Source organism: Theobroma cacao, chromosome 2 (assembly GCF_053813885.1).
Source record: "Theobroma cacao isolate CCN51 chromosome 2, ASM5381388v1, whole genome shotgun sequence".
Classification (NCBI taxonomy): Eukaryota; Viridiplantae; Streptophyta; class Magnoliopsida; order Malvales; family Malvaceae; genus Theobroma; species Theobroma cacao.
Genome location: NC_142640.1, coordinates 38,462,156 through 38,534,244, shown reverse-complemented (window position 1 = coordinate 38,534,244; position 72,089 = coordinate 38,462,156). Strand labels below are relative to the sequence as shown.

Sequence of the window (72,089 nt, the reverse complement as noted above, 5' to 3'; positions counted from 1 at the left end):
ATTCGGCATAATGAGGTTCAATGGGAGAAAGTTATTTCTCTAGCTTATTTTTGCTATATTTCAATATAACTTAACTAAAATCACTTAATTCAATTAAAATCAACCAAAACTCAAGCTCAAAACTCATCCATGGAGGTTTGGCCAGCATGGGTGTCCATACCCACTTACTAATTTTGCATGGAAATGAGAAAAAAAAGCATGGGTAGTGAAAATCACAAGGAAAATCAATGAAATTTACCTTTTTAATGCTTGATTTCTTAATTTCTCTTGATTTGCTCCAAATTTTTCAGCTAGGGTTCTTATTTCTTTTCTCCCTTTTTTCTCCTGGTTTGGATAGCTTGAAGAAGATGACAATTCTGAAAATTTTGACCTTTTTAAAGGCTAAAATAATATAATATTATTTTATTCATTTTTTTTGTTTTATCAATTTCTTAAATTCTAGCCATCCATTTGTTTTCAAATTTTCACCATACACTTGTCCCACATATCCATAGCTTAGATAAAATTCTCAGACTTATCCAAAGTCTTGGTGGAGTAATTTTTAAAATTTACACTTTTGCCCTCGTAAAAGTCAAAAATTACATTTTTGTCCCAAAAACTGAAAAATTGCCCATAGACATATTTTTCATCCCTTATACTCATACCATTCTCCAATTTGTCAAATGTGATCTAAATTCTCTCAAAATCTCAAATTTTGTCTGCAAGTGGAAAAATTACGATTTTTGCCCCTATACTCTAGAAATCACCGAAATTAAACTTTTTCACTGCCAAACCCTCAAATTATACACCAATAATCAAATCATACTCCAATAAGTTAAATGGGGCCAAAAAAAAATCTTTTCTAAAAATTCACATTTTATCCACAAGTGGCAAATGACCATTTTGCCCCTAGATAGTAAAAATTTCGGTTTGACTCCGAATTGATCCTCAAACTTCGAATTACCATTTTGAGTCGTCCCTGAATTTTGAAACTCTTAATTTCACCTTAAAATTCCTATTTGAACTAGTTCGAGGCTTAATCGACTTAATGGTACCATTAGGGGCAATATCATCTTTTAACGATTCCTCGAACTTCCTAAATATGCAAACATTCTATTGAGCATGTAAATGACATCGTAATTATTTTATAGAACAGGGTTTGACAATTATTCATCATTTTCTAAGCTATTTCTCTTGAAATAATAACAATCCATCACCCACACACATCAAGGAAGATTCGGCCATGAAGATTCATGGGGAAAATGGATTCCTTTCTTATTGTTTTGCTTCTAAATATGCTAAATTAACTAAAAACACTAACATATCTTAAAATCAATTCAATCCAACATCTTTCTCTCTCCATACCCATTTTGACCAGTCATGAATTCATCATGAAAATATGTAATTTAACCATGAAAAATAAGGAGAAATGCATGGAAAAGGTAGATCACAAGTCAAAATCAAGAAATTTTACCTTTTGTCACTTGTTTCCTTGAATTTCTCACACTTTTCTCTTGAAATTCTTCACCTAGGGTTTTTGTTTTTCTTTTCTCCCTTTGTTATTCTTTTTTCTTTGTTTGGCCGGCCATATGAAAGAAAATTGGCTGATTTTATGTTTATTTTAAAGCTAAATAAATAATGAATATAAACTTGACACATGTCACCTTATTGTTGGTTCATGTGTCATTTCTTAACTATTAAGCTTTCTCTCTCCACCACACATTATTCAAGGGTCAAAAATGATGATGGGTGAAGACCTTGTGCTGGAAAAATGCTTTGGGGGTGCAAAATTACAGATTTGCCCCCAAGGTGACAAAATTACCATTTCACCCTTGTACTCCAATTTATATCGAAATTAAAAATTTTTCCACTTCTAAACCCCAAATCATACTCCAATAAGTCAAATGGGGTAAAAAAATCTTTTCTAAAAATTTTCATTTTATCCCTAAGTGGCAAATGACCATTTTACCCCTAGATAGTGAAAATTTCGGTTTGACTCCAAATTGATCCTCGAACTCCGAATTACCATTTTGAGTCATCCTTGAACTGTGAAACCCTTAATTTCACCTTAAAATTCCTATTTGAACTAGTTCGAGGCTTAATCGACTTAATGGTACCATTAGGGGTAATATCGTTTTTTAACGATTTCTCGAGCTTCCTAAATATGCAAACATTCTATTGAGCATGTAAATGACGTCGTAATTATTTTATAGAACATGGTTTGACAACACTACCGCCCTTAAAATAAAATTTTGTCCTCAAAATTTCACTTATCAAACTCAAAGAAAATGTGGGGTATTTTCTTCCATTATTTCCATATACTTCTTGTTTATCTCACAGGTATGAAATATCAATCTTCTTAATCGTATTAATCCATCTCGTACAGCTTAACCATACTATAGATCATATTTCCTTGATATCATCTCCTCGACTATTTCCCAAAGTCTCTTATGTTCATATACTTCAATTTCTAATAAAATTTCTTATCATTGTACTACCTACATCACTCATCATATATTAAGTTTGAATCTTAATTCACTAAAAATCATTCTTCATTCTAGTTGATCACAATATCAACCCCACATATGTGTATATGCCTTATAATCCCATTTATGCTTCCAAGATCTACCTTAATTTGATCATTGAATACGATGCAATATCACAATTCCTTAGAGTCATCCCTTTGTCCTCAATCATCTTTCATGCCTCTATATTGCTTTGTATCCTTCTTGTACTTTGACATTAATTTGTTACTTAAGATTTAAATTCATTTGAACTTTGTATACCTCAAGTATTTTTTAGTTCTAATTTTTCACAATATAATAAGAAATTCTTACAGCATTATTCCATATGAACTCATTTACTATATTATTCTTGAAACCTTTATTTACATGTGCATCACTTGGTATTTACATCCCCTATCACTATCTTACACTTTCATCTAACTTTTCACTCACTTTTTCCAGATCGAACTCGTACTTCATCTTCCGTTATAGCGAAAACTCTTGTTAAAGAACGAGTCAATGGCCTCAAAGGTGGTTGTGTCGAGGTGTTGCTACCCATTTTAGACCGTACAGCTACCCCTTGCCTCGGGTGTACTCCAGAGGAATCTCTCATCTGCATATCGTATGAGCTAGTGGAGATGGAACAACTACTGTAGCCCGTCCTAACTGTGGGCAGTCACTCCTAATGTGGCCCGACTGACCACAATGAAAGCATCTTATGCCCCAACACTCCCTAACATGATATCTCCCACATTTTCGCATTTATTTGAACCTCCAAAACTCTTCTCGGAATAACTACTCATCCCAGACCTACTAAATCTCGGAGGTCTCTACTGTGACTGCAAAAGTGAGGGTCGAGGAGATATCACCGGAACAGAAGCAGTACTCTTAGAAGCAAATGTGTCCTTACCTCTTTTGGGTAGCTAATTGGAGGATATATTCGGGTTCCTCATCTTTACAAACTCAGCTCGCATTCTCCGATTTTCATTAGCGAGTTTTTCGGCCCTTAAAGCCATCTGTAGAACTTCTTTATGAGACTCTCGACCTGTCACAGTCATCCGCTCTCTAATCTCGTTACGGAGCCCTTCTTCAAAATAACTAGCTTGATCTTGCTCAGACTTCACCAGGTCTGGCACATATGACATCAGCTCGTTAAAACAAGCCTCGTACTCTTCTATGGTCAAATTCCCTTGTTGTAAACTTAGGGATTCTCTATTTTTCTCTTTTTGATGAAAGTAGGTGTAGTATTGACCGTTGAATTCTTGTAGGAAGTTTGTCCAAGTTAGCGGAGTAATGGAACGTGATTTTACCGAGCTCCACCATGTACGAGCCCTCTTCTCCAATAATCTTATGGCCACCATTAATTTCATATCATTAGCCAATTTTATATCCATAAATGTCTCCGTTACTTGAGTAATCCAATCTTTAGCTGCGGTTGCATATAAATCACCAACAAAAGAAGTGCAACTTAGCTGCCTAGCTTCCTTAAGCTTTTTGGAAATGGAGACATCTAGCACTGGTGGTGGAACAGGAAGTGGTGGTGGTGGCACTGGAGATACTGCTTAGGGAACAGTATGAGGAACTTGACCAGCTTGAGCCTGGCCCGTAATGACATTAAGAAAAGTTGCTAATGCTTGGACTGCCTTAGGAGACATGGCAGGAACACTAGGAGTAGCAGTAGGTGGTGGAGGAGGTGGAGGAATCTTAGTAGGCTCAGTAGCAGGTGCTGCTCGAAAAGTAGGTGCACCAGACTCCCCCTCCACGGGATCTAGCTGACTAAGTCTAGTACGGCTTCTTCCCCTTCTTACTGACCTATAGAGAGGTGGACGTCCACGTCAAGGAGGTATGGTACTCTACAATATGAAATGGAACGGACTTAGACGACTTTAGATTCTATATGCAACTAACTCAATTAACCTAACTTAACTTGACTTTGGGCCACTCAATGTCAGTGTGGATTTCTTAAAACAACTTTAAAACCAAAAACTTTAAAATCCAAAGCTTTAAAATCAAAATCTTTGATCTTTAAACCATGCTCTGATACCAATCTAATTGTCACGACCCGAAACTCCCCTCGGTCTTGTGACAACCGCCGCGACGTCCCGATAGGCACTCATTATCCCGAATGCCAATCGAAACCCCGCAAGGCTTAACATCAGCTTCCCCATCTCCACGGTGAGAGGCAGTTATTAAATCTCGCATTTCAAGAAATCATAAGTCATTTCCAAATCAAAACAATAAAATATTATTTTTTGGCTCATAGGGGTATTTTAGTCATATTTCTTTGAAAATACCGAAACCCACCAAAAACATGGTGTGTGGGTGAAAAACACATGTTTCATAATTAAAAGTAAATTTAGATGTCTAAAATAATTATTTGAAATGAAATTATAATTGTTTGAATAAAATAATAATATTTAATGAAATATTCTATTTTCTAAATAAAAAAATAATATTTATAAAGAAATCCGTAATTTAATTTCTGTAGTGTAAAAGCTAAATATATTCATACGTACTTTAAAGTAGATAACTGAAGTATAAAATTACTTTTACAGTGACAAGTGAGCCCCCAACTAACCAATAAGGTGCGAGTTTGTGAACCTACAATTTTGTCGATGCAAGGCTAACTGAAGTCCTTGATGCAATCGGCTATCTACCAGCTATCCCAAGCCTGAAATGTGGGGAATTGAGGGTGGTGAGATTATAAAATCCCAGTGAGTAAACAATTACCATCAAAAGCATCTAAAGCCGAATAGATGGAGACAATATAAAAAACGTTATATCCTAATAATGTTCATAACGCAAAATTCGTTTCAATCTATACCAAAGAATTTCTTTTTGTCAAAATTTCCTCGGCTTATGAGTTTCTTAAACTTGGCCCCTACCAGAATCATTCTCGTGGGCACTTCGTCAAGGTATCCCACTAAGATCGCCAAGGCTGTTAAATGTCTCATAGCCATAAACATGTTTTCGCATCTGACACACAGCCGTTCCTTGGCGTTGGCTGAGTCTCACTCTCACGTGGTGGTCCGAACGTGAGGTGCACTCAAATCTTACCTCAGGAGATACTTCATCCAACATCTCCCCCTAGAGGTAAATATATAATTGGGTTACCGTACCCCTCTCATAGGCAGTCCATGGAAACCCCCACCACTGCAGTGATCATTTAATATGCCACCAAACTCGTAAAATTTTCAGTAGCATAATATGGCGAATAAAGTTTAATCCAGTCTACCGAGACCAATCCAAAACTGTTCATATATTTCATGCCAACCCCAAAAAAAATTTAGCCATCATGTTACTATAGTGTCATAAGCCACAATTTCAATAACATATAAAATCATAAATTTCAACACAGTCTCCATATACTCAATTTTCCGAAAACAATATTTGATTTCAAAACTAGTATAAATCTCATTTTTATTAAAAAACATTTTAATTGGAAAACATAATATTTTATAATTTAACTCACCATTCAATAAAAACATCAAACAAGTATAATTACTCTAGATATTTAAGACGATAAATTGTTCACTCACAGTTCTAGGAGTCGATGTACTCCTAATCCCAGTCTTCAAGCACAATCTCTATACTTTTACTAGTGTAATTTGCTCACCACCTATCCACAATGTACAATACATAATTCACCACTTTCATGCTTGACCATTATAAAATCAATTCAGGCTCGGTGTATATGCATGATATGATATGCAACTTATCCGACTACCGCTTAAATGCGATGCTGACCTAATTTGGCCTATTACCCGATTAAATTACTAATGCGTCCAATTTAATCCCAAATTACTCCATTTCTTTTCTAATACCTCAATTCACCAAACATTATTCAAATAACACCAATTTCAGCCTCAAAACCTTCCCATTTCTTCATGGAAAAATTCGGCCATTGCAGTGCACTAACATCGTGATTTTTCCTACTTAATTTTCTCACCATTATTCATCATTTTCTAAGCCATTTCTCTTGAAATAATAACAATCCATCACCCACACACATCAAGGAAGATTCGCCCATGAAGATTCATGGGGAAAATGGATTCATTTCTTGTTGTTTTGCTTCTAAATATGCTAAACTAACTAAAAACACTAACATATCTTAAAATCAATTCAATCCAACATCTTGATCTATCCATATGTCACGACCCGGAACTCCCAATGGAGCCCGTGACAACCGCCGCGAAGCCTCGACAAACTGTCTTCACCCCGAATGTCGATCAAAACCTCGCAAAGCTCTCGTATCAGCTTTCGCACTTCCCTGGTGAGCAATAGTTATCAAATATCAAAATACGAAGGATTACAAATCATTTTCAAATCATAACATAACATTTTTTTTCTGGCTCACAGGGGCATTTTCGTCATTTTTGTCAAAAACCTCGAAACTTGCTAAAAATGTAGTAAGTAAGCCGAAAATATATATTTAATGATTTAAAAACAAATTAAATATCTAAAACATTCATTTGAAGTGAAAATTTGACCATTTGAATATAATAAAAATATTCAATAAAATAAACTATTTTCTTATAAAATAATTTTCATAAAACTATCGGTACATAATTCTTATAGCGTAAAAGTTAATTATACTTATATATACTATAAAGCAAATAACCAAAGCATAAAATTTCTTTTATAGTGACACGTGGGCCCACATCTAACCAAAATGCATCGGAAGTTGGAAACCTACAGCTTTTACCGATTCGAGTCCAAATGAAAGTCCTTGTCAAAGTCAGCTAACTATGGAATTCCCTGAGCCTGAAATGTGAGGAAATGAGGGTGGTGAGATTATAAAATCCCAGTGAGTAAACAGATACCATCTAAACTATCTAAAGTCGAGTAAATGGAGACAATTAAAATAAATTATCATACTGTAATTTCATTACCTTTCAACTCATTTCAACCAAATAAAATCAATCCATAAAAATCGAGAAATCAACTTGGCTTATGAATTTCTTAAAACTTTGGCTCGTGCCAAAACTCATACTCGGTGATACCTTGCGCAGGGCATCTAACCGAGTTCGCCAAGGCTGTTAAAATCTTGTATACACTTAAAATATATTTTAGTTTGAGAAAAATACAGCCGTTCCTTGGCGTTGGCTGAGTTCCCTTTCACGTGGTGGTTTGGCGTGAAGTGAACCCTAAGCTATACCCCAGGAGATACCCTACGCGCCTCTCCGTTCGAGGTAATAATATAATGGAGTTTACCGTGCCCCTCTAATAGGCTGGTCCACAGAACCCCCTCTGCAGTAAATAATTAATATATAATCCACCAATCAATAAAATTCATTCTAGCATGACATGACAATTTATTGCAACCTAGCCTCTCAAGGCTGAATACACAGTATAAATAATTCTAACACCAAAATCAATTTAGCCATTCATGCTCATTTATTATCATAAGCCATTCAATTCAAAACCATAAATTTGCAACACAAACTAGCAATCTCCAATTACTCTATTTTCAAAACCAATATTCGATTTTCCAGAAAACTTATAAAATCATTTTATAAAATCACAATTTCTCTTAAAACATAGCAATTTACCATTTAAACTCATTTTTCATAAAATCACACAGTTGTATAAAACTACTCTAGATAATTAAGACGATAATAAGTTCACTCACAATTCTAGGAGTCGATGTACTCCTAATCTCAGTCTCCAAGCACAATCTCTGTACTTTTACCAGTGTACTTTGTTCACCACCTATCCACAATGTACAATATATAATTCACCACATCAATACTTGACCATTATAAAATCAATTCAGGCTCGGTATATATGCATGATATGATATACAACTTATCCGACAACCGCTTAAATGCGGTGTTGACCTAATTCGGCCTATTATCTCCAATTTAACTCCAAATCAATTCTTCTCACTTTCTACACTCCAATTATAACTAAATTACCTCCATGACTGTGAATGAGATTCAATTTATCAGTCTCAATAGCAAATTACGAAAATACCCCTAGTGGGTAAAAATCGTATTTTTGCTCCGAAAATTTCCATTATTTTTCTAGGCTCATAATTCATCATTATTCATCATAATTCCTCAAATAAACATCAAGATCATCAGCCAATATTCCCCTAGAAAATTCGGCCAATAATGGTAATGGAAGAAAATAAATTCTTTTCTTGTTGTTTTGTTCCTAAATATGCTAAACTAACTTAAAACACTAACATAACCTAAAATCAAATTAATATAACAACTTTCTCTCTCCTAACCCATTTTTTCAGAATTGAATTCATCATGAAAACATGTAATTTAATCATGCAAAATAAAGAGAAATGCTTGGGAATAAGAAAACTCAAGCTTAATAGAAAAATCTCACCTTTTTCACTTAATTTCCTTGAAAATTCACACTTTTTCTTTGATTTTCTCTCTCTAGGGTTTTGTTTTTATTTTCTCTCTCTTCTTGTTGGTTTGGCCGACCATGGGGTGGAAGATCGGCTGATTTTATGCCTTTTTATAAAGAAATAATAAAATAATAAAAGTATGACACATGGCATCATGTCATTGGCCCGTTTTTAAAATTTTAAAAATTTTAATCCTTTTTATCTCCACCACACAATTAGTCAATGGTCAAAATGAGGATAAAGGAAGACCATGTGCTGGAAAAATGTCCTGGTGGTGGAAAATTACAATTTTTCCCCTGGGGTGGTAAAATTACCATTTTACCCTTTTACTCCAAATTATAGCGAAATTAAAATTTTTCACTTCTAAACCTCAAATCTTACTCCAATAAGTCAAATGGGGCCAAAAAAATCTTTTCTAAAATTCTCATTTTGTCCCCAAGTGGCAAATGATCATTTTGCCCCTAGATAGCAAAAATTCCGATTTGACTCCAAATTGATCCTCGAACTCCGAATCATCATATTAAACCATTCTGAGACTTTAAAATTCTTAATTTCATCGTAAATTCTCTATTTAATCTAGTTCGAGGCTTAAATCAACTTTATTGTACCCCTAGATACAATACCGACTTTTGTAAATTTTTCGGGACTTTCCTAGCATGCAAACATGCTATCCATCACATGTATGTCATGATAAATATTTTTATAGAGTCGGGCTTGTCATCTTCTCCCCCACTTGGATCAACCATATGATCCTTCTTGACGACTGATTTCGACATCCGGCTAAATATTAATATTTTAATATTATTTCATTAATAAAATATTATTTTATTCTAAAAATTTTATCTTGTCTCCTTGGTACCCAAAATACCTTATTATGCCTCACTTGACTTCCAAATCGCCTTTTATCTCATAAATTCTCCTCCGATAAAATTATTATTATTTTATTGTTATTTTCTCACTTGCGGAATATTTTATCCTAAACTACTCCTTTCGTCTTTTATCATTTCTAAATATTTTAATTGACCTCAATTTGCATTCGATCAACTTTATTTATCACCATATCAAAGTATGGGGTATTTCACCATACCTATTTTGACCAGCCATGAATTCATCATGAAAACATGTAAGTTAACCATGGAAAATAAGGAGAAATGCATAGGAAAGGTAGATCACAAGTCAAAATCAATGAATTTTACCTTTTGTCACTTGTTTCCTTGAATTTCTCACACTTTTCTCTTGAAATTCTTCACCTAGGGTTTTTGTTTTTCTTTTCTCCCTTTGTTCTTCTTTTTTCTTTGTTTGGCTGGCCATATGAAAGAAAATTGGCTGATTTTATGTTTATTTTAAAGCGAAATAAATAATGGATATAAACTTGACACATGTCACCTTATTATTGGTCCATGTGTCATTTCTTAACTATTAAGCTTTCACTCTCCACCACACATTATTCAAGAGTCAAAAATGATGATGGGTGAAGACATTGTGCTGGAAAAATGCTTTGAGGGTACAAAATTACCGATTTACCCTTAGGGTGACAAAATTACCATTTCACCCTTGTACTCCAATTTATACCGAAATTAAAATTTTTTCCACTTCTAAACGTCAACTCATACTCCAATAAGTCAAATGGGATAAAAAATCTTTTCTAAAAATTCTCATTTTGTCCCCATGTGGCAAATGACCATTTTACCCCTAGAGAGTGAAAATTTTGGTTTGACTCCAAATTGATCCTCGAACTCCGAATTACCAGTTTGAGTCATCCCTGAACTGTGAAACTCTTAATTTCACCTTAAAATTTCTATTTGAACTAGTTCGAGGCTTAATCGACTTAATGGTACCATTAAAGGCAATATCGTCTTTTAATGATTTCTCGAACTTCCTAAATATGCAAACATTCTATTGAGCATGTAAATGACGTCGTAATTATTTTATAGAATAGGGTTTGACACAAGGTTTACCTTCAAAGTCACTCATAACTTTAATCGTTTATTGCATGCCCGATAACACTTTAGGTCACTAACCTCCTCTAGGCATTATTTCAAAATCTCCTAATTACAGAGAACAATTCTGCACCTTAGTTAGTCAAATTATCAATTTCATATATACATGTGTACATGCATTTTCAAATGTCAACATCTCTCGTTATGTATAGAGATCCATGTGTTCACATGCCTTGGACTACATTCCCCCTTTATTCATCTGCATCCCAATCCTAGTTTCAATATAATAATTCTTATAGTGCATGTCAACCTTCTTATTATACTTGCGCATATCTTCATATCATTTATATCATTTCCAACCATATGCTTGAGTTTCCTTGTACTATATATCATTGCATCACAATGTCATCTTCATTGAATTATAATCTATTATGCATGTATGCTTTATAATCCCATTGATGCCTCAAAGATTTATCTTAAATTGATCATTGCATCTTATGCAATACCACAATTCTTAGGAGTCATCCTTTTTCCTCAATTATCCTTCATACCTCTACATTACCTTGTATCTTTCTTGCATTTCGATATTGATTCGTCACTTAAAACTTAGACTCATTTGAATCGTGTATGCCTCAAGCATCTTCGAATTTCAATTTCCATAATATATTAGGAAAGTTTCATTATCTGACTTCATTATCAAGGTCAACTTCAATCATCCTTTGTTCCACTCTTTCATATGAATATAACATCATTCTCCCTTAGCCAATTTATAAATTGCACTTGAAATTACAAAACTTGAAACTAGATTCTCCTCAAGTACCTTTCAATATTAATATGAATATTACTCTCAGCTTACAGCTTCCTTTTTATAACTGCATAACTTAGTGCTTGCTTTCACGAAATCCATGGCAGAACTTCTCTTGATTATTTCCTTGGGGATACCTATCTTAAACTTATATCTCACAACATGTGATCACTTAACCCGTAACTTAGCCATTTATGTGGCATCCCTTTCGAGGCCCACTCCAAGATATTGTTACGTCTGGGTCCCCATCACTTGACTTACTCACATACGCCGCAACTAAAGGTGGCACGACAGGCCCTGCAAGTCCTTCTCGCCAAGTTTCGAACCCAAAACCTTTTGCTTCCCCCCCAAAGGGAACGCCTTTAACCATTTCAGTTTTAACTCATTCATATCGATACCTTCCAAAACCTTAAAACTCCAGTTAACAAAACTTAGAATCAAGTTCAATGACTTTAGGTCTACTTGTAAGTTCAACTTCACATCTGTCTCATTTTATTCATGCGTCCTAGACATGAAGTGTTCTTAGCACCGCAGCACGGTGGCTGTTGGAGTTTAATTAATCAATGTTATTCATCTACATTTAAGGTTACTACAGTAGTCATTCTCAACCATTTGGTTTCCCTCCAAACTTACGTCACAATTTTCATAACCATTTATATCCTCTTGTGCTTATCATGTATAACTTATAATTCTTTCTCAAAGGTGTTTAAACATTCTTGAAACACTTAATCACTTATTTGCTTTTTTATACACCAAGTATATCATTTCCATAAAGGCATGCCCAACTACTCATGCTTCAATTTATCTCCAAGGGTTTATAGCTTACCACGTAGTTTACTTGTATTGTTACTAATCATTTCCTTTCAACAAAGTCAAGACAAGATTTGTAAATTCTCATAATAATATTCTATATAAACTTATTTGCTATATCATTATTGAAATCTTTATTTACATTTTCCTCACTTGGTATTGACATCTCTTATCAATATCTCATACATTCATCTAACCTTTCGCTCGCTTCCTCTTTAGTCTTTAACAAGACTTAATCTCTTGTCTTCTTAATTTCTTAAGATTTGACTTCAGTCATCATATTATTCATCTTAACACTCCACATGTTAATTTATTTTTATGTAGCCATCTCAAAAACTCTCTATGTCACGACCCGGAACCTCCCTCAGGCCCATGACAATCGCCGCGACGTCCCGATTGACACTCATTATCCGGAATGCCAACCGGAACCCCGCAAGGCTTACATATCAGTTTCTTTCCTTTCCTGTGAGCAATCATTGTTAATATCGAGTTTTTAGAGAATATTTACTATTTTAGATCAAAAACAATCAAAATAAAATTTTCGCCACACAGGGGTATTTTAGTCATTTTTTCTCAAAAATTTCAAAATTGGCTAAAACGTAATATACAAGTACAAAACACATAATTCATATTCAAAATGAGTTTAAAAGTCTAAAATCTTCATTTAAAAAGAAATTACGGTTATTTGAATATAATAAGAAAATAAAAGAAATATTAAGGAAAATATTCTATTTTCTTATAAAACAATATTTATAGAGTTATACGTGAATAATTTTTATAGCGTAAAAGCTAAATAAATTTATACATACTGAAATACAGTAAGCCAAAATATTTAATTTAATTTACAATGACAAGAGGGCCCCCGAATAAACAAAAGTAAAGAGGACTGTAAACCTACGATTTGGAAAATGCAGATCCAATGGTAGTCCTCGATGAGATCAGCTATCTACAGTCTATACTGAACCTGAAATGGGTGGAAAGGAGTTGGGTGAGATTTTGCAATCCCAATGAGTAAACAGACATTATCATAAATATCTAAAGGCGAGTAAAATGGAGGCAAGTTTAAACAACAAATTTCAACCCATTTCATAATGTTTTCAATTTATTTCTTAAACCATAAAATATTTGTAATTTACCAAAATAGTTGTTAAGGCTTATGTCTTTTATTAAAACAAGGCTCAAGCCAAAACTAATCCTCGGGGATACCTTGGCCGAGGCATCTAACCGAGTCCGCCAAGGGTGTTAAAATATTCACACGTGAAACACATTTTTATTTTTAAAACCAGCCGTCCCTTGGCGTTGGCCGAGTTACACATTCACGTGGGGGTTCGACGTGAAGTGAGCTCTAATACTACCCCGGGAGTTACCCTCCTCGCCTCTACAACCGGAGTAACTATATAACTGGGTTTACCGTGCCCCTCTAATAGGCAGTCCATGAAAACCCGTCACTGCAGTGACTAACCCACCAATTTTAATAAAATTTCGACAGTATAACGTGGCTTTTATTTATTTATCCAGCCTGCATAGTAAAATCAACTTACATAAATTCCCAAATGCACTCACAAAATATAGCCACATATACTCATTTCTCATAAGCCATTCCTAGGAAAATATATATTTTTCAAGTCAATTTGCAGCCTCCAATTACTCAATTTCATAATCAATACAATATATTTTTATTTGTCACATTTATTCCTAAAACATCAAAAATCCCGTTTTAATCTCGTTCTCATTTCATAAAATACATAAAGGGCATTTAAAATAAACTCTAGATAATTTACAATAATAATAAGTTTACTCACCGTTTGTACAAACTAAAAGCTTTCTAAGCGCCCCGATCACTACTTGTCGGGTACGACTTCTTTGCCTTTTCCGGAAGGCTCTCCTCCTAGACACATTACAAAAATTTACACAATTCATCACATTGATGCTAAATCACTATATAATTAACTTAAATCCTATACTAATGCATGGTATGAAATGCAATAGCCTAAAACGGCTTAAATGCGGTATTAACCTATTTTTGGCACTTTGCCCGATAAATTGCTAACGCGCTCCATTTTAGCTCTAAATCATCCCATTCTCTCTCCAACATTTCTAACCATTAAATATCAGCCAATAACCTTCTAAAAACAACAAAATCAGCTCACTCCCTTCCTTGGAAAATTCGGCCAAAAATGGGACATTAACTCGGTAAATTTTCTACTTTATTTTTCTATCACGTTTAATCGTTTTTCATCATTTTCTCTTCATTTCCCTTAGAATAAAATCAATTCATCATCATTGTACAGCATTGAGCATCCAGCCAAGAGTGGGTATTGTGAAAATTTACTGATTTCTTGCCCAATTTAATTTCTAAACACATTTAACTAACTAAAACTATCAATTTAACTAAAAATCAAAACCTAAAAATTTCAATTTCTCTCTCCTAGAATTTCGTCCAGCCCTTGATATCACTTTTTGATCTCTCTCCTCAAGCATGCTAAATGGAAATAAAGGCATAGGAAAGGTAGAAATCAAGCTAAAATCGAAAAATATTACCGTTAGACGCGTAAACGGTCGAAAACCGCGAATTTCCCTTTGAATTTTCTTGTTTCTCTTTGGTTTTTCTTTTTTTCTTCCTTTCCTTTCTATTTCCTCTCTTGTTCTTCCTTATGGCTGGCCAGCACTCAAAATTTGGGTTTAAATGGCTGACTTTTCATTAAAATAATATTATTTCATTAAAAAATGCCATGTGTCACTTTCCCATTGGCCCATTTTTAAAATTTCATCCATTTGTTTCCAAATTTTCACCATACACTTCTCCCACATATCCATAGCTTAGATAAAATTCTCAGACTTATCCAAAGTCTCGGTGGAGTAATTTTTTGAAATTTACACTTTTGCCCCCGTAAAAGTCAAAAATTACATTTTTGCCCCAAAAATTGAAAAATTGCCCATAGACATATTTTTCACCCCTTATACTCATACCATTCTCCAATTTGTCAAATTTGATCTAAATTCTCTCAAAATCTCAAATTTTGTCCGTGGGTGGCAATATTACGATTTTGCCCCTACACTTCAAAAATCACCAGAATTAAACTTTTTCACTTCCTATCATTAAATTATACTCCAAATAGTTAATCTTGGTCAAAAATTTCACTCCATGATCAAATTATTATCTTAGGTGGCAAAATGACGATTTTACCCTTGAACATCAAAATTTCCAATTTTACCCCAAATGAACCCTCGAACTCCGAACAATCATTTTTTTCATTCCTGGACTATTAAAATATTAAATTTCATCCTACAATTCCTATTTGAACTAGTTCGAGGTTAAATCAACTCAAGTGTACCGTTAGGTACAATATCAGGTTTCGTCTATTCTTAGGTGCTTTTCTAGCGTAATAACATGCTACTCAATGCATGTATGTCATGACATGTATTTATAGGGCCGGGTTTTACACTCTAACTTTTCTTTCTCTTACATGCCAATATATAAGGCAATAAAGAAATTTTGCAATTTCACTCATCATCTTTATCTTAATACCTCCCCAATGCACTTAAGACTCCAAACAACAAAGCTTAGTATCAAAACCAATGACCATTCTCCAACTCGTGAGTCCAATCTTTATGCCACTTACAATTTACTCGTGCTTTCTAACCACAAGGGGTTCTTAATGCAATAGGGTTTGATAGTCAGTACTGTGACATTGCAACTGTTTGAATTCACTTTATCCCAGCAACTCTTCCACCTTTAAAGCTACTACCTCAATTATTCACAATTATGTGGCTTTCCTCTGAGTCTATTCCACAATTAACAAGACTAACTTTCTATCACAAGTGCGTGATCAAAACATTGGCTCAACGTGTTTATTTTGCCACTAACATTCATATATCTTTACCATAACATTTAGTACGAGTTTGCTTAAGCAAAAATCTCCAAATTTATTTATAGCTACATGTATCTCAGATTGCACATAACTTATCATCAGTCAATAAATCCCACTTGAGAATACTCTTTCCATATTGTATAGTGACTTCACCATATAGTATCATGGCACTATGTTCCTCCATTTTACTATCGTGCATACTCCACAGAAATTAATTAAAAGATTTATGTACCTTAACTAATGCTAATTCCATTTAATCATATCTTAAATACTCCAAACTTGTAAATTACAACTCCAAGTGTATGTCCATATATTGATAATCTTTATATATTTCATGATCATGAAAACTACAACTTACAAACTAGCTTTCTATCATATGCACTTTATTAGTACAGTAATTTTCACATATTTAATCTACCTTTGGTGGTATGTCAAAATCATCCCTGTCTCAGTGGTAATCCAGAAGAATCTCTCCTCTGCATATCCGTATGAGCTGGTGGAGATGGGGCAACTACCATAGCCTGTCCTAATTGTGGGCAAATACTCCTAATATGACCCGACTGACCACAATGAAAACATCGTGCAAGCCCCCTACACAGCCCCACATGATAATTCTCACAATTTCTGCATCTATCAGAACCTCTGGAACTCTTCCCAGAAATAGTCATCGCAGAGCTGTTAAATCTCGGAGACTTCTGCTGTGTTTGTGAAAATGGAGATTGGAAAGATGTTACTAAAATAGTAGTAGTACTTCTTGAAACAGAGGAGTCTTTGCCCCTTTTTGGTGGCTGACTAGAAAATACACTCAAATTTCTCCTTTTTGCTACTTTAGCTCGCAGACTCCTATTTTCATTCGCAAGCTTCTCAGCTCTTAAAGCCATTTGCACCACCTCTTTAGCTACGATTGCGTCGGATTCACCCATAAAAGAAGTGCAACCATGTTGCCTAGCCTCTTTAAACTTCTTAGAATTAAAAACATCCAACATTGGTGGTGGGACAGAAAGTGGGGGTGGTGGTACTGAAGGAACACTTGGAGGAACTGTAGGAAGAGCTTGACCAGCCTGAGCCTGGCCAGCAATAGCAGTAAAGAAGGCTGCCAATGCCTGAACTGCCTCAAGAGGCATGGCAGGAATACTAGTAGGTAGCGGAGGATGTGGAGAAGTCTCGGTCTGTTCAGCAGCAGGTGCTGCCCGAATAGTAGACACAATCGATTCCCCCTCTATAGGATATAGTTGACTATGTCAAGAATGACCTCTTCCCCTCCCAGCCGTTCTAATGAGAGGTGGGTGTTCGCGTTGAGGAGGCATGATAATCTATAAAGGGAAACAAAACGAGTTTAGGTAACCTCAAGCTCTATATGCTAATGCATGTATTCTATTCAACCTAATCTAACTTAACTCGGGGCCACACTGACACTGTAAATTTTTAAAATAACTTTAAAATCAAAAACTCTTATCTTTAAATCCAAAAGCTCTGATACCAATAGAATTGTCACGACCAGGAACTCCCATCGAGCCCGTGACAACCGTCGCGTTGTCCCGATCGACGCTCATTATCTAGATTGTCAATCGAAACCCCGTAAGGCTTTAATATCAGTTTCTCTTTTCCCCGGTGAGCAACCGTTACCAAATATCATGTTCTAAAAGAATTTAAGCTATTTCCAACTGAAATCAATAAAAAAATGATTTCTGTCTCACAGGGGCATTTTGGTCATTTTTTTCTCAAAAATTTCGAAACCAGTTAAAAATGTAGTATGCAAGTATAAAACACATAATTCATAATCAAAAATAAATTTAAACGTCTAAAACTTTCATTTAAAATGAAATTATAACTATTTGAATATAATAAAGATATAGAATAAAATATTCAATTTTTTCATAAAACAATATTTTTAGAACACTGCGTAAATAATTTTTACAGTGAAAAAGTAAAATAAATTCATATCTATTGTACTATAGATAACCAAATTATAAAATTAAATTTGCAGTGACACGTGGGCCCACGAACGACTAAAAGTGTCAAAAGAATTCAACTTACATATTTTGAAGATGTCAATTCAATTGTAGTCCTCGATGAAATGAGCTATTTACCGACTATCTTGATGCCTGAAATAGGTGGAAAGGAGGGTGGTGAGATTATAAAATCCCAGTGAGTAAACAAACATCATTAAAAATATCTAAAGGCGAGTAAAAGGAGACTATTAAAACATTTCATCAAACTGTAATTTATCATCTTTCAACTTATTTAAATCAAATGAAATCAATTTATTTAAATCAAGTAATCAGTATGGCTTATGAATTTCTTAAAAAGCTTGGCTCATGCCAAAAATTATTATCATACTCAGTTATCTAGGATACCTTGGCCGAGGGCTATCCCAACTGAGTCTGCCAAGGCTATTAGAAAGTCATATACGCATAAAACATGTTTTCATTTTGAAAATATAGCCATTCCTTGGCGTTGGCCGAGCTCACCTTCAAGCGGTGGTTTGGTGTGAAGTGAACTCTAAAATCATACTTCGAGAGTTACCCTACTCGCTTCTCCAACCGAGGTAAAATATAACGGGGTTTACCGTGCCCCTCTAATAGGCTAGTCCACGGAAACCCCGCCTACTACAGTAAGCTAAACCCACCATACAATAAAATTTTGACAACATGACAGGGCTAATATTATACTACCCAGCCTGTAAGGGTAAAATAAAACAATTCATACAATTCATAAAACACAGCCCAGCCAGTCATGCCAACACAATAACAATATAACATAAGCCATCAATTTCCAATCATAAATTTACAACATACCGGTGGTCTCCAATTACTCTATTTTCAAAATCGTTATTTCGTTTCAAGACAATTTATAAAATCTTTTCATTTAAACACATTTTTGTTTATAAAACCTAAAATTTGCCATTTAACTCATTTTCATAAAATTTCACCAAAACCGAGTTAAAACATACTTTAGATAATTAAAATGATAATAAGGTTACTCACAGTACTAAGAGTTCGATATACTCCTATTCTCGGACTTCGGGCACAATCTCTTTACCCTTGTTAGAGGGCTCACCACCTATACATCATACGTGACACGAATTTCAATAAATTGTGTCAATTTATCATAATTTATCAATAAATCTATATGAATGCACGAAATGTGATGCAAAATGTCTGAATAGCCGTTTAAATACGGTATTCGACCTAATTCGCACCATTCTCGATGTAATTGGCTAAAACCTCCAATTTAACTCCAAATCAATTTCTTTCACTTTCTACACTCCAATTATACCTAAATTACCTCAGTGACTACAAATGAGATTCAATTTATCAGTCTCGGGTAAATAATCACACATGTCTATACATTAGGTAAAAATTCAGATTTTCACACCAAAATTTCTCATTTAATTTCTAGCCTCACCAAACATAAAATATCACTAAAATATCATGAAATATCATCAATTTCAGCGACAATATCCTCCTTAGAAAATTCGGCCATTGATGGTGATGGGGGAAAATGAATTCTTTTCTTGTTGTTTTGTTTCTAAATATGCTAAACTAACTAAAAACACTAACATAACTTAAAATCAAATCAATCTAACATCTTTCTCTCTCCATACCCATTTTGACCAGCCATGAATTCACCATGAAAACATGAAATCTAACTGTGAAAAATAAGGAGAAATGCATGGGTAGTGTAAATCACAAGTCAAAATCAAGAAATTTTACCTTTATTAGCTTAATCCCTTGAAATCCCACACTTTTTCTTCAATGTTCCCACCTAGGGTTCTTGTTTTTTTCCTTTCCTCCTTTGTTCTTCTTTGGCCGGCCATATGAATGAGAAATGGGCTGATTTTGTGTTAATTTTAAAGCTAAATATTTAATGGTTATAAATATGCCATGTGTCACCATTTCATTGGTCCATTTTTATTTCTTAACTATTAAGCTTTCTCTCTCCACCATATAAATTCCTTCAATTATCCATGATAAAATTGGGTAAAATCCATGTGCTGGACAAGTGTTCTGGTGGTGGAAAATTACAATTTTGCTCTTGGGGAGACAAAATTACCATTTTACCCCTATACTCCAAAAAATATCGGGATTTTAATTTTTCACTTCTCAACCTCAAATCATACTCCAATAAGTCAAATATGATCAAAATCTTTCAAAAAGATTCCCATCTTGTCCTCGAGTGGCAAAATTACCATTTTACCCTTAGATAGTAAAATTTTCAATTTGACTCCAAATTAATCTTCGAACTCCGAATCACCATTCTAAGTAATTCTGGGAGTTTAAAATTTTTAATTTCACCCTAAAATCTCTATTTGATCTAGTTCGAGGCTTAAATCCACTTTGTTGTACCTCTAGGTACAATACCGACTTTTGTCTATTTTTCGGGGCTCTCCTAGTATGTAAAAATTCAGTCAATCACATGCATGTCATGACAAGTATTTTATAGAGTTAGGCTTGACATCTTCTCCCCCACTTGGATCAACCATATGATCCTTCTTCATGACTGATTTCAACATCCAACTAAATATTAATATTTTAATATTATTTCATTAATAAAATATTATTTTATTCTAAAAATTTTATCTTGTCTCTTTGGTTCCTAAAATACCTTATTATGCCTCAATTCACATCTGATAAGCTTTACTTGTCACCATATCAAAGTATGGGGCATTTCAGCTAAGTTAAAACTGAATACTTTTTAGGTGTTTTGGAGACTAATGTGCCGATTATTTTTTACGAACATTGGGTAAGTGTTATGAGTAGTTTTTAATTGTTAAAAATTAGTTTTATCAAATTAAATCATTGCATGTTTCGGCTAAAGTTGATTAATTTGAAAAAGTTTAACAAAAATCATTTTTTTTGAGTTTCAAAAAAACAAAGATTTAACGCAGAAAATTTTGGGCAGTTATGATCGGTTTTGGTAGCTTAATTCTTCATGAATTTTGTGTTTAATTGTTAAACACACTTGCTGAAAATTTTCAGCAACTTTTTCATGAGTTTGACTTATGATTTATGGAGTTTTAAGAGCACTTGAATGCGATCTATTTTAATTTTGGATGATTCATAAAAAATAGGAAATTGTTTCCTACTTTAAAAGCAATTCCTAAAATTAAAGGTAGAATTTAATTTTGGGTGTTTCATAAAGAATAGGAAATTATTTCCTACTTTAAATGAAATTCATAAATTAAGGATAGTATTTTAATTTGGAAAATTATAAGAAATAGTTTCCTACTTTAGAAGAAATTCCTAAAGTTATGTGACAGAATTGAACTTTCCTTAAAATTTTTGTTTTACTAGAAGTTTTCAAAATTTATTAAGTCACCATTTAGGTAACTTGAACAACATACAATTTAGGAAATTAATCCATGTTCTAAATGTTAGAAATTAAAATGTTGTCTTAGATATAATTTTAGGAAGTTTACCTAAAATAAATAGCTTTCCAAAATTAAAAGGAGTTTAATTATGGAAAGAATTAAAATAGAAAGTCTTAAAAAGGAAAATTTTATTTCAATGAATTTCTAGTAAGAAATAAGGAGTAAAAGGTTTACTTTAAGTGTTTTGAAAATGAAAATTTCTTAAACATTAAATTGAAATAAAATAATACCAAATAACTTGAGTCTAGCACTTTAAATGAATTAATTGATGCTTTTCTCAAATAACACACAAGATTCTAAAACTAGGGTTTTATTTTACACAAGAATAAATATATATGATTATTTATAGGTTTTAGGATCTTATATAATCATGGTATTTATTTTATATATTTATATAAACCAATATATATGATTATTTGTCAAACCCTGTTTCATAAAATAATTACCACGTCATTTACATGCTCAATAGAATGTTTGCATATTTAGGAAGTTCGAGAAATCGTTAAAAGAAGATATTGCCCTTAATGGTACCATTAAGTCGATTAAGCCTCGAACTAGTTCAAATAGGAATTTAAGGTGAAATTAAGAGTTTCACAATCCATGGATGACTTAAAATGGTAATTCGGAGTTCGAGGATCAATTTGGAGTCAAATCAAAATTTTCACTATCTAAGGGCAAAATGGTCATTTGCCACCTAAGGACAAAATGGAAATTTTTAGAAAAGATTTTTTTGGCCCCATTTGACTTATTGGAGTATGATTTGAGGTTTAGAAGTGAAAAATTTTAATTTCGATATAATTTGGAGTATAGGGGTGAAATGGTAATTTTGCCATCTTAGGGGCAAAACGGTAATTTTGCACCCCCAGAGCATTTTTCCAGCACAAGGTCTTCACCCACCATCATATTTGACCCTTGAATAATGTGTGGTGGAGATTTAAAGCTTAAAAGATAAGAATTAAAAAAAAATGGACCAATCATGGAATGCCATGTGTCATGCTTTTATTATTTTATTGTTTCTTTATAAAAAGGCATAAAAATCAGCCCATTTCTTTCATATGGCCGGCCAAACCAAGAGCAAAGAAGAACAAAGGGAGAAAAGAAAAACAAAAACCCTAGGTGGAGAAATTCAAGGGAAAATTGGTGAAAATTCAAGGAAATAAGTGACAAAAGGTAAAATTTCTTGATTTTGACTTGTGATATACCTTTCCCATGCATTTCTCCTCATTTTCCATGGTTAAATTACATGTTTTCATGATGAATTCATGGCTGGTTGGAATGGGTATGGAGAGAGAATGATGTTAGAGTGATTTGATTCTAAGTTATGTTAGTGTTTTTAGTTAGTTAAGCATGTTTAGAAACAAAACAACAAGAACAGAATCCATTTTCCCCATGAACCTTCAATGGCCGAACCCTATGTGAAGTGTAGAAGTAATGAATTGATTTTGTGATCAAGTGAATTGGTTGAAAAATTGATGAAATGATGATTTATGGTGAGAAAATGGAATGGGAAAATTTTTAGTGATAGTGCACCACAATGGCAGAAATTTTCAGGAAGAATTGTGAGGGTTGTTGGCTGAATTTTAGATTATTGGAATTGTATTTAGTGAATTAAAATATTAGAAATGAAATGGAGTAATTTGGAGCCAAATCAGACACAATTGTCATTTAATCGGGTAATTGATCGAATTAGATCAGCACCACATTTAAGCAATAGTCGGATAAGTTGCATATCATATCATGTATACACACCGAGCCTGAATTGATTTTATAATGGTCAAGCATTAATGTGGTGAATTATGTATTGTACATTGTGGATAGGTGGTGAGCAAATTACACTAGTAAAAGTACAGAGATTATGCTTAAAGACTGGGATTAGGAGTACATCGACTCCTAGAACTGTGAGTGGACAATTTATCGCCTTAAATATCTAGAGTAATTATACTTGTTTGATGCTTTTATTGAATGGTGAGTTTAAATTATAAAATATTAAGTTTTTCAATTAAAATATTTTTTTAATAAAAATGAGATTTATACTGGTTTTGAAATCAAATATTGTTTTGGAAAAATTGAGTATATGGAGACTGTGTTGAAATTTATGATTTTATATGAAATACCCCATACTTTGATATGGTGATAAATAAAGTTGATCGAATACAAATTGAAGTCAATTAAAATGTTTAGAAGTGATAAAAGACGAAAGGAGTAGTTTAGGATAAAATATTTCGCAAGTGAGAAAATAATAATAAAATAATAATAATTTTATCGGAGGAGAATTTGTGAGATAAAAGGCGATTTGGAAGTCAAGTGAGGCATAATAAGGTATTTTGGGTACCAAGGAGACAAGATAAAATATTTAAAATAAAATAATATTTTATTAATGAAATAATAGTAAAATATTAATATTTAGCCTGATGTCGAAGTCAATCAAGAAGAAGGATCATATGGTTGATCCAAGTGGGGGAGAAGATGACAAGCCCGACTCTATAAAAATATTTATCATGACATACATGTGATGGATAGCATGTTTGCATGCTAGAAGAGTCTCGAAAAATTTACAAAGTCGGTATTATACCTAGAGATACAATAAAGTTGATTTAAGCCTCGAACTAGATCAAATGGAGAATTTACGATGAAATTAAGAATTTTAAAGTCCCAGAATGGTTTAATATGGTGATTCGGAGTTCGAAGATCAATTTGGAGTCAATCCGAAAAATTGACCAGTTAGGGGCAAAATGGTCATTTGCCACCTAGGGACAAAATGGGAATTTTTAGAAAAGATTTTTGGCCCCATTTGACTTATTGGAGTAAGATTTGAGGTTTAGAAGTGAAAAATTTTAATTTCGGTATAATTTGGAGTAAAAGGGTAAAATGGTAATTTTGCCATCCGAAATCAAAAATTTAATTTTTGAAAGGATTTTGATCAAATTTGATTATTTGGAGTGTGAAATGAGTATGAGGAGTGAAAATTATGCATTATGGCAAATTTTCAATTTTTGGGGTAAAAATGTAATTTTTGAAAAGTTCAGGGGCAAAAGTGTAATTTTAAAAAAATTGCTCCACCAAAACTTTGAAAAAATCTGAAAATTTCACTTAAGACTTGGATAAGTCAAAGGGAATGCATGGTGAAAAAAAAAAAGTAGGACAAGTGGATGGCTAGAAAAAAAAATGAATTAATAAAATATTCAAAATATGAATAAAATAATATTATTCATTAAACAATAAAAAGGCATAAAAAAATCAGCCCACCCATTCTTCTTCTTCAACATTCGGCCAAGCAAGAAACAAGAGAGAGAAAGGAGAAAATAAAACCCTAGCTAAGAAATTTAAAGGGAAAATAGGTGGAAATTCAAAAATCAAGTGAAAAAAGGTAACATTTCTTAAATTTGTCTTGTGCTTTACCTTTCCCATGCATTTTCCATCTTTTTTCATGGTTGAATCATGTGATTTGAGGATGATTTCAATTCTGGTCATATGGGTTTAGAGAGAGAAAGTTGTTAGATAAATTTGATTTTGAGCTATGTTAGTGTTTAGTGTTAGTTTAGCATGTTTATGAGTAAAACAACAAGAAAAATATTTATCTTCTCCATGAATTTCTCTAGGCCGAATCTAGCCAATGGTATGTGAGGATGAGGTTGACTTTATTTTAAGAGAATTGGGTGGAAAAATGATGAATTATGAGGTTGGAAATTAAATGGGAATTTTCGGTGCAATAAATTGAAATTTTTACCCACTAGGGGTAAAAGCGTAATTTATAGTTCGAACTGATAAATTGGATGAAATTCACAGTCATTGAGGTATTGTGGATATAATTGAATAATTGAAATTGAAATGGATGGAATTGGAGTCGAATTGGGGATTTTAGGAATTTACACCGTGTATAGGCGAGTTAGGTCGGACACCGCAATTAAGCGATTGTCTAGACATTTCAAATCCTATCTAGTGCATACGCATGGATAAGAACCTGAAATAATTTATGATAAATTGACACAATTTATTGAATTTTGTATCATGGATTATGGATAGGTGGTGAGTCAATTGTTTCGGGTAAGAGACTGCACCCGAGGGTGGAAGATAGGAGTATTTCTACTCCTAATACTGTGAGTGAACTTATTATCGTCTTAATTATCTAGAGTAGTTTTATACAACTGTGTGATTTTATGAAAAATGGTTTAAATGGTAAATTGCTATGTTTTAAGAGAAATTGTAATTTTATAAAATGATTTTATAAATTTTTTGAAAAATCGAATATTGGTTTTGAAAATAGAGTAATTGGAGACTGCTAGTTTGTGTTGCAAATTTATGGTTTTGAATTGAATGGCTTATGATAATAAATGAGTATGAATGGCTAAACTGATTTTGGTGTTAGAATTATTTATACTGTGTATTCAGCCTTGAGAGGCTAGGTTGCGATAAATTGCCATGTCGTGCTAGAATGAATTTTATTGATTGGCGGATTATATATTAATTATTTACTGCAGAGGGGGTTCCGTGGACTAGCCTATTAGAGGGGCACGGTAAACTCCATTATATTATTACCTCGAACGGAGAGGCGCGTAGGGTATCTCCTGGGGTAAAGCTTAGGGTTCACTTCACGCCAAACCACCACGTGAAGGGGAACTCAGCCAACGCCAAGGAACGACTATATTTTTCTCAAACTAAAATATATTTTAAGTGTATACAAAATTTTAACAGCCTTGGCGGACTCGGTTGGATGCCCTGCGCAAGGTATCACCGAGTATGAGTTTTGGCATGAGCCAAAGTTTTAAGAAATTCATAAGCCAAGTTGATCACTCGATTTTTATGGATTGATTTTATTTGGTTGAAATGAGTTGAAAGGTAATGAAATTACAGTATGATGATTTATTTTAGTTGTCTCCATTTACTCGACTTTAGATAGTTTAGATGGTATCTGTTTACTCACTGGGATTTTATAATCTCATCACCCTCATTTCCTCACATTTCAGGCTCGGGGAATTCCATAGTTAGCTGACTTTGACAAGGACCTTCATTTGGACTCGAATCGATAAAAGCTGTAGGTTTCCAACTTTCGATGCATTTTGGATAGATGTGGGCCCATGTGTCACTGTAAAAGAAATTTTCTGCTTTGGTTATTTGCTTTATAGTATATATGAATATAATTATCTTTTACGCTATAAGAATTATGTACCGATAGTTTTATGAAAATTATTTTATAAGAAAATAGTTTATTTTATTGAATATTTTTATTATATTCAAATGGTCAAATTTTCACTTCAAATGAACGTTTTAGATACTTAATTTTTTTAATCATTAAATATATATTTTCAACTTACCTATTACATTTTTAGCAAGTTTCGAGATTTTTGACAAAAATGACGAAAATGCCCCTGTGAGCCAAAAAAAAATGTTATGTTATGATTTGGAAATGATTTGTAATCCTTCGTATTTTGATTATTTGATAATTATTGCTCACTGGGGAAGTGCGAAAGCTGATACGAGAGCCTGTGAGGTTTCGATCGACATTCGGGGTGAAAAATATTTGTCGAGGCTTCGCGGCGGTTGTCACGGGCTCGATGGGGAGTTCCGGGTCGTGACATTATATGTTATTGAAATTGTGGCTTATGACACTATGGTAGCATGATGGCTAAAATTTTGGGGTTGGCATGAAATATATGAACAGTTTTGGATTGGTCTCGGTAGACTAGATTACATTTTATTCGCCATATTATGCTACTGAAAATTTTATGGGTCTGGCGGTATATTAAACGGTCACTGTGGTGGTGGGGGTTTCCGTGGATTGCCTATGAGAGGGGCACAATAACCCAATTATATATTTACTTCCGGGGGGAGATGTTGGATGAAGTATCTCCTGAGGTAAGATTTGAGTGCACATCATGTTCGGGCCACCACGTGAGAGTGAGACTCAGCCCACACCAAGGAACGACTGTGTGTTAGATGCGAAAACATGTTTATGGGTATGGGATCTTTAACAGCCTTGGCGGTCTCAGTGGGATACCTTGACAAAGGTACCCGTGAGAATGATTCTGGCAGGGGCCAAGTTTAAGAAACTCATAAGCTTGGAAAATTTTGATGAAAAGAAATTGTTTGGTATAGATTGAAACGAATTTTGCGTTATGAACATTATTGAGATATAACGATTTTATATTGTTTCCATCTACTCGGCTTTAGATGCTTTTGATGGTAATTGTTTTCTCATTGGGATTTTATAATCTCACCATCCTCCTTTCCTCACATTTTAGGCTCGGGTAATTCCATAGTTAGCTAACTTTGACAAGTACCTTCATTTGGAATTGAATCGGCAAAAGTTGTAGGTTTTCAGCTTTCGATGTATTTTGGTTAGATGTGGGCTCACGTGTCACTGTAAAAGTAATTTTATGCTTTGGTTATTGACTTTATAGTATATATGAATATAATTAACTTTTACGCTATAAGAATTATTTACCGATAGCTTTATAAAAATTAATTTACAAGAAAATAGCTTATTTTATTGAATATTTTTATTATATTCAAATGGTCAAATTTTCACTACAAATGAATGTTTTAGATACTTAATTTGTTTTTAAATCACTAAATATATATTTTCTACTTACCTACTACATTTTTAGCAAGTTTTGAGATTTTTGACGAAAAATGACGAAAATGCCCCTATGAGCCAAAAAATAATATTTTATTATTTTGATTTGGAAACGACTTATGATATCTTGAAATGGGAGATTTAATAACTGTCTCTCACCGGGGAGATGCAAAAGCTGATGCTAAGCCTTGCGGGGTTTCGATCGGCATTCGGGGTAATGAGTGCTTATCGAGACGTCGCTGCGGTTGTCATGGGCCCGATGGGAGTTCCGAGTCGTGACATTATTAGTCATGGTATTTATTCTAAAATTAGTTTCATCAATGTGTAAAACTAGGGTTAGCTAGAAAATTTTTTGTAACTTTAAGATGGAGATCCAAAGGCGCCATGGAGATTCAAAAAGATTACAAGCAAAGCTTGAAGACGATTGTAATACCCCTTACTTTGATATGGTGGCTAATAAAATTTATTGGATGTCAATTGAGGTTAATTAAAATGTTTAAACATGATGAAATGTCACGACCCGGTACTCCCTTCGAGCTCATGACAACCGCCACGATGTCTCAATAGACATTCATTACCCGAAATGCCAATCGAAACATCGCAAGGCTTAATATTAGTTTCGCACCTCCCCTGTGAGCAATAATTACTAAACATCATATTTTAAAAGATTATAAGCTATTTCCAAATCGAAACAATAAAAACAATAAAAAAAATATTTCTGTCTCACAATGGCATTTTGGTCATTTTTCTAAAAAATTTTGAAACCTACTGAAAATATAACACATGGGGGAAAATACACATTTCATAACTAAAAACAAGTTTTTGTGTCTAAAACATTCATCTAGAGTGAAATCGTAGCTAATAGAATAAAATAAAAATATTGAATAAAATATTTCATTTTCTTATAAAACAATATTTATAAAACGCTACGTGAATAATTTTTACAGCGTAAAAGTAAAATAAATTCATATATACAGTAACACAGATAACCAGAGTATGTAATTTAATTTACAATGACGTGTGGGTCCTCAAATGACCAAAGGTAACAAAGGCTGTGGACCTACAATTTCTGAGGAGGCGAGTCCAATAATAACCCTCGACGTAATCAGCTATTTATTGACTGTTCTGAGCCTGAAATGAGTGGAAATGAGGGTGATGAGTTTATATAAACTCAGTGAGTAAACAAACATTATCTAAAATATCTAAAGTCGAGTAAATGGAGACAACATAAAATAGTTCATCGTACTATGATTCATAACGTTTCAAACTCATTTCAACTAAATAAAATAAATTCATTTCACTCAAATAATCAACATGGCTTATGAATTTCTTAAAAACTTGGCTTATGCCAAAACTCATTCTCGGGGATACCTTGATCAGAGGCATCCAACCGAGTCCGCCAAGGCTGTTAAAGAAAAGACATATATGCATAAATCATATTTGTACGTTTTAAAACATAGCCATTCCTTGGCGTTGGCTGAGTTCATCCTCACGTGGTGGTTCGACTTGAAGTGAACTCTAAAGCTTTACCTCAAGAGATACCCTCCGCACCTCTCGTATTGAGGTAAAATATAATCGAGTTTACCGTACCCCTCTCTAATAGGCTGGTCCATGGAAACCCACTACTGCAGTGACTAATCAATATCCCACCAAATCAATAAAAGTTTCGACAACATGACATGACAATTATATTACTACCTAGCCTGTTAAGGCAAAACAAATAGTTCATACAATTTTAATACAATTTCCAATTCAGCCATTCATGCCAATATCACCATAAGCCATTCAATTCAAACCATAAATTTACAACACAATCAAACAGTCTCCAATTACTCAATTTCTAAAATCATCATTCAATTTCAAAATGATTTATAAAACTCATTTCATTTAATCACATTTTACTTATAAAACATAAGGATTTACCATTAAACTCATTTTTTTAGAAAATCACAAAAACAAATAAAAACTACTTTAGATAATTAAGACAATAATAAGGTTACTCACAATATCGAGAATCAAGGTATTCCTAATCCCGGTCTTCGAGTATAATCTCCTTACCCTTATAGGAAGTTTCACCACCTAGACATAATGCACAACAAGCAATTTACTATATCTGTGCTAAACCGTTATAAAACTAATTTAGGCTCTATATGAATGCATCAAATGGGATGTGAAATGTTCGGATTATTATCTAAATACGGTGTTCTACGTAGGTTCAATTGTGTATGGGGCTGAAATGGTATTGACCTAATTCACATTATACGCCGGTTAATTGGCCAAAATGTCCAATTCAACTCCAAATAAATTCATTTCACTTCCAATACTCCAAATCATCAAATATAAGCTAGATAACATGAATTATAGCAAAATCATCCTCAACATTTTCTCTTGGAAAAATTCGACCATGGAGGGTTCATGAATAATATGTGGTTTTTCATGCTTGATTTTTACACTTTACATCATAAAACAACTAAAAATACCTAAATAGCATGAAATTCATCAAAGTCCATTTTCCAATTTCTCTCTTGAAAAATTCAGCCAATGGGTGTGGGTGAAGGGCATGAAATTTCTTACTTGTTTTCCATGCTAAACATCACCAAACAACTAAAAACACTAGAATAACGTGAAATCTAGCTAAATCCAAGATCAAAACCCCTCTTCCCATGTCCGGCCAACAAAGGTATCTTCACACAAACTTGATTCTCAACCATGGACAATGAAAAAGAATGCATAGGAAAGGTAGATCACAACCTAAAATCAATAAAGTTTACCTTTACTTGCTTAATTGCTTGAAATCCACCAATTTTCCCTTGAATTTTTGCTCACTAGGGTTTGTTCTCTTCTTTTTTCTCTTTGTTCTTCTCTTAGTCGACCATGAAGAATGAAATAAGAGAGGTGTGTGCTGGTTTTTTTTTTAAAAGGAAATATTAAAATAACTAAAGCTTGCCATATGTCACCTTTTAATTGGTCCATTTTTAAACTTAATAATTAAGCATTCTCCCACCACCACATAAAATATCTCAATTATCCAAAGTATAATAGGTAAAATTCAAGGGCTTGACAAGTGTCATGGTGGTGCAAAATTTCAAAATTTTCAATTTTGCCCTCATAGACACGTAAAATGACCGTTTTGCCCTTATGCTCGAAAAAATGTCAAAATTAAAAATTTTCAATTCTCAAGCTCAAATTATGTTCCAATAATCAAACTTGATCAAAATTTCATCCACCATTCCAATTTTGCCTTCGGGTGGTAAAATGACCATTTTACCTCTACGTTATGAAAATTCCAATTTAACTCTAAATCAATCCCCGAACTCCAAATCACCATATTAAGTCATTCTAAGGTTCAATAACTCTTGAATGCATCTTAAAATCTCTATTTGGACTAGTTTGAGGCTTAAATCAACTTAATTATACCATTAGGTACAATATCGTCTTTTAACGATTTTTGAGACATTCAAGTCTGTAGACATTCTATGAAGTACCTATACAATATGGAAAATATATTATAGAGCTGGGCTTGACATGAAAGGTGAAAGGAATAGGTTGGAAAAAAATATGCTGCACGTGAAGAAATAATAATTAAATAATAATATTTGTTTATTATTGAAAATGAATTAGCGAGAAAAAAAGTGACTCGGAAGTGAATCAGGTTATAACAAGGTGTTTTGGCTGCCAAGGAGACAAGTGGAAAATTTTGAAATAAAATAATATTAAAATATTAATATTTTATTCGGTGTCGAAATTTTTCATGAAGGAGGAATACATGATCAATCTAAATAGGGGAGAAGACAAACAAGGAAATTTCAGAGAAAAATGGCATTAATGGGGTCCGCGTGTCTTTATTAAATAAAGATAGTAGGGGTAAATAAATATTTTAAATATTATGGGGATACTGCATTGGAGTACAAACTTTATATTTCGTTTGTACATATGTAAAAGAAGATAATAGAAGGAAATTGAGATTTAGAAGAGGGTTGAGAGGACTAAATTGAAAGGATGGGAACCTAGGAGGGCAAAACTGTAATTTTCCTATTTGAAAGCTTTGGCCCTTCATTTTTATCCTTGGTTGATCCTTATCTCTTCAAGAAGACGTTTTTCTTCTCCATATTCTTCCTCCCATGCCATTTCCATACTCCCACCCCATTTTCACTTTACCCCATAAAATTGAAGAGAAAAATAGAGAGAATCGGCTAAGGAAAGAAATGAAAGAAAGGTGGGAGGCTTGGGTAGTAAGTGGTTCAAGAGAAATTGAAGAAATATCAAGTGGGTCTCAAGATTCAAGAAACATAAGGAAAGGATTTTTGTGTTTTAAGTTCATGGTTGGTTAAATCCTTGGAAAAATAATGTGTGAATCATTTTGTGGGAGCTATGGTGACCATGGGTGTGAGGAAATTATGAATTTTGTTGAATGAAATTCAAGCTAAAACCAAGTGGTAAGCTTAATGCTACAATTTGAAGCCTATGATTGGTTTAATATTGTGAGAATGATTATGTGCAATATGTAATGTTACTGTGATGTCATGGGTATGGTTGGAAGGGCAATTATATTAATTGGAAGTTTGGATATGTGTGGATATGTGTTGTTAGGAAAGGCTTACAAGGTTATGGGTGTTGGTGTGCATGAATGAATATTGATGTTATACTTGGTGGCAACATGTAAATGAGAATGGTAGTACATGTAGACTTAGAAAATGTTTGATGGAAGTAAATTTATAATTGCTACCATATGCTAGGTTATTGGTGTGGAAATGATGGTTGAACTTGATAAATGTCCTTAGAAAAGATTAGTATATGTGCTAGAGTCATAAATGAGTTGCTGGTAATTATAATTTAAAGAATTACGCAACCAAAGGATAAAGGCAACTTTGGTAAAATGTGTCAAGATGTAAGTTAGTTGAATAAGGATTCATGATTGAATGAAAAACAGAAGTAGAAATGATGTACACTAAAGATATTGAATTTGGATTGTTGCTAGGAAGTGCAAAAGTAAAGACTGTATTGTGGTGGCGTGCTGGAGGAAATAACGAACGATCGGTAAGTAGAAATAGCTAGATACACCTCAGAACTAATAATGACATAGTATCCCACAATCGTAAGGTGAGTGAACTTGCATTAAAATGTTTTGGGATAAATACATATGTATTTAATTGAATCACCTAAAATGTTTTATCGAATTTTTCTTTAAAACGTGCATGGGAACAAGCCCTTGATGAAATGTTTTATGTGGTAAAATATGAGATATAATGAAACCATGTTTTCCTATATTATGTAGATATGTGCGTTATGCTTTGAGTGATAATGTTGTATAATAGCTATAACCGTACACGTGCAGTGTAGGAGTGCACGTGACAGTGTTGGTGGTGTGCAGTGTGGGCGGGAGTGCGTGTGATGATATTGAATGTGCGTGTAGGGAGTGCACATGATGATATTGCCTTATGCGTGTAAGGAGTACACATGAGCTGAGTAAGGCAGTGGTGGTGTACATGTATATACATATATATGTATATATATATGCTATAGACAAGTTATGAAAATAAAAAATGTGATTATACTATATGCTATAGAATACCTTTTCGCTGTAGCGAGAAACCCTCTGTTTTGCTTGTCTTGATTGGATATTTGTTGTAGTTTTCACTCTTTTCAACTCCATTGTGGATTATAAATCCTTCACCTTAAGGGATTAAATAATCAAGGATTGAATTAAGGGCTTTACAAGAAATTAAACTAAATTGCATTGTTTTTAAACAAGCGCATCATGTTTTTGAAAAGCTCTCCGTATCGTTTGGTTGTTCCCTTCCTATGTTCATTCATTGGATTTATACTCACTCTTTTCAACTTCATGTTTTCAGATTCGAGGATAGTTGGATCCTAGATCGAGGTGCTCCCTCCTATTCATCTTTCTATAGGTTCACTACGACTCTCAATAATAGAAACCCAACTAGAGTCACTCCGCTGATAGTCAACGTCTTTTGTATGTGTATATGATTGTTTAAGTCTAATATGTGAAAGTTATTGTAAACATTGTGTTTTTGGTTTGAATAATAGTGCCACCACATTTTGGCAAGTGATAATATTATTTTGTGAATACTATATGCTCAGTTGCCATGATTTAACTCGCGAGAAGGAATTATTTTTGAAAATTATGAATTGAGAACATTAGAGGTAAATGAGAGACAAGCGATTTAATGAATAAGTTTTCACGAAAAGGCTTGGTTGGGTCGGATGGGCTATGCCTATTGGGTCCATGCGCCGGTCATAGCCCAGGATTTGGGTTGTGACAACGATGTTTGTGTAAATCCCCTAAGAATTTGACCAACTAATTTCCTTAATGGCTTGAGGAAATCAGAATTAGTAAAGTCCATAATCATCATAGTAGTTGGCATGAAATAGATTTATTTTTCAGTATATATATATATATATATATATATGATATATATGAAATGCGATAAATGCTATGCATGTCAACAACATCAAATCAATGAGACCTTAATTAATGAATTAATAAATAAAAATCCCTCATTAATAAGTTGAGTCAAAAAGTTGCCTTGCATCATATAACAAGAGAACTAGGTTGCTCTTTTAATTGGAGGCTTGTTGAGTCACTCAAGGCCAAACTTTTACACGAGTACGTTTGAGTTATTGGTGGGTCTTACTCAACTAGTACCATGTTGTTCAGATGTGTCACACGTGACCGCATAGTATTAGAGGCATAGTTAGAGAAAATGTATATGATACATTTAGACAAGGAGTTGTCACCTAATTGATCTAAGAGTTGTCTAAGATACAATTGGTATACTAAGTTATCTACCTAATTAGTGTCATCATGGCTTGTTGAGTCACTCAAGGTCTTCGTGGGATGAAAAGGGTCCTAGCTCAATAAAAAGTTTAAAGGTTAAATTTCTCGAAATAGTAAAAAAGGGCTATTATTTTGATAAAATATTAAGCATAATCATATAAGATTCTAAAACTTTATCTTTATGATTATATAATTTATATTAATGACTAATAATCATATATATATTGGTTTATATAGGATGTAAATCTATCATGGCGAATAGTTTCTCACTTAGAAGCATACTTGATGCAAACAAGTTGACAAGCCCAAATTTCATTGATTGGTTTCGCAATATCAAGATTGTCTTGAAACAAGAGAAAAAGGCTTATGTCTTATATGGTCTTATTCCCGAGGAACCTAACGATGATGCTACAAATGAGGAAAATGAGGCCTATAGAGTTTATATGAATGATCTCGATCAAGCCACATGTGTGATGTTGGCTAGTATGGCTCCAAATCTTCAAAAACAACATGAAGCTATGAATGCTTTAGATATTATCCTAAACCTTTAGAGAAATGTTCGATTAAGAAAGCCGTACAGAGAGATTCGACATTTCAAGAAAATTGTTCCAATGTAAGATGCTTGAGGGAAGCCTAGTAAGGCCTCATGCACTTAAAATGATAGGATACATCACTCGAATTAAGCAGTTGGGTTGGGTTATGGATCATGATTTGAGTATAAACCTTGTACTCTCTCCGTTACAAAAGAGCTATTCATAGTTTGTGTTGAACTTCAACATGAACAAGATTAAGGTAACTTTATCAAGCTTACTGAATATGCTCACACAAGCTAAAAATACCATTACAAAAGAGAAGCCTTTAGTTCATCTTGTCTTTTCTAAGAAAAAGAAAAACAACAAAAGAAAAATTTCTACGAAAGACAAGGATGAAAAGGCATCAACTTCGAAAGGTATAAAGCTTACTCGAAGAGTGAATAAGGATAAGGACAATGACAAATGCCATTTTTGCAGCAAACTAGGGCATTGAAGGTGCAATTGTAAGGATTATCTTGAATCGATCAAAAGAAAGAAACAAAAAAAAGCTTCCACTTTAGGTATGAATCACATGATGATTTATTTTTCACTACTTGGTATATGATACCTTGTTCCTTATTAATAGTTTTAATATGTATGGCATATTGAAGAAACTAATGATAAAAAGTAGTGAAGAATAGGATCATGAAGGGGACAACTTTAGTTGACGGTGATCAAGCTTGTCGACCTAGATTAGATTGTGGAACTATACATAATTTTAGAACATTGAATGTTTTCATGACATGATTTGTTGGTTCCATTAGTTTTTAATGATAATAAAACATTCCCATTCATTTTTGTCTAATATCTCTACTTAAGTGTGCAGGACAAAAATTGTATGCCAAGAATAAATCAATCATCAAAGGCACATATAAAAAATCATATGAATAAGGGGCCACAATTGATCAACAAAACAAAAGCCTCTTAGTTGGATAATGAAGGGCATTAGTCAACTCAAATTCAAATTAGAAGTTGGCGGGCTCAAGAGGTTTGAGAAACAGAGAAGACTTAGTCAACTAAGAAGTAAGTTAGTCGATTAAGAGCCTACTGCCAAAAATCTGGACTTCAAGATAGAAACAACTTAATCGACTAAGAAGGAAGTTAGTGGACTAAGAGCTTACTGACAAAAACTGGGATCAGAAGATAAAGACAACTTAGTCAACTAAGAGCGTAGTTAGTCGACGAAGATCATTCTATCAGAAAATTTGAATTGAGCACTAGAAGACAAATTAACAGCCAGAATTGCTACAAAACTATTTCCAACGGTCAAAAATTGCCTACCACCTATTAGAGCTGATTTCTCAAATATTTAAGAGGCTCCCAACAGCTAGAAAATTAATTAAGGCTTCCAAGTCTCAAAAAGATCTCAAAAATTACAAAAACCTTCAACATACTTTCTGCACTTCACTCCTATCCTTGTAAAAGAATCAAGCACTTCACTTTGTACAACTTAGATCAAGTCACTAATCATAGGTACACCTTTATTTCTGTTCTCCTTGTATACTTAGGGTGAGCGAGTCACTATAATGGATTTACTCAAGCTCAAATTGCTTGATTGAGTGTATAAGTTCTAACTTAGCCTAGAAAAGTTAGTTGTTGGGATTTGGTTGTTCCCGGTAAAAATCATTGTGAAAGGTTTTGGTTGAGCCAGGTAAAAACCATTGTAAAACTTGGTGAAAGCTTGTGAATTTCACCTTTCATAGTGGATTGATTTGGAAAATCCTTGGTTGAATAATTAAGGTAGTGGATGTAGGTATTGGACCGAACCACTATAAATTCTAGTGTATTGTCTACTTTGTTTTTGTTTTTATTTTTATTCCTTCTTAAATCATTCCCTTATCTTGCATAGAACAAGTCTTTATTGATCTTAAACTTGTCTTCAACTTAGAGCCTATTTGAGCACGAGCTAAAAAGTGCTTTTCACCCCCCCCCCCCCCCCTTTAGCACATTTACTTGGGACCAACATGATTGTCAAGATAAGATGCTTTGGTTTTGGGCCTATGGTTGAATATTTTATTTTGTGTTTAGGAAACATAGATTTATATTTTGCTAGCATGTGATTTTTAGCTTTATATTTATATATTTACATTACATCTCATTTTATTTTAGAATTGTTCTAAATTATTTATCCTTAAGTATAACCTTGCGTATATGATAATCAATACTAAGTCATAATGATAAGATCATTATGAGATTATTTTTCTTTTGATTATGAATCAAAAAGGAAATTAATAAGATGACTTAGATAAAATTGAGTCCTAACTCAATGAATTCATAATGGGATTATGAACATTTTTAGTTAAGGAGCATTCTTATTGAAATCTTATATCTAAACTAAGATTACTTATAACTAAATAAAAATGTATTATCATATTGAATTCATAAGAGATGAATCACAAAGGATTCCAAACCTAGTTAATCACATGAACTAACCTTTGAGAGGATTTCATCCCATAACCAATGATGAATGACTAATGACATGTAAGTATACATAAAAGTTATGGATATAACACCCCAAAGGAAAGTAAATAAGTTTACTTCGTAACATGATAGAAATAGTGGGAGCTAATGACACTTTAAAGGTCAAGGGTTATGAAATTATAAAATCTATTAGATAAGATCTAAGCACAAAGATTGATTTACCGGGATGCATAAAAATGCATAATTCATCCATTAAACACAAATAATTAGTAGGATGCATATTGATGCACTACTCATGTAAGATGAGCCTACTAAATAATCCAACATGAATGATTGGATAATAATCTTTATTCTATATAATAAATTCAAAATAGTTGAATACATTGAATAAAATAAACATATTTTGTGTGCAACATAAGGTTAATAGAAGTAAGGTAAGTTACTCATTAAAAGTGTATAAGATACATTTACCAGTCTAAGAAAAACAAAATGGGACTAAAGAGTTAGAGCCTAAAAGGGGACTCAACAAAAGAATTTAAGATGACATGTTAAAGGAGTTTAACATAGAGAGAATCTTAAGTGTTAAAAGTGATATAGAGTCATGATTGAGCTGTTGTATTAGAATGGCTCCAAAACAAGAGATAATTGCATGATTATATCTTATAATCAGAGACAAACCTTTTGTTTAGGCTACAAAAGAATAGATCTTTAGATCATTGGTTTAATGAACCAATAAATGATTCTAAGTTGTTAAAGTAAAAACAAGAGCCATAATAATGGAATCAAGGTCTTGTTGTTATCTAAATTAGTATTTCGATTATGACAATGAAAATTGTCAAACATATAGATTAACATATTCTCCAATATTGCAATTTGAGTGTCAGTTAAAATCCTACTACGCAAGTATACGTATCGAATATATAGTATATTAGCAAGCAGGGTATCGATCCCGTAGGGAATTGATCTAAAACTTTACTAAGTACTAAAATTAGAACAATTTAATCTTCTCTAAATAATCAAAATTAAATAATTAATTAAAACTAAAATTAAAACCAACAAGAAAAATCAAAATAATAATAACTTTAGAAAATATAAAATCAAACAGGCCTAGGATTACAATATCCCTCACACTTCATCTAAATCTTACCTCTCTTCCTTAACTTATTTCAATGGATTGAATTGCTAACCTAGAGTCCTCAATTATTTATAAGGATCTCCCGACTCGTCCTATAAAAATATCTATTTTAATCAAAACACTATATCCCTATGTGAATTGAAATTAAAATAAACTCATTAAGTTCAGGCTCTAATCTGGCTACATATGGCCTATAGGTATATCCCTATCCTATACGCAAATCAATTAATATGATCATATGCTATCCCAATTTTAGTCTACTCTAAACTCCCTTTCCCAAGTTTGTTTAGGTTCCTAAATCAATTTAATTGGTGGACAAGCAATTAAAAGCATTAAGAACAAATTGGAATAAACAATTCAAATCCCATTGAAAATAAGTAAGACAGAGATTGAAAACTTAGACTACATGTGAGTTCAATTGCAATCCTAGAAAAAGAAATTTAACTACTCATAATCGCAAAATAAAATAACATTGTATAAAATTCAACCATTGAAAGTATCAAGAACGATAAAAGCTAAGGAATAAAACAAAACAATATTTTCCGCCTTGATCTCCAAGTTTCAGCCCCAACTTGTAACTTCTTGAATCTCTCAAAAGTTCTCCACCCTAATGTTGTTAAACATATCCTATTTATACTAATAAACTTAACCTAAAGTTCCTTCAGCTGACCTAGGGTTTAATTGGGCTTAAAAGTGTAATGAAAGGCCCAAAAATCAATTATCAGTCTTTACAAATTTTCATTCCCAGCACAGTACATCCATCCATTTTCCGACGTGATTTTATCTATCTTAAAAGCAGAACTGGGCAAAGTAATCCGCATAAAAGTTGTAGCTCTATCTCTTATCTTTCCAATGGTTTAAGAATCGCATCATTTGAAGTTCTGTAGCTCTAGATATCGCCAAAATACTAAAATATATGCAAGCAGATTCTAGGTCTTTCAACACTTTACTTTTCAAAGTTAAGCCCAAATCACCTTTAATCCTACAAAAAATATAAAAACTAATAGATAATAAACAAATTAAAAGAAATAACATAAAATTAAAATAACTCACTAAAAAGTAACCTAATCATAAAAACAACTAAAAATAATTAAATTATAATTGAAAATTGAGGACTTAGCTAATATTTAATAATAAAATTGAAATAAAATAATTCTATAAAATAGAATTATCATTGAGTTGTCCTAGTAGAGATACAATCGCTAAGGGAAAGAGTTTGATATTGGATACATTAGCAATTAACTCAAGTGCAAGTGGGAAATTGTTGGTATATGCCCTTGAGCTAATTGGATTGGTCAAGGAATATAGATTGTCATTTGATGTGTAAAGCCCGACCTTATAAAATACTATTCATGACATACATGTGATGATAGCATGATTGCATGCTAGGAGAGTCCCGAAAAATTTACAAAAATCGGTATTGTACCTAGAGGTACAACAAAGTTTATTTAATCCTCGAACTAGATCAAATAGGAATTTTAAGGTGAGATTAAGAGTTTCACAGTTCATGGATGACTTAAAATGGTAATTTGGAGTTTGAGGATCAATTTGGAGTCAAATCGGAATTTTCACTAACTAGGGGCAAAATGGTCATTTGCCACCTGGGGACAAAATGGGAATTTTAGAAAAGATTTTTTTGACCCCATTTGACTTATTAGAGTATAATTTGACTTATTGAAGTATGATTTGAGGTTTAGAAGTGAAAAATTTTAATTTCGGTATAATTTGGAGTATAGGGGTAAAATGGTAATTTTGTCACCTCAGGGGCAAAATTGTAATTTTCCACCACCAGGATATTTTTTCCAGCACATGGTCTTCCTTGTCTTCATCTTTGACCCTTGACTAAACATGTGGTGGAGATAAAATGTTTAAATTTTTAAAATTTTAAAAACGGGCCAATGACATGATGCCATGTGTCATGCCTTTATTAATTTATTATTTTCCTTTTTAAAAGGCACAAAATCAGCCCATCTTCCACCCCATGGCCGGCCAAACCAGCAAGAAGAGAGAGAAAACAAAAACAAAACCCTAGAGAGAGATAATCAAAGAAAAAGTGTGAATTTTCAAGGAAATTAAGTGAAAAAGGTGAGTTTTTTCTATTAAGCTTGAGTTTTCTTATTCCCAAGCATTTCTCTTTATTTTCCATGATTAAATTACATGTTTTCATGATGAATTCAATTCTGAAAAAAAATGGGTTAGGAGAGAGAAAGTTGTTGGATTTATTTGATTTTAATTTATGTTAGTGTTTTTAGTTAGTTTAGCATATTTAGAAACAAAACAGCAAGAAAAGAATTTATTTTCTCCCCCAACCATTAATGGCTGAATTTACCATGTAGTGAGTGAGGATGAGTTTGATTTTATTCTAGGAGAATTGGTTAAGGAATGATGAATTATGAGCCTAGAAAAATAATGAGAATTTTCGGAGCAAAAATATTAATTTTTACCCACTAGGGGTATTTTCGTAATTTATTGTTGGGACTGATAATTTGCACCACACTGAGGGACATTAAGTTAATTTGGGTGCAATTGAGGTATAGAAACTGAAAAGAATTAAATTGGAGTTTAAACGGACCCGTTAGGAATTTAATCGGGTGATAAGACGAATTAGGCCAATACCGGGTTTAAATAGTTACCAGTGCATTTTTGCATTCCATATCATGCATTGGTAATCTAAATTAGTTTAATTTTGATTTAGTACCAACTTGGTGAAACTCTCGATTTTGTATTGTGTCAAGGTGGTGAGTCCTCCGATAAAGGCAAGGAAATTGCATCCGAGGACCAATAGACAGAGTGCTTCGAAAGTCTGCATTCTAGACATTGTGAGTAAACTTACTGTCATTTTAATTATCTAGGGTGGTTTTTAAATGCTTTCATGAATTCTATGGAAAAAGGAATTTAAAAAGATAAATTTTCATGTTTTATGAATAAATGAGTTTCAATGAAATTAAATTATAAATTGTTTTGAAATTAATAGTGATTTTGAAAAATAGAGTACACGGAGACTGTTAATTGTGGCAATTTGATTGTTTAAATTAACTGGCTTATGATAAATCGAGCATGATTGCCTAGTTGGCAATTGTATTGAAATGCGAATTGTTTGGTTACCTTGAAAAACTACGAATTACAAAATTGCCATATCATGTTATTGAGTTTTATTATATGGTGGATTATATATTAATTAATCACTGCAGTAGGGGGTTTCTGTGGACCAGCCTTTTAGAGGGGCACGGTAAACCCCATTATATTCTTACCTCGAACGGAGAGGCGCGTAGGGTATCTCCTGGGGTAAAGTTTAGGGTTCACTTCACGCTAAACCACCACGTGAGGGGGAACTCAGCCAACGTCAAGGAACGGCTATGTTTTCAAAACAAAAACATGATTTATGTGAAATGTGAATTTTAATAGCCTTGGCGGTCTCGGTAGGATGCGTCGGCCAAGGTGTCCCCGAGTATGGATTTATGGCACAAGCCTAGATTTTTATGAGATTCATAAGCCTCTTTACGTGTTTTGAACAAAATGTGTTCTAATGCTATAACCCAGTTTATGATGATTTACTTTATTGTCTCCATGTACTCAACTCTAGATGTTTATGATGATGTTTGTTTACTCATTGGGATTTTATAATCTCACCACCCTCCTTTCCACCCATTTCAGGTTCAGTATAGACTGTAGATAGCTGATCTCATCGAGAACTACAGTGGGATCTGCATTTTCCAAACCGTAGGTTCACAGTCCTCTTTACTTTTGTTTATTCGGGGGCACTCTTGTTATTGTAAATTAAATTAAATATTTTGGCTTACTGTATTTAAGTATGTATAAATTTATTTAACTTTTACGTTATAAAAATTATTCACGTATAACTCTATAAATATTGTTTTATAAGAAAATAGAATATTTTACTTAATATTTCTTTTATTTTCTTATTATATTCAAATAACCATAATTTCGTTTTAAATGAAGATTTTAGACTTTTAAACTCATTTTGAATATGAGTTGTGTGTTTTGTACTTGTATATTACGTTTTAGCCAGTTTTAAAATTTTTGAGAAAAATGACCAAAATACCCTTGTGAGATGAAAAATTAATATTTTATTTGTTTAAAGTTGGAAACAGCTTAAAATATTTTAGAACACGATATTTGACAATGGTTGCTCACAAGGGAAAAGAGAAACTGATAGTAAAGCCTTGCGGGGTTTCGGGTTGACATTTCGGGCAATAAGTGTCTACCGGGACAACGCGACGGTTGTCACGGGCTCGAGAGGAGTACCGGGTCGTGACAATTCGATTGGTATCAGAGCTTTTGGTTTTCAAGATCAAAGTTTTTAGTTTTAAAGTTGTTTTAAATATTTACAATATCAGTGTGGCCCCGGATTAAGTTAAGTTAGGTTAGGTTGAATAGAATGCATGCATTTGCATATAGAGCCTAAGGTTACCTAAACTTGCTCGTATTTTTTTTATAGATTATAATGCCTCCTCGACGGGGACGCCCACCTCTCACTAGATCGGTTGGGAGGGGAAGAGGTCGTTCCCAACGTCATCAGCCAGATACAGCAGAGGAGGAATTAGCTGCATCTACCATTCGGGCAACACCTGCTGCTGAGCAGGCCGATAGTCCTCCACATCCTCCATCTCCTCAGCCACCTACTGGTATTCCCGCCATGCCTACTGAGGCAGCACAAGCATTGGCAGCTTTCTTTGCAACAATAGCTGGTCAAGCTCAGACTGGTCAAGTTCCACCTGTAGTGCCTCCAGCTACTCCTTTAGTTCCACCACCAATACAGGATGTATCCATTTCCAAGAAGCTGAAGGAGGCTAGGCAATTGGGTTCTGTATCTTTCACTGGTGAGTTGGATGCCACTGTGGCAAAGGACTGGATTAATCAGGTGTCCGAGACTCTTTCTGATATGGGATTAGATGATGACATGAAGCTGATGGTGGCTACGAGATTATTAGAAAAGAGAGCTCGTACTTGGTGGAATTCGGTGAAGTCCCGTTCCGCTACTCCTCAGACATGGTCCGATTTTCTCAAGGAATTCGATGGTCAGTATTTCACTTATCTCCATCAAAAAGAAAAGAAGAGAGAATTTCTGAGTTTGAAACAGGGAAATCTAACTGTAGAGGAGTACGAGACTCGTTTTAACGAGTTGATGTTATATGTGCCGGATCTGGTGAAATCTGAGCAGGATCAGGCCAGCTATTTCGAGGAAGGGCTCCGTAATGAGATTAGAGAGTGAATGACAGTGATTGGTAGGGAGCCACATAAGGAGGTGGTACAAATGGCTTTACGGGCTGAGAAGCTCGCGACTGAGAATAGAAGGATTCGGACTGAGTTTGCAAAAAGGAGGAATCCTGGTATGTCTTCTAGTCAGCCAGTAAAAAGAGGCAAGGACTCAGCGACTTCAGGGAGCACTACTTCTGTTTCCGTGACATCTCCTCGACCTCCATTTCCACCATCACAACAGAGACCTTCGAGGTTTAGCAGATCTGCTATGACTGGTTCTGGGAAGAGTCTCGGAGGTTCTGACAGATGCAGAAATTGTAGGAATTATCATAGTGGGCTATGTAGAGGGCCAACAAGATGTTTCCAATGTGGACAGACGGGTCACATTAGGAGTAATTGCCCACAGTTAGGACGAGCCACTGTAGCTGCATCATCTCCAACAGCTGGCACAGATATACAGAGGAGAGATTCTTCTGGGTTACCACCGAGACAGGGAGTAGCCATACGGTCTGGTGTGGAGAGTAATACCCCGTCACATTCGCCTTCGAGACCACAGACTTGTACCGCGACAAGAGTTTTTGCTGTGACAGAAGATGAGGCACGAGTCCGACCTGGAGCAGTGACAGGTACTATGTCTTTATTTGATAAAGATGCTTATGTTTTGATAGATTCTGGCTCAGATAGATCTTATGTGAGTACGACATTTGCATCAATTACTGATAGAAACCTGTCACCATTAGAGGAAGAAATTGTAGTGCATACCCCTCTAGGAGAACAGTTGATTAGAAATACTTGTTATAGAGACTGTGGGGTAAGGGTAGGTGAGGAAGAATTTAGGGGTGACTTAATTCCTCTAGAGATCTTGGATTTTGATTTAATATTAGGTATGGACTGGTTAACTACACATCGGGCGAACTTGGATTGTTTCCGAAAAGAAGTTGTTCTTCGGAATTCGGAGGGAGCAGAGATTGTGTTTGTAGGAGAACGTCGAGTATTACCATCTTGTGTAATCTCGGCCATCAAAGCTTCAAAATTAGTGCAAAAAGGGTATCCGACTTATTTGGCATACGTGATCGATACTTCAAAGGGGGAACCTAAGTTAGAGGATGTCCCAATAGTAAGTGAGTTTCCTGATGTATTTCCTGATGATTTACCGGGAATACCTCCTAATCGAGAGCTTGAGTTCCCTATTGATTTACTTCCGGGTACCGCACCTATTTCTATTCCTCCATATAGAATGGCTCCAGCAGAGTTGAAGGAACTGAAAGCCCAGTTGCAAGATTTGGTGGATAAAGGTTTCATTCGCCCTAGCATTTCTCCTTGGGGAGCACCAGTCCTATTTGTAAAGAAGAAAGATGGCACTCTTCGATTGTGTATTGATTACCGTCAGCTGAATCGAGTGACCATCAAGAATAAATACCCTTTACCCCGGATAGATGATCTTTTTGATCAATTACGAGGTGCTATGGTATTCTCTAAGATTGATTTGAGATCTGGGTACTATCAGTTGAGGATTAAGGAGCAGGATGTACCTAAGACTGCCTTCAGGACGCGTTATGGGCATTATGAGTTTCTGGTGATGCCGTTTGGTTTGACTAATGCCCCGGCAGTTTTTATGGATCTTATGAACAGGGTGTTCCATCCATACTTGGATAAGTTTGTGATAGTATTCATCGATGACATCCTGGTTTATTCGAAGAATGATGATGAACATGCTGCCCATTTGCGCATTGTGTTGCAAACTTTGCGCGAGAGACAACTCTATGCCAAGTTCTCTAAATGTGAATTCTGGTTGAAGGAAGTGGTTTTCTTGGGACATGTGGTGTCCGGAGCTGGAACTTATGTCGATCCCAAGAAGATTGAGGCAATCTTGCAATGGGAGCAACCGAGAATGGTAACTGAGATTCGTAGTTTCCTTGGCTTAGCCGGTTATTACCGAAGATTTGTTCAGGGATTTTCTTTGATAGCAGCTCCTCTGACTCGTTTGACTCGTAAAGAAGTTAAGTATGAGTGGGATGATGTTTGTGAGAATCGATTTCAGGAGCTAAAGAACCGGTTAACCTCCACTCTCGTTTTAACACTTCCTGTTAGTGGAAAAGAATTTGTGGTATACAGCGATGCATCTAAGTTGGGATTAGGGTGTGTGTTGATGCAGGATGAGAAAGTAATAGCTTATGCTTCCCGACAGTTGAAGAAGCACGAGACGAATTACCCTACTCATGACTTGGAGTTAGCAGCAGTAGTATTCGCATTGAAGATTTGGAGACATTATTTATATGGTGAGCGTTGTCGGATTTTTTATGATCATAAAAGTTTGAAGTATTTGCTCACCCAGAAAGAGCTTAACTTGAGACAGAGACAATGGTTGGAGTTGATTAAGGATTATGACTTAGTGATTGATTATCATCCGAGAAAAGCAAATGTTGTAGCGGATGCTTTAAGTCGTAAATCCTCATCGTCGTTAGCAACACTTCGGAGTTCTTATTTTTCGATGTTACTTGAGATGAAATCTCTAGGGATCCAGTTGAATAATGGTGAGGATGGAACCCTACTTGCTAGTTTCGTCGTGAGACCTTCATTGTTGAATCAGATCAGAGAATTGCAGAAATCTGATGATTGGTTGAAACAGGAAGTTCAAAAGCTGCAAGATGGAAAAGCTAGTGAGTTTAGACTCAGCGATGATGGTACTTTGATGCTTAGAGACCGAATTTGTGTCCCTAAGGATGATCAGTTGAGACGAGCTATTTTGGAGGAAGCTCATTATTCCGCCTACGCTTTACATCCCGGAAGCACCAAGATGTATCGGACTATTAAAGAAAGTTATTGGTGGCCGGGTATGGAACGAGACATAGCAGAGTTTGTAGCGAAATGTCTCACATGCCAACAGATCAAGGCAGAGCATCAAAAACCGTCAGGTACTCTTCAACCTTTATCGATTCCTGAATGGAAGTGGGAGCATGTGACTATGGACTTTGTATTGGGTTTGCCGCGGACACAAAGTGGGAAGGATGCTATTTGGGTGATTGTGGATAGATTGACTAAGTCCGCCCATTTCTTGGCTATCCATAGCACGTATTCTATTGAGAGGCTGGCAAGACTTTATATAGATGAGATTGTGAGATTACACGGAGTCCCAGTTTCTATTGTGTCAGATCGAGACCTTCGATTTACTTCTCGATTTTGGTCGAAATTTCAAGAAGCTCTTGGAACTAAATTGAGATTTAGTACTGCCTTTCATCCACAGACAGATGGTCAATCTGAGAGAACTATTCAGACCTTGGAGGATATGTTACGGGCTTGTGTCATTGACTTTATCGGGAGTTGGGACAGACACTTGCCATTGGTGGAGTTTGCTTATAATAACAGTTTTCAGTCTAGTATTGGGATGGCACCATACGAGGCTTTGTATGGAAGGAAATGTCGAACTCCGCTCTGTTGGGATGAAGTAGGTGAGAGGAAATTGGTGAATGTGGAATTGATTGATTTGACAAACGATAAGGTCAAAGTTATCCGAGAGCGATTAAAGACAGCTCAAGATAGGCAGAAGAATTATTCGGATAAACGAAGGAAAGATTTGGAGTTTGAAGTTGACGACAAAGTTTTTCTTAAGGTTTCTCCTTGGAAAGGTAATAATTTGAAATTTTCAAGTATTAAATCTTATTTGATTATACTATTGTGATAATTTGTGGTATTTATTGGATGATGAAAGGTGTGATTCGATTCGCGAAGAGGGGAAAGCTCAATCCAAGATACATTGGACCTTTTCATATCATTGAAAGGATTGGGCCAGTGGCTTACAGACTTGAATTACCCCCAGAGTTAGATCGAATTCATAATGCCTTCCATGTCTCGATGTTGAAAAAGTATGTTCCCGATCCCTCTCACATTTTAGAGACACCTCCCATTGAGTTGCATGAGGATTTGAAGTTCGAGGTGCAGCCTATACGTATTCTAGATCGAAAGGATCGAGTGCTAAGGAACAAGAGCATTCCAATGGTGAAAGTATTGTGGAAGAATGCTCGAATGGAGGAGATGACGTGGGAAGTCGAGAGCCAGATGAGAAACCAATATCCACATCTTTTATTCGAATCAGGTAAGTGAAATTTTGAGGTCAAAATTTTATTTTAAGGGAGGTAGTGCTGTAAAGCCCGACCTTATAAAATACTATTCATGACATACATGTGATGATAGCATGATTGCATGCTAGGAGAGTCCCGAAAAATTTACAAAAGTCGGTATTGTACCTAGAGGTACAACAAAGTTTATTTAATCCTCGAACTAGATCAAATAGGAATTTTAAGGTGAGATTAAGAGTTTCACAGTTCATGGATGACTTAAAATGGTAATTTGGAGTTTGAGGATCAATTTGGAGTCAAATCGGAATTTTCACTAACTAGGGGCAAAATGGTCATTTGCCACCTGGGGACAAAATGGGAATTTTAGAAAAGATTTTTTTGACCCCATTTGACTTATTAGAGTATAATTTGACTTATTGAAGTATGATTTGAGGTTTAGAAGTGAAAAATTTTAATTTCGGTATAATTTGGAGTATAGGGGTAAAATGGTAATTTTGTCACCTCAGGGGCAAAATTGTAATTTTCCACCACCAGGATATTTTTTCCAGCACATGGTCTTCCTTGTCTTCATCTTTGACCCTTGACTAAACATGTGGTGGAGATAAAATGTTTAAATTTTTAAAATTTTAAAAACGGGCCAATGACATGATGCCATGTGTCATGCCTTTATTAATTTATTATTTTCCTTTTTAAAAGGCACAAAATCAGCCCATCTTCCACCCCATGGCCGGCCAAACCAGCAAGAAGAGAGAGAAAACAAAAACAAAACCCTAGAGAGAGAAAATAAAAAAAAAAGTGTGAATTTTCAAGGAAATTAAGTGAAAAAGGTGAGTTTTTTCTATTAAGCTTGAGTTTTCTTATTCCCAAGCATTTCTCTTTATTTTTCATGATTAAATTACATGTTTTCATGATGAATTCAATTCTGAAAAAAAAAGGGTTAGGAGAGAGAAAGTTGTTGGATTTATTTGATTTTAATTTATGTTAGTGTTTTTAGTTAGTTTAGCATATTTAGAAACAAAACAACAAGAAAAGAATTTATTTTCTCCCCCAACCATTAATGGCTGAATTTACCATGTAGTGAGTGAGGATGAGTTTGATTTTATTCTAGGAGAATTGGTTAAGGAATGATGAATTATGAGCCTAGAAAAATAATGAGAATTTTCGGAGCAAAAATATTAATTTTTACCCACTAGGGGTATTTTCGTAATTTATTGTTAGGACTGATAATTTGCACCACACTGAGGGACATTAAGTTAATTTGGGTGCAATTGAGGTATAGAAACTGAAAAGAATTAAATTGGAGTTTAAACGGACCCGTTAGGAATTTAATCGGGTGATAAGACGAATTAGGCCAATACCGGGTTTAAATAGTTACCAGTGCATTTTTGCATTCCATATCATGCATTGGTAATCTAAATTAGTTTAATTTTGATTTAGTACCAACTTGGTGAAACTCTCGATTTTGTATTGTGTCAAGGTGGTGAGTCCTCCGATAAAGGCAAGGAAATTGCATCCGAGGACCAATAGACAGAGTGCTTCGAAAGTCTGCATTCTAGACATTGTGAGTAAACTTACTGTCATTTTAATTATCTAGGGTGGTTTTTAAATGCTTTCATGAATTCTATGGAAAAAGGAATTTAAAAAGATAAATTTTCATGTTTTATGAATAAATGAGTTTCAATGAAATTAAATTATAAATTGTTTTGAAATTAATAGTGATTTTGAAAAATAGAGTACACGGAGACTGTTAATTGTGGCAATTTGATTGTTTAAATTAACTGGCTTATGATAAATCGAGCATGATTGCCTAGTTGGCAATTGTATTGAAATGCGAATTGTTTGGTTACCTTGAAAAACTACGAATTACAAAATTGCCATATCATGTTATTGAGTTTTATTATATGGTGGATTATATATTAATTAATCACTGCAGTAGGGGGTTTCTATGGACTAGCCTTTTAGAGGGGCACGGTAAACCCCATTATATTCTTACCTCGAACGGAGAGGCGCGTAGGGTATCTCCTGGGGTAAAGTTTAGGGTTCACTTCACGCTAAACCACCACGTGAGGGGGAACTCAGCCAACGTCAAGGAACGGCTATGTTTTCAAAACAAAAACATGATTTATGTGAAATGTGAATTTTAATAGCCTTGGCGATCTCGGTAGGATGCGTCGGCCAAGGTGTCCCCGAGTATGGATTTATGGCACAAGCCTAGATTTTTATGAGATTCATAAGCCTCTTTACGTGTTTTGAACAAAATGTGTTCTAATGCTATAACCCAGTTTATGATGATTTACTTTATTGTCTCCATGTACTCAACTCTAGATGTTTATGATGATGTTTGTTTACTCATTGGGATTTTATAATCTCACCACCCTCCTTTCCACCCATTTCAGGTTCAGTATAGACTGTAGATAGCTGATCTCATCGAGAACTACAGTGGGATCTGCATTTTCCAAACCGTAGGTTCACAGTCCTCTTTACTTTTGTTTATTCGGGGGCACTCTTGTTATTGTAAATTAAATTAAATATTTTGGCTTACTGTATTTAAGTATGTATAAATTTATTTAACTTTTACGTTATAAAAATTATTCACGTATAACTCTATAAATATTGTTTTATAAGAAAATAGAATATTTTACTTAATATTTCTTTTATTTTCTTATTATATTCAAATAACCATAATTTCGTTTTAAATGAAGATTTTAGACTTTTAAACTCATTTTGAATATGAGTTGTGTGTTTTGTACTTGTATATTACGTTTTAGCCAGTTTTAAAATTTTTGAGAAAAATGACCAAAATACCCTTGTGAGATGAAAAATTAATATTTTATTTGTTTAAAGTTGGAAACAGCTTAAAATATTTTAGAACACGATATTTGATAATGGTTGCTCACAAGGGAAAAGAGAAACTGATAGTAAAGCCTTGCGGGGTTTCGGGTTGACATTCCGGGCAATAAGTGTCTACCGGGACACCGCGGCGGTTGTCACGGGCTCGAAGGGAGTACCGGGTCGTGACATGATGCATACTTAATTGCATAACTATATGTGATAGAGGTTTTCCTTCATGTTAGTGCAATAGTAAGGAGTTATTAAGTACTAATTTGATGAAGCCCATGGAACATAAAAACCTTGCAAGAGAATTGTAAAGTTGTTACAATTATGAGATCACTATGCATCAAAGCCATGTTCCTAAAATTGCTCTTGGTCATTGTATTGTCAAGACAGGGCATTGATAATGCTCAAAGATTGGTATATGTTAAGCCTTTTGACTTGGAAAATAAGCAATCGATCTCATAGGTTGAAGTATATGGGATACTTAAGGATAGCATGTAGGTGCTTGTTAAAGAACAAGTTCACTGAACATGATTTGCTATGAGAATTCCATGTGGTATTTCACTCAAGTGTTTATGGATTATGTTCTCATGTGATAGCTATGCAATCAGTCCTTGGACTTAAGACACTAGGTCATCTTGTATGGGAATGACATACTTTCATTTTAACCCCACGGGTCTGGAAGAGACCAGATGCTTAGACAGAGTGTTTTTGGGTATGCCATGAAGCATGCAAAGGTGAATGAACGGTCAAAAGAGGATTCATCACCCCAAGTGATATGAGGGGATGTTTCTCACTTGTTCTCAATTCTTGATTAACTTGTATAAAATCTTTGGCCAAAGCATGATGAATTTGAGGAAAGTTAGTTTCCTAAATTCATAAGGTTAGTCATGAATCATGAGAACTAATATGGAATGTTATAAGTAGACACTAAGCCATGCTTTATGATATATCCCGGATATTTGATGAAAGAAATGTATTGCAATGAGAGGCTTATCACTGAAGGGCTTTGTCACGACCCGAAACTTCCATCAAGCCCATGACAACCGCCACGACGTCCCGATAAGCACTTATTACCCGGAATGCCGATCGGAACCCCGTAAGGCTTAGCATCACCTTCCCCATCTCCCTGGTGAGCGACAATTATTAAATCTCGCATTTCAAGAAATCATAAGTCGTTTCCAAATCAAAATAATATCATATTATTTTCTGGCTCACAAGGGCATTTTCGTCATTTTTCTTCAAAAATACAGAAATCGCCAAAAACATGGTGTAAAAGCTAAATATGTTCATACATACTTTAAATCAGATAGCTAAAGTATAAAATTACTTTTACAGTGACATGTGGGTCCTCAACTAACCAAGAAAGTGTAGGCCTACGAACCCTTACTTTTTAGGATGCAACTTCGAGATTAATTCTCATCTTAATAAACTATCAACAAACTGTCCTGAGCCTGAAAAAAATGGATAGGAAGAGGGGTGAGATTACATAATCCCAATGAGTAAATAATTACCATCAAAGCATCTAAAGCCGAGTAGATGGAGACAATATAAAAACGTTATATCTCAATAATAGTCATAATGCAAAATTCGTTTCAATCTATACCAAACAATTTCTTTTCATCAAAATTTCCCCGGCTTATGAGTTTCTTAAACTTGGCCCCTGCCAAATCATTCTCACGGGTACCTTCGTCAAGGTATCCCATTGAGACCGCCAAGGTTGTTAAATATCTCATACCCATAAACATGTTTTCGCATCTGACACACAGCCGTTCCTTAGCGTTGGCTAAGTCTCACTCTCACGTGGTCGCTCGAACGTGAGGTGCACTCAAATCTTACCTCAGGAGATACTTCATCCAACATCTCTCCTAGGAGGTAAATATATAATTGGGTTACCGTGCCCCTCTCATAGACAGTCCATGGAAACTCCCACCACTGCAGTGACCGTTTAATATACCACCAGACCCATAAAATTTTCAGTAGCATAATATGGCGAATAAAATTTAATCTAGTCTACCGAGACCAATCCAAAACTATTCATATATTTCATGCCAACCCCAAAACTTTAGCCATCATGCTACCACAGTGTCATAAGCCACAATTTCAATAACATATAAAATCATAAATTCAACACAATCTCCATATATTCAATTTTCCCAAAACAATATTTCATTTCGAAACCAGTATAAATATCATTTTTATAAAAAAAAAAATTTAATTGGAAAACATAATATTTTATAATTTAAACTCACCATTCAATAAAAGCATCAAACAAGTATAATTACTCTAGATATTTAAGACGATAAATTGTCCACTCACAATTTAGGAGTCGATGTACTCCTAATCCCAGTCTTCAAGCACAATCTCTGTACTTTTACTAGTGTAATTTGCTTACCACCTATCCACAATGTACAATACATAATTCACCACATTAATACTTGACCATTATAAAATCAATTCAGGCTCGGTGTATATGCATGATATGATATGCAACTTATCCAACTACCGCTTAAATGCGGTGCTGACCTAATTCGGCCTATTACTCGATTAAATGACAATTGTGTCCGATTTGGCTCCAAATTGCTCCATTTCATTTCTAGTACCTCAATTCACCAAACATTATTCAAATAACACCATTTTCAGCGTCAAAACTCTCCCATTTCTTCATGGAAAAATTTGGCCATTACAGTGCACTAGCACCGTGATTTTTTCTACTTAATTTTCTCACCATTATTTATCATCTTCTAAGCCATTTCTCTTGAAATAATAACAATCCATCACCCACACACATCAAGGAAGATTCGGCCAATGAAGATTCATGGGGAAAATGGATTCTTTTCTTGTTGTTTTGCTTCTAAATATGCTAAACTAACTAAAAACACTAACATATCTTAAAATCAAATCAATCCAACATCTTTCTCTCTCCTTACCCATTTTGACCAGCCATGAATTCATCATGAAAACATGTAATTTAAGCACGGAAAATAAGGAGAAATTTTTAAGGAAAATATATTTCAAGCTTAAGTTGAAAAATCCTACCTTTTTCACTTGTTTTCCTTGATTTTCCACATTTTTTCTCTTGAAATTCTTTACCTAGGGTTTGTTTTTCCTTTCTTTCCCTCTCTTCCTTGCTTGGCCGAATATTTGGAGAGATAATGGGCTGATTTATGCTGATTTTTAAGTTAAATAATAAAATATCCTAAGCTTGACACATGGCATGTTTCCATTGGTCCATTTTTAAAACTTTAAAAATTTTAAACCTTTTATCTCCACCACATGATTAGTCAAAGGTGAAAAAGAGAATAAGGGAAGACCATGTGCTGGACAAATGTCCTAGTGGTGGAAAATTACTGTTTTGCCCCTAAGGTGGCAAAATTACCATTTTACCCTTATACTCCAAATTATACCAAAAATTAAAAATTTTCACTTCTAAATCTCAAATCAAACTTCAATAAGTCAAATGGGGCCAAAAAATCTTTTCCAAAATTTTCATTTTATCCTCAGGTGGCAAATGACCATTTTGCCCTTAGATAGTGAAAATTTTGGTTTGACTCCAAATTGATCCTCAAACTCCGAATCACCATTCTAAGTCATTTTGGGACTTTAAATTTTCAATTTCACCATAAAATCTCTATTTGATCTAATTCAAGGCTTAAATCAACTTTATTGTACCTCTAGGTATAATACCGACTTTTGTCGATTTTTCGGGGTTCTCCTAGTATGTAAACATTCAGTCAATCACATGCATGTCATGACAAGTATTTTATAGAGTCAGTCTTGACATCTTCTCTTCCACTTGGATAAATCATATGATCCTTTTTCATGACTGATTTCGACATCCGACTAAATATTAATATTTTAATATTATTTTATTAATAAAATATTATTTTATTCTAAAAATTTTATCTTGTCTCGTTGGTTCCCAAAAGTCCTTATTATGCCTCAATTCACATCCGATAAGCTTTATTTGTCACCATATCAAAGTATGGGGCATTTCAGGCTTTGTCATTCTTTAATTAACTCTCAAATATTTTGGTGGTCATGATGTATTGCTAGATGCCGCTTATGATCTATAAATATAAATCAATTATCAAATTGATATTTGATTAAGATTTGTATTTATTACCAACATGTTAGAAGCATAATGGGTCACACACATTAAGTGACATGATTGAGATTAAATAAAGATAATCAATTAAGTTGGACTTAGTTGGAATAGACCAAAATAAGTGAAAAATCAATTAAGTTCACAAGGACTTAATTGAATTAAAATACAACTGTTGTACATAGGGTTACAACTTAGTTTGACTATATAAATATGTTATGTTAGCAAACTAAAACTCCAAGCCTCTAGCCGCTTTTTAGCTGTTTCATAGAATAAGAAAAGAAAAATAGTTTTCTTTGTCTGACAAAAATAAGATTTAGCAAGAATTTTTTGTCTTTTTGTTTTAGAAAAAAACTTGCTAGCACAAGTAAAATCCTACATTTGATAAGGTCTTATTCAATCATTGTGTTGATTACTATTCGAGGCCAAACACTTGGATGGCTGAAGATTTGACAAATCCTAAAGGTGAAGAAGCAAAGATTTTGGTTGCAGGATTTTAGATCATCTTATTCTTTTTTCAGGATTTCTTGCTTCATCACAAGCATTTTTTATATAATGGGCTCTTGATTACGATATCTTGAGCAAGGTATGTAACTTTTAAATCTATGAATGTTCATAATTAATTTGAAAATTACATGAAAAACACAAACTTGATCTAGTAGAATTTGACCATTTCTCTAATTAAATGCTAGTTTATTATTTCACTGCGTTATATTTTTAATTTCTTGATTATTTTCATGTTTGGGCATGAGGTCAAATCCCAGCAATATGTAGCTAGCATTAGAGCATGAGCTTAATGAATCTTTCTTCAATTTAATTTGCATAGACATATAGTGAGTTAATTGAGAAAGATATTTTTATGAAAAACTCGACAGAGACTTATAAATAATTTAGGATTCTAGGTTAGCCACTTAATCCTCTAAACTAAGTTAAGAGAAAGAGACAATAATCAGATGAAGTATTAAGTAACATCATAATCTTAGGTCTAAAAGTCAATCAGATTTAATAAAATATTTTTGTTGGTTAGTTTAGATTAGTTTTAGTTTTTAGTTTGTTAAAATTAATTTTTCTTTTTAATTTAATTTTTAATTGTTTGGATAAGATTAGGGTGTGATAATTTTAGTAGTTAGCAATTAGGAATTAATTCAATTTTTTGTGAGAACGAATTCTACTTTTTACTATATTACTTGTTAATGATACATGCACTTGTGTGAGAAATCAATAACATAAAGCGATAAGAATTAACGTAAAACCTTATAAAAGTGAAATAAGCATTTTCAAAATATTGGCGTAAATATGTTAGATTTAACGCAACAAGTGAATTACATTACGACCCGGTACTCCCTTCGAGCCCGTAACATCTGCCGCGATGTCTTAATAGACATTCATTACCCGAAATGTCAACCGAAACCTCACAAGGCTCTCGCATCAGTTTTACATCTCCCCTGTGAGCAATAGTTACTAAATATCATGTTTTAAGGGAATACAAACTATTTTTAAATCAAAACAAACAAAAAAATAATTTCTACCACATAAGGGTATTTTGGTCATTTTTACTTAAAAATTTTGAAACTTGGTAAAAATACAGCATACGATCGAAAAATATACATTTCTTATCTAAAAATAATTTTAGTAATCTAAATCATCCATTTAAAATGAAATTATGGCTAATCAAACTAAATAAAAATATTAAATAAAATATTCTATTTTCTTAAAAAACAATATTTATAGAACTCTGCGTAAATAATTTTTGTAGCGTAAAAGCAAAATAAATTCATACATACAGTGGCACACACAGCCAGGTATACAAAATACTCTACAATGACATGTGAGTCCCGATATAACTGAAAATATGCAAGACTGTAGACCTTCGATTTCTAAGGATGCAGATCCAAAAGCAATCCTCGACAAAATCGGCTGTCTACAGACTATCCTTAGCCTGAAATGGGTGAAAAGAAGGGGTGAGTTTTTATAAACCCAGTGAGTAAGCAAAAGTTCATCTATAACATCTAAAGCCGAGTAAATGGAGATAATTAAATCGTCCAATCATAATATAATTCATAACATTCCAAAACTCATTTCAATTCATATAAAGCAATTACATTTCATCAAAATAATCATCAAGGCTTATGATTCTCTTAAAAACTTGGCTTGTGCCAAAACTCATACTCGGGGACACCTTGGCCCAAGCATCCAACCGAGTCCGCCAAGGCTGTTAAAACGATATATACACATAAAACATGTTTTTACGTTTAAAAATGTAGTCGTTCCTTGGCGTTGACTGAGTTTCACCCTCATGTGGTGGTTCGACGTGAAGTGAACTCTAAATATACCTTAAGAGATACCCTCTGCGCCTCTCATACTCAGGTAAAATATAACGGGGTTTACCGTGCCCTTCTAATAAGTTAGTCCATAGAAACCTGCCCACTACAGTAAGCTAATCAAATAACCCACCAAATCAATAAACATTTCGACAACATGACATGGCTAATATAATATTACCCAGCCTGTGTCACAGCAAAACAAAACAGTTTATATATTCCACACAAAACACAAATCCAGCCATTCATGCCATCACATTGTCATAAGCCACCAATTCAAACCATATATCAAAACACGAGTATATAGTCTCCACCTACTCAATTTCCAAAACCAGTATTCAATTTCAAAACAAGTTATAAAACTCATTTTATTTAACCAATAATTCAATTTTAAAACATAATAATTTACCATTTAAACTCATTATTCTTTAAAACATAAAAATGAGTAGAAACAACTTTAGATAGTTAAGATGAAAGTCTATTACTCACAATAGTGGGACTTTGGAGTACTCCTATTCTTGGTCCTCGGATACAATATCTTTACCCTTATCAGAGGGCTCACCACCTATACATAATACATGACACGTAATTCAATATATTTGTGCCAAGCTATTATAAAATTATTTCAGGCTTTATATGAATGCATGAAATTGAATGAGAATTGTCTGAATAATCACTTAAAGATGGTGTTCTACGTGGGTTCAGTTATGATCGGACTGAATTTGTATTCGACCTAACTCGAACTATACACTGTTAAATCAACCAAAACATCCGATTCAACTCCAAATATATTCATTACACTTCCAATACTCCAATTACACCCAAAGTACCTCAATGAACTTGATTTTCTCATTGTTGTTCAAATCGTTTACTAAAGGAACCATACGTTTCCATAACCGTTTTCAATATCCGGCACCACAATTCATTAAATATGAGTTAAATAACATGAGATATAACAAGATTCATCATCAATATGTCCTTTAGTAAATTCGGCCAAGGAGGGTTTGATGAAGAACATGTGGTTTTTATGCTTGTTTTTCACACTGAGTATCACAAAACAACTAAAAACGCATATGTAGTATGAAATCTAACAAAACCCGTGATCAAAACCTCTCCCCCTAGGTTCGGCCAGCATACTTTCCTTCATGAAATCTTGAGTTTCAACTATGAAAAATGAAAAAGAGAACATGGGAAAGGTAGGTCTTAAGCTAAAATTGAAAAATCTTACCTTTAATTGTTTTGTTCCTTGAAATTCAACAAATTTCTCTTGGATTTTCTTCTATAGGGTTTGTTTTTATTGTAAAGCCCGACCTTATAAAATACTATTCATGACATACCTGTGATGATAGCATGATTGCATGCTAGGAGAGTTCCGAAAAATTTATAAAAGTCGGTATTGTACCTAGAGGTACAACAAAGTTGATTTAATCCTCGAACTAGATCAAATAGGAATTTTAAGGTGAAATTAAGAGTGTCACAGTCGAAGGATGACTCAAAATGGTAATTCGGAGTTTGAGGATCAATTTGGAGTCGAATCGAAATTTTTACTATCTAGGGGCAAAATGGTCATTTGCCACTTGGGGACAAAATGGAAATTTTAGAAAAGATTTTTTTGACCCAATTTGACTTATTGGAGTATAATTTGACTTATTAGAGTATGATTTGAGGTTTAGAAGTTAAAAATTTTAATTTCGGTATAATTTAGAGTAAAAAGGTAAAATGGTAATTTTGCCACCCCAGGGGCAAAATTGTAATTTTCCACCATCAAGACATTTTTTCCAGCACATGGTCTTCCTTTATCTTCATACTTGACCCTTGACTAATCATGTGGTGGAGATAAAATGTTTAAATTTTAAAAATTTTAAAAAGAGACCAATAAGAAAATGCCATGTGTCAAGCTTAGGATATTTTATTATTTAACTAAAAAATCAACATAAATCAGCCCATTACTCTCCAAATATTCGGCCAAGCAAGGAAGAGAGAGAGAGAGAGAGAGGAAGAACAAACCCTAGGTGAGGAATTTCAAGAGAAAAAGTGTGGAAAATCAAGGAAAGCAAGTGAAAAAGGTATGATTTTTCAACTTAAGCGTGAAATCTATTTTCCTTAAGCATTTCTCCTTATTTTCCATGCTTAAATTACATGTTTTTATGATGAATTGTTGGCTGATCAAAATGGGTTAGGAGAGAGAAAGTTGTTAGATTAATTTGATTTTAAGTTATGTTAGTGTTTTTAGTTAGTTTAGCATATTTAGAAACAAAACAACAAGAAAACAATTTATTTTCTCCCACAGCCATTAATGGCCGAATTTACCATGTATGAGTGAGGATGAGTTTGATTTTTATTCTAGGAGAATTTGTTAAGAAATGATGAATTATGAGCCTAGAAAAATAATGGGAATTTTCGGAGCAAAAATACAAATTTTTACCCATTAGGGGTATTTTCGTAATTTGCTATCGAGACTGATAATTTGCACCACACTGAGGGACATTAAGTCAATTTGGGTGCAATTGAGGTATAGAAACTGAAAAAAATTAATTTGGGATTAAATTAGACGTGTTAGTAATTTAATTGGGTGATAAGACGAATTAGGCCAATATCGAGTTTAGATAGTTACCAGTGCATTTTTGCATTCCATATTATGCATTAATAGTCTAAATTAGTTTAATTTCAATTTAGTACGAATGTAGTGAATTTCTCGATTTTGTACTGTGTCAAGGTGGTGAGTCCTCCGGTAAAGGCAAAGAAATTGCATCCGAGGACTAGTAGACAGAGAACGTCGAAAGTTTGCATTCTAGACATTATGAGTAAACTTACTGTCATTTTACTTATCTAGGGTGATTTTTAAATGATTTCATGAATTCTATGGAAAAAAGAATTTAAAAAGGTAAATTTTCATGTTTTATGAATAAATGTGTTTCAATGAAATTAAATTATAAATTGTTTTGAAATTAATAGTGATTTTGAAAAATAGAGTACACGGAGACTGTTAATTGTGGCAATTTGATTGTTTAAATTGATTGGCTTATGATAAATCGGGCATGATTGGCTAGTTGACAATTTTATTGAAATGCGAATTGTTTGGTTACCTTGAAAGACTGTGAATTATAAAATTGCCATATCATGTTATTGAGTTTTATTATATGATGGATTATATATATTAATTAATCACTGCAGTAGGGGGTTTCTGTGGACCAGCCTTTTAGAGGGGCACAGTAAACCCCATTATATTCTTACCTTGAACGGATAGGCGCGTAGGGTATCTCCTAGGGTAAAGCTTAGGGTTCACTTCACGCCAAACCACCATGTGAGGGGGAACTCAGCCAACGCCAAAGAATGGCTATGTTTTCAAAACAAAAACATGGTTTATGTGAAATGTGAATTTTAATAGCCTTGGCGGTCTCGGTAGGATGCCTAGGCCAAGATGTCCCCAAGAATGGATTTATGGCACAAGCCTAGTTTTTATGAGATTCATAAGCCTCTTTACATATTTTAAATAAAATGTATTCTTATGCTATGACCCAGTTTACGATGATTTATTTTATTGTCTCCATGTACTCAACTCTAGACATTTATGATGATGTTTGTTTACTCATTGGGATTTTATAATCTCACCACCCTCCTTTCCACCCATTTCAGGTTCAGTATAGGCTGTAGATAGCTGATCTCATCGAGGACTACCATTGGATCTGTATTTTTCAAACCGTAGGTTCACAGTCCTCTTTACTTTTGTTTATTCAGAGGCCCTCTTGTTATTGTAAATTAAATTAAATATTTTGGCTTACTGTATTTAAGTATGTATAAATTTATTTAGCTTTTACGCTATAAAAATTATTCACGTATAACTCTATAAATATTGTTTTATAAGAAAATAGAATATTTTACTTAATATTTCTTTTATTTTCTTATTATATTCAAATAACCATAATTTCATTTTTAATAAAGATTTTAGACTTTTAAATTCATTTTGAATATGAATTATGTGTTTTGTACTTGTATATTACGTTTTAGCCAGTTTCGAAATTTTTGAGAAAAATGACCAAAATACCCCTGTGAGATGAAAAATTAATATTTTATTTGTTCAAAGTTGGAAATAGCTTAAAATCTTTTAGAACACGATATTTGACAATGGTTGCTCACAAGAGAACAGAGAAACTTATAGTAAAGCCTTGCGGGATTTCGGGTTGACATTCCGAGCAATGAGTGTCTATCGGGACACCGCGACGGTTATCACGGGCTCGAGGGGAGTACCGGGTCGTGACACTTATTCTTTGCTCTTTGTTCTTTACTTTGGCCGGCCAAGAGAGAGTGATTTGGGAGTAGTGTATGCTGGTTTTTAAAGGGAATTATAAAATGATTAAAATTTGCCACGTGTCACCATGTAATTAATCCATGGTTAATAACTTAACAATTAAGTATTTGCTCACCACCACATGTAATTTCTTAATTATCCAAAGTATAAAATGATAATAGGTGAAATTCATGGGCTTGACAAGTGTTATGGTGGTGTAAAATTCTAAAAATTCTAATTACGTCCCTGTGGACACGTAAAATGATTGTTTTGCCCTTATGTTCTAAAAAATGTCGGAATTAAAATTTTTCACTTCTAAAATTCAAATCATGCTCCAATTAGTCAAACTTGATCAAAAATTTCGTCCAACATTCCAATTTTACCCATATGTTATGAAAATTCTTAATTTGACTCAAAATTAATCCTCAAACTCCGAATCACCATATTAAAACATTCTAAGGTTCAATAACTCTCAAATACATCCTAAAATCTCTATTCAAACTAGTTTGAGGTTTTAATCAACTTAATTGTACCACTAAATACAATACTGACTTTTAACGATTCTCCGAGGCATCCAAGTATGCAGACATGCTATCAAATAGATGAATGACATGACAAGTATATAATAGAGCTGGGCTTGACAAATTATATCTAATAAACATAATTTTTGAAGAAATAAAATATTTAAATTGTTATTTTTAAGTTTAAAGTATTTTATGGCTTATAAATTTTAATCTATGCATGAATTATAGTAAGGATAAAAAGAATTACGGTGAAAATTAGTATTTAAAAAGCATTGACATAAAGTAATAAGAATTAATATAGAACATTAGAGTGGAACAAGCATTTTCAAATTATTGATGTAAACGTGCTAGATTTAAGGTAACAAGTCAATTATGTCTAATAAATATAATTTTAGAGAAATTAAACATTTAAATTGTTATTCTTAAGTTTAAAGTATTTTATGGCTTGCAAATTTTAATCTATGCGTAAATAGTAGTAAGGGTAAAGAGAATTACGATGAAAATTAATATTTAAAATGCGTTAACGTAAAGTGGTAATAATTAACATAAAACATTATAAAGGTGGAACACGCATTTGTAAAATATTGACGTAAATGTGTGATATTTAATGTAACAAGTCAATTATGTCTAATAAACATCATTTTTGGAGAAATTAAACATTGAAATTGTTATTCTCGAGTTTAAAGTGTTCTACGGCTTACAAATTTTAATTTATGCGTAAATAGTAGTAAGGGTAAAAAGAATTACGATGCAAATTAATATTTAAAAAGCGTTAACGTAAAGTGGTAAGAATTAACATAAAATCCTATAAAGGTGGAGAAAGGATTGTCAAAATATTGATGTAAATATGTGACATTTAATATAATAAGTCAATTGTGTAAAATAATATAATTTTTGAAAAAATTATACAATTAAATTTTTATTCTCAAGTTTAGAGTGATTTATAGCTTACAAAAATTAATTTATGCGTAAATAAAAAGAATTATGATAAAATTTAGTTGTTGAAATACCTTGATGTAAAGTGGTAAGAATTAACGTAAAATATTATAAAGGTGGAGAAAGAATTTTTAAGATATTGACATAAAAGTGTGAGATTTAACATAACAAGTCATAATAATAATTTTAATTGAATTAAATTAGTTAGATATAATGTAGTACAAAAATAATAATATTTTTATATTTTACAGTAAGAAAAAGAATAAAAATAAAAATTATATGATGTTTAAAATAAATTAAATTAATTTAAGAATTATCTATATTGTTAATAAAAAATGAATAAGTTTAAAAATTATTTATATTGTTTACCTGTTAACCTATTAAACAGATTTTTATTTTTTTAAAAAAATTATTTTAATTAACCTTACACTAAAGTTAGCTTTACTGTAGAATTCACACGTGGTCAAACAATTAGAAAATCTGAACGCTCAAAGAAATTATGCACCAACTTACCTACTGTTCCTTTGAACACGCAAGTGATGAAAGGATCAGACAAACACAAACAGCAATCACAACAGCGACGGTTTGTTCTTTGTTTCCTGAAATTTCATTTTCACAATGGTACGAGTGGTCAATAATAGAAGTGGGTTAGTCTAAGTGACAGAAAATGATTTCTACGATTCCTTTGGCTTTACCAAGCTACATCTGTCCCTTCCCTCGGGGAAAAACATGGTGGTGGTGCTGCGGATTTGAGGACGTTAGCTGGCAAGAATTTGGGGTCAAAAACTAAAAGCAAAATTGAATCTTTCCTCCACTCAACTGTTGAATGTACAAAACGACAATATTTATAAAGTATGTGCAGACAACAGACAGGTACAATGTCAAGATTACATATCCGATGTCTAAATCTAAATGCAACATAATTGTCGTGCTGCCTGATATTTATATGAAGAGTGGTCCACTTTACCACTAGGCTAAGTACTTGGCAATTGAGACTCCAAGACTTAATGGTTTTCAAAGTGGAAAAAAGTTGCTTCATTTCTGGTGCCTGTCAATCCTTGGGTTGGGGTGATGACCGTTATTAGCCATTCATTGCTTGATCCATATCAATCTAGCTTGAAAAAGACTATCTCAACATTATCTCATCATTAATGAAATGTCATCATAGTAAATAATGATATAACTCTATAGTGGAATTAATATGGCTCTGACGTAAAAAAATATATATATGGCTATGAATTAACATTATTACCGAGTCTCCAAGGGTTATAATTAAGATCATCGTCCCAACTTTGGATTAAAGAAATTCCTCTTTAATATGTCTACTCTCTTCTAACTTTCTTCATATTGACTAGTCACATGGCTTTTCTTTTTCTCTTCAATATAATCATGCATCTGTCAAAGAAAAAAACAGAATATTCAAAGAGTTTAGCTCTACATTTAGATTTATCTGGCAGTTTCTGGTCAATCTTCTCGACATGCACTTGATACATAGAACATTATAGTCCTATTATCGGCCAAACAGCAATGAAATGTATAAATCACAATGTCCTGATGTATATTATATAAAAATGAACACGATTTCGCATCTCAAATTTGTTACTCAAAAAAAAAAAAAAAAAAGAACTGTGACATATTTTGAAACATGATTTTTGGCATTTCATGGCTGCTCTTTTAGCAACAATAGCAAATGTTGGAGATTTGATTATTTAAGGAAACCACTGTGTTTTACACTTTTGAGATAGAACCCATAATGATCATTCTATCTAGATAAGATTATATAAGATAACGGTGAACACCTCTGCTAGCAAAGAATGTCTTGTAGCGAGTGCTTCTTCCGAGCGTGCGAAGTTGACTTGAAATGGATCGAGAAATGCACCCTTGAAGAAGATCCACCGTGGCTTCGTTTTGCAGCCATTTTGAAACATTTAGAAGCCATTTGAGGAATGTTTGGAAGTTTGAAAACCAAGGATCGACCTAGGGGAAAGAAGAATAGAGGTTAGAATAGAGGGATTGAGCTCCTGATGTTAAAGGTGTTGGGTCAGGACTGATCATGCATCAAATACAAATAAAACACAGCAGAAATAAATTTAAAAATTAGATTATGCCTCACCCTCCTAAGATCTCTTCCATACCAAATTGAGTAAAAAATTAAATTAAAAATAAAATATATATGATCATATCAAGTTTACCTAAATAACAAAGGTTGATGAATCTTTTGTTAAACCACTAAATCAACCTTCAAAAAGCTTAACCACCTCAGCTGGTTGTTGTAAACCAAAGCTGTCCAAGGAATCTTTGTGCAGCCACTAATGGTGATCCATACCAATGAATTAGAAAGTCCTTCTTTAAGGATTAGGAGTGCTATGCCTTGATAATGTGCTAGCAAAGAAGAGTTTCATAACTCATAATCCACACAAAAATTTTGGGGTTGAACACACATAAGAAATCAAGTGGGTTGAACACATATAAGAAATCAAGTAAATGAAAAACTATTTTTCTTCACACAAGGAACGACAAGACAAAAGGAATTTCTAATGTGCCGTTCTCTCTCATTTTGTTTGGAGACTATAGCAAGGTATTTATACCTTGGATTAATTTTAAACCCTAATTACAAAGCTATTTTGTAATTGCCCATTAATCCAATAATTTGATTAAACAATTTAATTAAATCCTTAAGAAGCCTAGTTAACTTAATTGTTTAATTTAATCAATTACGCCTAATAACTTAATTAAACAATTTAATTAATTAAGCCCAACAATTTAATTAAACAATGTTAATCAATTAGGCGCAATGACGTAATTAAACAAATTTAATCAATTAGGCCGAGTAACTTAATTGTTTAATTTAATTAATTAGGCCCAATGATTTAATTAAACAATTTAATTAATTAGGCACAACTTAATTACAATTTTAATCAAATGCTTGAGAAGCTCATAACTTCTAATTTGATTAAGTTCAACTTAATCACCTCTCCCATTTTACTTTCAATATTCATTTTAGGTGTCTGACCTATTAGGCTTTTAACATGTTGGCAATGAACTCAACATATAATTCTTAAGTTAAACTTAGAATTAGATAAATTTAAATTACTTTAAATTTATCATTAATCAAGTTAGCTACCTAGAGTTCATAGACCAAGATTGGAATCTAACAATCCATCATGACGACCTAAATGTTAGAAGAGTCAAGATGATTTGACACAACCTTTCAGTGTAATTTATTCCTTCATCATATATCTCAGAGATGATAACAGCATGATGTAGTGTTTACTCTTATTGATCTCCATATTCGTTCTTAAAGTTTGATCACCAGCTTTATAAAGACTTATGAAACTCCTTTCATAATCTTCAAGTCGCCTTGGCCAAGGACTTCAATAAGCTTGACCACTTGGGGTGATGATTCCTATCTTGACCACTCATTTGCCTTCACATGCTTAATGCTATACCCAAAAGTATCTTGTTTTGGCATCTTTGGTTAGGCACCCGTAGGGATGAAATCAAAGTATAAGACTCCACACATAAGACAACCTAGTGTTTCAAGTCGATGGAGTATTTACACAACTAACACATGAAAATTATTGTATAGACACTTGAGTGAAATACCAAATGCAGTTCTCAGGGCGGGTCATGTTCAGTGAACTTGCTCTCCTTGGCAAGCACCTACATTCTAGTTCCAAGCATCTTTATCCTTTAACCTATGAGATCTGTTGCTTACTTCTCAAGTAAGGAACCTAGAATGTACCAGTCTCTAGGTATCATTGATCTCTAATCTCAATGATGCATTAACCAGGAACATTTAGAGATTACGCTTTGATGCATAAGGATCTCATAACTGTGACCCATTACAGTTACCTTGCAAGGCATATTAATCTCATGGACTTCATCCAATAGACTTGTAACTTGTTATAATTAATGTCTTATTGATGAAGGAAAACCTTTAATCATTCAACATGAATGATATTGTTACATGATTGGAATCAAGCCTTAACCAATCCAAATTAGCTGCAAGGTTTATCCGAACAGAAGGTTGGTCATTTTTGAAAAAATAGAGGTTTTAAAGCTCATTCATATGATGTGTCAATGGCAAGATGCTTAAGAAGAATGCAAATGACCTGACCATATACTAATAGCTTCCTATAGCCTTTGACTATTTTCACCATTTCGTTAAAGATAAATTGAGCTTGGTCAATTGGAGTTTGTACTATGATATGGTGCATAAACTAGAGATCCTTAAGTGACACCATAGATTGTTTGCTACCAAAGGAACAAAAAGTGTGGCTTACTATAAGATGGAGGAGATGATCATGTAAGGATAACCTTATAAAACTACTGGTTACGTTCAAATTTGTCATTGAGTTCAAAAACATTTCTTGTTCAAGATCTCCTTTGGAAATGTTTTCGTCATAGATGTAAGTAAGGGCATCCCTAACATATTAGAATCCTAAGGTTCTTTTGGTTAAACCAGCTATGATAGTGAACTCTTTGCCACTCACATATGTAATCTAGGAATCATCATGCACTACAATTTCCTCATCATCTAAACCTTGATAATGTCTAGTAGCATTTAAGTAAAACACTATAACTAAGTTTTCATACACTGGTCTATGGAGTCTAAGATAGTCATAACACCTAAAAAATTTCAAGTTCTTTATGTAAGTGAAATTAACTCACTAAAGGAAGTCAAAGTCTAATACCTTCCCATGGTGAACACGTTTGCTAGCAATGAATGTCTTGTAACGAGTAGCTTCTTCAGAGCGTGCAAAGTTGACTTGAAATGGATTGATAAGTGCACCCTTGAAGAAGATCCACCATGGCTTCATTTGCAACCATTTTTAAGCATTTAAGAGCCATTTGAGGAGTGTTTGGAAGTTTGAAAACTAAAGATTGACCTAGGGGAGAGAACAATTGAGGTTGGAGGAAAGGGATTGAGCTTTTAATGTTGAAGGTCAATCATTTTTGAAAAAACAAAGGTTTTGAACTTTGGAATGATTTAAAATGGGAAAAACATAACCTTTAAATAATGAATGAAAGATAGGGTTTTTGATGAAGGTTTATGTCTCTAGAAAACCCAAAAGCTATTTTTGATGAAAAGATAGAATTGTTAAGTGACTAATCCTCTTTTAAAAGCTAACGCAAAGCAATGAATCACTTCTGTCTAGTTAATGATTGACCTTTTTAAACTAGGGGTCGATCCTTGTGCTTCCAACTTGTTTAAAACACAATTCTGTACCGCTAAGATCGACCTTTTAATTGAAAAGGGTCGATGATTGAGAACCCGAGAGGTTTAAAAACAATTTTGTTTTGTGGGGGTCAACCTTTTAATCAAAAAGCTATTTGGCCTTTGTTTTCTGAAGATTGACTTTTAATCACCAATGGTTGATCCCTTGGAGCTAGGGTACTTATAATAGGCTTCTGTTTCATGTGGGTTTTACCTTTTAAGAATAAAAAGTCAATCCCTACACTTTCTTAGCCAAACACAATCACAAATATTTCTAGTTTTGGCTTTAAGTCTTACCCCTTGAGTAAGATCGCCAATGATTTTACCTTCATCTACAAACCTTTTCTTCTAGAGCGATTAAGTTCTTTTTCATTATTTATTTGCTTAACTTGCTACTCTTCCTCATAAGAAAGTTCTTTTTCATCTTTCTTAAGATCAAGTTCTTCAAGCTCTTCTCAAAGGATGCCAACATCATCTTCAAAACTTTCTTTTCTTGAAAGAGGATTAGATTCATCAAATATAACATGTATTCAACAACTAGTGTTCATTTATTAAACACCTTATAAGCTTTGGATGAAAGAGAATATCTTAGAAAAATTTCGTCATTAGTTTTTGCATCAAATTTGCCAAGGTTATCTTTTGCATTGTTCAACACAAAGCATTTGCAGCCAAATGGGCAAAAATAGCTTATATTAGGTTTTCTACCTTTGTAGAGTTTATATGGTGTTCTCTTTGGAATAGACCTAACCATTGCTCTATTAATTATGTAACAAAAGGTATTAATAGCTTCAGCCTATAGGTGTCTTGGCAAATTATTTTCACAAACCATGGTTCTAACCATTTCTTCCAAAGTCCTATTTTTCCTTTCAATCACACCTTTTTGTTGAAGGGTTCTAGGAGTTGAGAAATTGTGACTAAAACCATTTTTAGCACATAAGTGTTAAAAACTGAGATTTTCAAATTCTTTTCCATGGTCACTCTTAATACTACTAATTGAAAAACCTTTTTAATTTTGAACTTGTTTGAAAAAAGTAGTGAAGATTTTTAAAGCTTCGTGTTTTAAAACAAGTAAGAAAATCGATGTATACCTATTGTAATCATCAACAATAACAAAACCACTGGATTTTCCTTTAAAACTCATTATTTTATATGAAAAAGTTGTTAAGGTCTAAAGGTTGAAATACATTTCTATGATTTGAATGAACTTCTTCTATGTTTACCCTTAACACATGCATCACATAATTTATTATTTTCAAATGTAATCTTAGGCAATCCAACAACTAGATCATGATGAAATAGTTAACAATAATATGCATACTAGCATGCCCTAGTCTTTTATGCCATATCCAACTATCTTAATCTTTCTTTGCCATGAAACATACATTGTAAGGGGATAGATCATCTAAACGCACAATATATATGTTTCTTAGGCATTTTCCAATGAAAATTATTTTGTTAGTGTTGATATCAACTATTTGGCAACATGTAGCTTCAAATATGACTCTAAGACCTTTATCATTGACAACTTTATGATATAGAGTTATTTAATCACATTTTGAATGCTAAATTAGCTAAGCCCTTATGAATTTTAGTTAGATTGAGTTAGTTTTTTTTTTTTTTGCATTTTGTTATTTAGTTTAAGATATGTTGGTGTAGTTAAATTTAAATAATTTCAGTTCATCTTAATGTTGAAACTGTCAAGTTAAGCCAATATTGATTTAATCCTTGTTTTGGTAGGCGTTCAAGTGTTAAAAGTGCAAAAAGCTAAATGGTGTTGAATTATGCAATAGAGACTAAGTGTAGATTTTCACTAAACATATTGTGGTAATTTGAACATAATTCTAGCTACAACGATTCAATCAACATGATTCTTGGACCATAAGAAAGGTAAAAGGCAGACCTACAACTTTCATGTTTACCATTCTACCCAGATCAGCTTCGAAGTAGGAAAAAATCTCATTTCCAGATGAGTTACTGAAGTAGTTTCTACACTAAGGTTCTATAAGGAGCAGCACTGCAACCAAGAAGAAGTCAAGGTCATAGCACCCAAGGGAGCATCAGTGCTCCCATACAAAACCCTAAGAGCACAGCACAGTGGCACCGGTTAAAGAACACTAAAAGAATATACAAGGCTGGAGCATTATGGCGCCCATGGAGCAAAGCCACAATGCTTTGACATGGATTAAGTGATTTCAGCCAATCGGGAATTGAATTTTTAGGGTTTTCTTGAAGGCTATAAATATGTGATTTTCAGTAGCTAAATGAGGGGGGATTGAGAGTGAACAAATGACAGTTTTAAGAGAAAGGAAAAAGGCTTTCTAGTAAGAGAAACGAGAAGAAATCAAAGGCACTCAAAGATCAAGAATCAAGAAAGGCTTTGTTCTTCCTTTTAGTTTTTCATTTCTTTCTTGTTCTTTTGCTGTGGAAATGATCGTTTCTTTTAAAAGGGTTTTGTTTGCTGAAAAAATGATGACGAACTAAATTTGTTTTCTAGGATTATGGTTTATTTCAACATGTAGTTTGGTATTATGATTTTTCTGGCTTAATATTATTGGGTGTTGCATGGTTTATTCATTTCTATACTTATTGCTTTTCATTGCTTAATCACCAGTTGAAATGTATTGGATCTCTAAATGTAACTCGCTAGAGGGAGTTTGGAATAAACCATTGTTTTGAATAGCGTATGTTCGATTCACTTCGGAGTTAGGTGATAGTTTCATATTTAGGATAGACATATGCCTAAATACCTTAGGCAACCAAACTAGAACACGAACGTAATGAACCTTTTTTGATTAATTTACATAAACATATAGAGTTAATTTTGAAAGGTAAGTGTGCACGATCTCAATAAAGACTTATACATAATATGGATTCTAGGTTAGCCATGTAGCCCATTAATCTAAGTTAAGGAGAATGATTAAATTCAAATGAAATATTAAGAGACACCATAATTTTAGGCTTTCGAATTAATATTTTCTCTAGTAAAATTTTATTCTTTTGTTTACTTATTTTTAGCAATTGCTTTAAGATTAATTAATCATTTAAAATTGAGTGCTTGGATATGATAAACTTTGTTATAAAATTCATACTTAGTAAGAATAAGTGCAAATCTTTATGGAAAATGATACTCAACTTACCTTTATGTTACTTGTACGCCACGTGCATTTGCATGTATTAAATTGACAACAATCATATAACTGACTAATGATTATCAAATTAAGTTTAAGACCTCTTACAAAAAAGAAAACATTTTCAATTTGAGTGGAGGAATTGCTACCAATACTTCCAATGCCTTTTTTTTTTTCTTTTGAATTATTAGCAAAGGTCACATCTCTTCCTTTCTTAGGTTTCAAATCAACAAATTTTTCTTTAATTCTGGTCATGTGCCTTGAGCATCCATTATTAAGATGC

The 72,089-nt window shown here is 33.6% G+C and overlaps 3 long non-coding RNA genes across 3 annotated transcripts; 2 read left to right on the top strand and 1 right to left on the bottom strand.

The window, feature by feature from the left end:
• Nucleotides 1-24,899: 24,899 nt before the first annotated feature.
• LOC148764243 (uncharacterized) lies at nucleotides 24,900-55,929 on the top strand. The gene is made up of 3 exons (XR_016024507.1): nucleotides 24,900-25,018; nucleotides 25,675-25,748; nucleotides 55,910-55,929. It is a non-coding gene; the product is annotated as an uncharacterized LOC148764243 (long non-coding RNA).
• LOC148764244 (uncharacterized) lies at nucleotides 49,180-51,036 on the top strand. Its single transcript, XR_016024856.1, has 3 exons — nucleotides 49,180-49,275; nucleotides 49,926-50,009; nucleotides 50,845-51,036. It is a non-coding gene; the product is annotated as an uncharacterized LOC148764244 (long non-coding RNA).
• A 9,200-nt stretch (nucleotides 55,930-65,129) lies between the features above and the next one.
• On the bottom strand, nucleotides 65,130-65,990 carry LOC148764242 (uncharacterized). Its single transcript, XR_016024786.1, has 2 exons — nucleotides 65,650-65,990; nucleotides 65,130-65,434 (listed from the first exon to the last, which is right to left on the bottom strand). It is a non-coding gene; the product is annotated as an uncharacterized LOC148764242 (long non-coding RNA).
• Nucleotides 65,991-72,089: the final 6,099 nt, after the last annotated feature.